Raw genomic sequence first — 72,089 nt, 5'->3', positions numbered from 1 at the left:
GTCTTACCCAGTACATGCCCCTCCAGCTGACCTGGGACAGCCAGAGCCCACCAGGCCTGTGGAGTCAGGGCCTAGCCCCAAACACCTGCAGAGCCTACATTGTGGAGGGAGCCCACCTGGGCAAATTGCTCCAAGGCAGCAGCTGCAAATGGGTAACACAGTCCCCAGGCGGACTCGCTGTCTGATGGCGGCATGGGGCTGCTCCAGCACCAGGGCTCCCAGGTGTCTCTTATTGGAGGATACCCTCGCCAGCCAGCCTGGCCCTCCCTGACAAGGCGGGGCAGTTTCCTGCAGCTCTGCCTTCAGGAGAATGTGCACGTTTGAGTAGGTGAGAGTTGGAATTAGAAGATGCCTTGTACCCCCAATAGCCCACTCCTGTAACCAGGCATCTCTGGACCCTTGCCCTGTCCCAGATCCCTGCCTCTCCTGAACTGTGCTATGCATGTGTGTGCAGTACGCACCACTTGGCCTTGCGCAGCCGGGGCCCTCCAGGTCTGTGGAGCTAGGACTGACCCCAACCACTTGCGTAGCCTCCAGGGAGAAGAGATCCCACCATCCACACCCCTTCAGCAGCCTGTACTGCCCCGTTCAGTGTTGCCATAGATCTTGAACAGGTGAGTGTCCTATACCAACGCCCTACTACACCTTTTTGAGCCTCAGTTTCCCAATTGTACTGTGTGGATAATAGTCTTTGTGTAGGTCAAGTTAGATAAACCATCTGAAATCTCTCCGTAAATTATAAAGCATCATGCCCATATTTTTGGATGTTGTGTTTTAAACATTGATTTACTTAATACTCTTCTTGTCAAACTCCTCATTTGCATGTCCTCTGTCAGACAGAAATCTAAGGCACAGCACAGTAATTCCAGAGACATAGAGAAAATGCAAACTATAAGCAAACCTAGCATAAATACACAAATTTACCAGGAAATCCTTTACATTGTAAACAAAGCAGCTCATTAATTTTGTTGAGGTAATACGTGAAGATAGAATTGTCAAATTTGAATGTAAGGATTCAGTACTAGCCAAGTCTCATTATTAACAAAGGAAGGCATTCTGACAAAGGAAGGATTTCAAGCCATACACAGACATCAGAAAGATGATCTTAAGACGGACTCATGCGAGGCAAGTGTCCCACTGACTCAGGACGCCAGGTAGGCTTAGGACACCCATCACCTAGGCTCCTAAGAGAAGACACAGGGCGGCTGTGCCATGTTCCCCATTTCACTGAAGCCACAGGGAGACCCTGAAAGATGAGGAAGTCAAGCCGGCCACACAGACGGCAACATCAGGCTTCTCATCCTCTGTAAACTTACAGCTCTCAACCGCCCTTGGAATTCAGGGCTACTTAGAGGATGGAGGAAGAGAAAAAGAAGAGGTATCTGACAGGGACTGTCCTCCTGGCCCTGAGGCCTTTTGTGGCCTGCGTGCCATGTCCAGAGCCACATAAATAGCTTTCAAGCAAGCTGAAATGTGTCTTGAGCAGGAAGATGGCTTTTGCAAGTATAACATCTCCGCTGAAACAGGCTGGCTTCTTAAAGGACTTTGACAGCACTCTAAAAAAATCCTGTTGGAGCAGCAGTGTAGTGAGTGGGAGAGGGGAGCAGGGATGGTGGGCGTGGCTTTACTAAATTCTTTGGGACACAGGACTCAGGCGTTCTGGACCCTAGCGGAGGGCTCTTGTTTTCACTGCCTCCTACGTCCCCGATTTGTCTTTTTCCCTCCTCTGGGATGCAGCTTGCAACAGGGCTCTGTCACACAATGTGCTCAATCCTCTCCTTTCTGAAGGCTCAGCCTTAGAAGCAGAGGGATTCTTCCTCCTGAGCTAATCCTTGTCAATTAGAGAGCCGCATCTTGACATCTGCCTGGGGTCCGTATATTATCTACAAGATGCTCATTATAGTGCAGGCCCCGCAGTCGTGGATCGGAAGCTGGACGTCACTGAGGCACGCAGAACCACCTCCCCCGGAGCCAGCCACCTTCCGTGGAACCGTCCCGTGGGAACGGCCACGCTGCCAGGAGAAAGGGCCTCGGAAAACCGCAAGTTCTGTCTCCCTGCACACCTCCAACAGTGACTTGTCAGCTCCGAGGATGGGGACCAGAATTTCACTGTGTTCTCCTCAGGGGTGTTTCATAAGAGACGGCTTGGGTTAGGGGTTTCTGTTTGTTTGTTTTGTTTTGTTTGCCTCTGCTATTCAGCAGGCAGCTCTCATCCTGAAGGCGTTTCAGTTCTCGCCATGGCTGTCTTTAAAGCTGCTAGTCCCCCATGGAGAGCTCTTTCCCTAAAAGGAAAACCCGCAGCATCGCTGCTTTTATACGTCCTGCGTCAGAGGCCAGCCAGGACGCGGCGGGCCGCGGGTGGAAAGGCGCTTTGCTGCCACCTAGCGTCGGGCCTGCGAGGCTGAGGCGGTGGGAGGCGGGACGGTCACAGTCGGCGGTACGCAGATGGAGACTCGCAGGCTCCGGAGCCTAATTCTGCCCGGCAGTGGGGGGTGGCACTGTGCAGAGCTCTGGGTCACATCGGCTCTGAACCGTTCTGCTGAGAGGCTCTGAGTTAGGGTGGCTGACCGCACACACCCGAGACAGCAAACCGAGCTGGCGCCTGCCCCTCCTCTCCATCACCAGGGCAGTGAGTGTAACTGCACTTTCTCCCACTTGTTGTACGCCTTTCCAGTTGCCCTCCGATGATTTCTTCCTCCCGCCTGACTCCCACGCCCCTCCCCCCATATCCATATCCTCCCCTGGGGAGTGAGTGGAGACAGGAATGAGAAGCTCCTACAGGGAGCTCTGAGCTCTAACTCCAAGACTGTTTTTTTTTTCTTTTTAGGAAGATTGGCCCTGAGCTAATGTCTGTTGCCAATCTTCCTCCTTTGTTTTTTCCCCTCCTCAAAGCCCCAGTACATAGTTGTATATCCTATTGTAGGTCCTTCCAGTTCTTCTATGTGAGATGCTGCCTCAGCATGGCTTCATGAGCTGTGTGTAGGTCCCTGCCCAGGATCCAAATCTGCAAACCCAGGGCCGCCAAAGCAGAGCACACAAATTTAACCGCTGAGCCCCAGGGCCCGCCCCAACCAAGACTCAAGAAAGCAATCTTAAATCCATGCACTGAAATCTCCAGGAGATGCAAACCGTCAAGGTGATGTGCACGACTTCCCACAAAGAAGGGCTGGAGAGGACTCTGAGTCCACTAAAAAGAAACACTCAGGAAAAAATAGCTTAAAGCTAATTTAATATGTCTGGTGGTTGGTTGTGGTCCATCTGCAAGTTCAAAGCCCCGGGAGCACCTGGTGTGTATTTAGTATGCCCCAAATTGGGAAGGCTCACACAAGATTTCTTCAAACCTGTAATGATAACTCCGTGAACTTCAGTTAATGAGAGGGGTTAGGGACCGGAAGGTTTAATTTGATTTTCTAGTTAACTGAGAATTAATGAAGAAATTGTCTCTTTTATCCAGGAAAGTGCTTTCTGGTAGTTACAACTCTCAGTGCACTCTTGTGCGCTTTGACTATTTCTGTTAATACGTAGGAAGAAGACTTTGCCACACGCTGATCAAATTTTTATGGCATAGGCTGACGAGGATCAATAGTGCATTATCTGGCAGAATTTCACTCAAAAGTAATCCAATAGGCTAAAATTCAAGACTTCTCTTATAAGAGATAAGACTAAAGTAGATTTTGTTTTTAAGTTGATCACACAGATACAAGATGTGCAAACGTGGCTGATTCACAGTTGATGTGGGGAAACCTGGGTGGTTTTGTCACCTGGTGCAGCTGCCAAAAGTGTCAAGACTGTCTTAGGCAGCACCTATAGAGAGAGGCGTCAAAGATAAACAAAACCAGACCTGGTTACCGTGGTAAGGACAGATTTTAATCAATGATATGCTACCGCAGTGGGGAAAGGAGTCCAGAGTGGCCTGAACAACTCAACTTCCATTTGTACAGAGTAACTGGGTGTTTTAAAGCGACAGGGAGGGAACAGCGAGGCGTGAGCAGGGCTCATGAGAGTCAGGGAAGTGGAAAATTACGAAGAGCGGGAGGGAGGGGTTGGCCCCTGTGAAACTGTCTGGGTTTGCCAAGTGGCGCTTATTGAAGTCAGGCTCCTGCCCTCCCAAGGAGGCTGGGAGACAGACTCTATCTGCAGGTGTTGGCTGGAACCAATAGTCGATTCTTTTGGTAGCCTTGAGTTTTCTCAGGCAGGCACTTTAAGGGGGGCTGGAGTCGTCCAGCCTTGGGATGTTAGCAGATGCAAGACACAGGTGGTGGAGAATGTCGGAGAGACCCAGCAATTCCAGTCCTCATGCCTTTTCTTTTGACTGTGGAGTGATATGGGTCAAAGCGGATGATGGAATTAGCAACACTCTACCACCCTCATTCAATTTTTCAAAAATATATCTGGGCACCAACTGTGTGCCAGGGAAAGTATTAAATCCTGTGATGGAGTGATGAAGAACATGGCATAGACCCTGCCCCTAAGAAATTTATATTTTTGTGAGAAATGAGAAAGCACAATTAAGTAAATAAAAATATTTACAGATTCTGATAAAACCTATAAACAGGGTGATGTGACAGTAATTAGGATGGAGCTGTTGGAATCACATTAGTGTTGTTCGAGTCTTTATAGGCCAAGGTTGAGGCTTCCTCTCGAGAACGGGCTCAGAGGAGCCTGGCGAGGGTTTGGTCCAGAAGAGAATTCTGGTCAGAGGTAGAGTGTTCTCGGGGCGGGGAAGGTGGTAGTTCTACTGAAGCCTGCAATGGTGAGGTCATGCCTGCAACGCTGCATCCGTTCAGCCCGCTACAACACAACATGGAAGTAGACCAGGATGATGAAAGTTCTGGAAATCACGTCATAGGAGCAAAATCTGAAGCTGCTAAGGATGCTTAGAAGGAAAGATCCAGGGGAAAACTGAAGACCTATATTGAAATGTGTGAAGAGTTGTCATGGGGAAGAGGGAATAGAATTAGAACTTTCAATATAGTTGTTCACAAATATCAAGCAAACTGCATTGTGAGAAAGTGGGGGTGCCACCATATAGTTCACAGAGTCTAACCACCGGGAGAGACGGCATAGAAATAATGCCTGTCCTGGGTAGAGCTTAGCCTAACACACACACGCACACATAGACTCACACACTAAAGTCTCTTCCTGGCTCAGCTGCTTAGCAGCTGTGTGAGCTTAAGCAAATTTCTTAACCTCTCTAAGCCTCGATTTTCTTTCCTAAAAGAAAATAATGGAGCCCATGTCACAGAATGGTTGTGAGAACTAAATAAGATAACGTGTGTCCAGCATCTAATGCTTGGTACCTTAGCAAGTGTTCAATAGATGTTAGCTCTTCCACCAACTCTGAGAGTTAACAATCTGCCTTCCCCATTAGTTGTGCAGAGGCGGCTATAACACAGTTGTAGACTCGGGAGCCAGATTGCTGGAATCACAAGCCCAGCTCTGCCACTTACATGCTTTAACTTCTCTGCTTCTTCATTCCCTCATCTGTAAAGCGGGTATCACAACAGTCCTTACTCCATAGGCTTGTTGTGAGCATTAAATGAGTTGATATGTGTAAAATGCTTAGAAGAGTGCCGAGTATGTGTACATACTACATAAAGTGGTTTGACCCACTGTATTAGTTAGGAGCCTTGGTGACAGATAAGAGAAACCATCTCAAGCTGTATTAAGCTAAAAGAGGGAATTTACTGCAAGGATTCAAGGGGCTCTCCTGAATGTGGCCAGTCTTCAGCAAGTGACAGGAACCAGGACCTCGAAAGGGCACCCACCTCCATAGAACTTAAAATCCATGGGAGGAGACAGATATCAATAATATACACACACATATTTAATGTAAACTCCAGTACATGGGTGTGAGAGAATATAACCTGACCTGGGAAGGCTTTCTAGAGGAACTCAGTGAGGTGACATGGGTCTCAACTGGCACCACACCAATCTACCCATGGCCATCGTGAAATCTGAGGGCGCTTTTAGTTGTCTCAGTGCCTGGGGCCACTACTGAGCAGGGATGCTATACAAGCCACAAGGTGCAAACAGCCCCAAGCAAAGAAGCACTGTCCTACCCAAAACGCCAGCGTTGTCCCATTGAAAAACAACGTGTCATATGAAACTAGAGCAGAGCTTGCTGCCTTGCTTTCTACCCTGGCCTTTTTTTTTTTTTTTTGCTGGGAAAGATTCGCCCTGAGCATTCATCTGTTGCCAATCTTTCTCTTTTTTTTTCTTTATCCTCCCCAAAACCCCAGCGCATAGTTATAAATCTTTCTAGATCTTCTACGTGTGCCACTGCCACAACATAACAACTGAGAGTAGTGTGGTTCCGAGACTGGGAACCGAACCTGGGCTACTGAAGCATTGAAAACACCAAACTTTAACCACTAGGCCATCAGGGCTGGCTCCTATCAGGGTTTTTTTCATGAGATTCATGATATGTGTGTTTCTGCCTGTCTGCTTTGTTTATTCTTTCTCATATGGTTTATTTACTGGACATCTACTAACAGTTGATTCTTTCCCATAATGAGCTGACAAAGAATGAGAATTTAGGGGTTCCACTCCCTCAGTACCCACTCCTCTGGGTGCTAATCCAGAGGCATATACACAAAGGACGGAAAACCATATAGAGATGGAAGGATTGAGTAAAGTTGGGTGTATCAGCCAGGTTTAAAAACAGAAGCAGACAGACACACTATGACAAAGATAGATGGATAGATGGGGGTGGAGAGAGATTTGTTACAGGGATTTGACTCTAAGCAATTGTGCAAGGGGGTTAAGTGGTCTCTGCAAGGCTGTCATCTTCACAGCTGATGCTAGAGCTTCAGTCCTCAGGGCAGGCAGCAGGGAAGGGAAGAGGGGAAAGTGGAGAACAAGAAGAACAAGCTGGAAACCACAGTCGTGAGCCAGAGCCCGTGAAGATGGACTGAAACCAGTGTCAGCTGTCAGTTCTTGTTGCCCTGACATTGATGGCATGAGTGTCCTGCAGGAGCCGGGGTCCTCCATCATGGAACTAAGCCGAGCATCTGGCCCAGGAATCAGAGAAGCTGAAGGAGGAGCCAGGTAGGATGGGTGACTGCAGGACCTGCCACCGCCTCAGTCCAACAAGGCGAGCAGTGGATAAGCAAAAGCATGTGTGAGCTACAAAGATTCTAGGGCCTTTGCTTCTGGCCCTAAGAATCTCTCTGGTGGCCTATCCTAACTGGAAATATGTAGGAAAAGAAATTCTGGGAAATGCAGAATCAGTCTACCCAAATTCAGACATTACAAAGCCACCACGTTGGGTTGGAGAATGTGGCTTAGACCTGAAGCCAGAATGGGGCTCTTGTGTCAGCTCAGATCTTCAGGCGGGCCTGGGCAGCCCTGGTCTAGAGAAGAACAGTGAGGAGTTGTGCCTACCTTACATGCTGGTGGAGGGCAGAATGGAGAGCTCCAGACAGGGGGACTCAGGCGGCTTTTCCAATGTGGTGGCCTGCCCCTGGCTTTGTCATGAAGCCAGAGAAGTTTAAGCCTCAGAGTCCTCCCTTGCAAAGGTCCTTCCAAGGCCCTGGGGGCACTATCAATTCTGTACTCGTATCTTTGTTTTCCCAAAAGTGTTCAGCTTCAGGCTGCACACAACCTGAGCCTGTCCTTCAACCCACACCCTAGTTAACCCGGCCCAGGAGGTGTCTGATTGTCCCTGACCCCCCTAATTCGATAAGTTTTTTCTCCTCTCACGGGGAAAAGCAAATGAAGAGTGGAGAGGTGGCAGAATTTCTCTCCCCATTACTTCTCCTTGGGGAAAGAAACATTCCCGGAGTTTCCTTCTTTAAGAGCTGCTAACAGAACACTGAGAAAGAAGGGAAATTATGGCCATCTCTGAAGAAACCAGCCACCAAACAAGTTTGCTCACCAAACTCAACTCCTCTTCTTCCTGGGCAAAGACCTTGACATCTCCCATCCTCTCCTGTGGCCTGCGGCGGATTTCTAATGGAAGATGAGAGGAGGTGGCAGGCGCTATTTCCAGCTCTCACTGAAAAGAACCATCCTTATACAATTGTCCATGCACTTTCCCCTTCCGGCTGGTGGGAGAGAGAGAAGACACCCACCACCAGCAAGGGAAATTTGGGAGTCTGTTAAAAATGGTAGAGCCACCAAATGGCTTCTTCCAATCAGGAAGCCACATCAGAATGTCACATGAATGAAATCTAAAGTCTTATTGTATAAAACCACTGAGATTCAGGGTTTTACCTGTTGCAGAAGCTAGGGTCCTTGACAAAGATACATACCTATATGTGTAGTAAGGAAAATTAGATACATTTAAAATTAACCAGTTTTTTTTCAGATTTTTAATCAGAAATAGGGGTCATACAAACAACGTGGGATAGCAAGCTAACAAGGGAAAGGTCTGTTTGGTCATTAAAGAAAGTTCAATGGAGAGGATGGATTTTTGTTGGACATTAAAAGTTAGAGTTTTAATAGGAAAAGAAAAAAGGAAATAGTTCCACATGGAGAGAACAGTAAGAGCCAAAACTAAGATGTGGAAAGGACTGTGGTGGGTTGGTTGGAGCATAAATTTTATGTAAAAGAATAATGGGAGATCAGAGCTCAATTTGGGGATGTGTTTACAGGCAGGCTGAGGAGTTTGGCCTTTATACTTACAATAGAAAACAGCGAGTCCTTGAAGGTTTCTGAGCAGAGAGGGGACACAATCTAAATAGGACTCTAGGAAGATGGTGCTGACAGCCATTGTAGGATGGCCTGAGGCAGAGGGGGGAATCCATAGCCACAATCCAAGAACCTGGTAATGTGTCTGAAAGAGAGCGGTGTTGCAAGACAATTCTCCATGGATCTCTCACTTCTTGGTTTTTGAGATAATGTGAAAATATGCTGGACGCTCCAAAGCACAATACAAATATCAGTTGTTATTCTTATTACTATTAAGATTATCAAATGAAAAGGAAGAGGATGAAATTCCAATAAGCCAATGTTAGCTGCTTAATCAAGCAATCCACAAAAAAGTTGGATGGAGTAGGGTGCAGAAGGTTAAACTAGTGACTAAAGTGAGGTTTGGGAATTTATTTTTAAAACTCCCGTTCTCCCCATTAGCATGGAAAATTCAAAGTCCTCCCCATCAGAATCAATGGGAAACATCTTATGAGAGGTTGAATAGACACACAGAAAGAGATGTGCTGGGAATTAGAGAAAAGGAGAAGACTCTCTCATAAATACTGGTGAGTGTATCTTTAGTGATCATAAAATTTTATCTTAAATACACTTTCTATGTTGCCTATTTCTCCTAACTTCATTCATCCTCCTCTCTTTGCTTTTCAGATCCACAAGTTGCATCATAAAAGACGCTGTGACCGGCAGCTTTGCTGCAATCATGACTGGTAGCGCTCAGCCAGGATCAAGGGGAGCAGCTCCAAACCCCTAAACATAGCAAGTGATTGGAAGCCACGGCCTTTTTAAAGGACTTTCAAGGTCCATGCAGGACAAATTGCAGGGAGGGAGGATGGAATTTGTATTTTCCTTTGTATTTGGATAGAAACAAGAATGGAAGCATTGCCCACGGGGACACAGGGCCAGGGAGATGCTTTCCCACCCTGCTGCCTTCTAAGTGCCTGGCACTGAAATATTGATGCTTGCTGCACTGCAAACATACAGAATCATATAGATGCTAAACTCAGAACATTATTAATTTATTTCTATCTATAGCCTCTGTCTCCAGGAGTCCCAGGGAATCTTTAAACAATAAATGACTTTTTTTTAAAAAAATGCCAAGATGAAATAATGAAGTCAGCAGGAATGAATGGATATTTAATAAAGGACCGAAGCATGAGGTCCAAATAGAAGAAAGAAAGTTCAGTTCAGTTCAGAAACACTCAGTGAGCCTCTGCTAGGTAACACATATTTGTATCAGTTGTTAGAAATACAAAAATGAAGGAGACACAGCCACTGTTCTTGGGGAGCTTCACACAGTGAGGGAGAATGATGCTTAAAAAAAAACTAAAGCAATTTTAGAGACCACTACCTTCAGACTGCTACATTGTCAATAAAAGAGTGAACTTGAGAATGCCCGCCAGGTGGCACAGGAAGAACCACGTAGAAGGTTGTCCATCTTTGCCTGGGCTCCGGGTGGGAGAAAAATTCTCACTTGGTCATTTAAAACTTTGACCTGAGATGCTGGATTTAGGATTAGTTAGTTTAAAACCTTGGACCTGAGGCTGGATTTAGTGTTGGCTCAAAATTTGGGGACAAGAAAACCACAGGTTGAGAAATTACCATTAAAAGCAGATTTTTTTTTTAATGGCTACAAGAACATTTCCCGTGCCACACACTCTTCTTACAGTGTGACTTTAGCATACCTACCGTCAAAAGGTAAAGGCCACATACCCTCCCCCTTGAATCTTGGTGACTATGGCAGAAGTGATACTATATGACTTCGAAGGCTAGGTAATAAAAGGCAAGACAGCTTTTTTTTAGTAGATTTTTTTAAGCAGTTTTAAGTTCACAGCAAAATTGAGAGGAAGGTACGGAGATGTCCCGTGTCTCCCCTGCCCCTGCGCATGCACAGCCTGCTCATCATCTATGTCCCCACCGGAGTGGTCCATTGTTACAGTTCATGAACCTACATACAATCATCATCCAGGGTCCATAGTTTACATTAGGGTTCACTCTCGGTGTACATTCTATGGACTTAGACAAACGTATAGCGACAAATATCCATCATCGCAGTATCAGAGTGTTTTCCCTGTCCTAAAAATCCTCTGTGCTCCACCTATGCATCCTTCTCTCTCCCCAATCCCTGGCAACCACTGCTCTTTTTACTGCGAGACAGCTTTCTCCGGGTTCTCTTCAGGATGTTTGCTCTTAGAATCCAGCCACCATGCTATGAGCCCAAGCAGCCACTTGAAGAGGCCACATGTAGGCGTCCCAGCCAACAGTCCCAGCCAAGCCAGAGTCAACCACCAGACATGTGATCAAGAAGCCTTCAGGTGACTGCACACCAAGACTTTGGTTCTTCCCAGCTGAGGTCCCAGGTATCGTGGAGCAGAGACTGGCCATCCTTACTCTGCCCTTTTTGAATTCCTGTCCAACAGAAGCCACGAACATTATAAATGGTTGTTGTTTTGTGCCACTAAGACTAAGGTGGTTACTTATGCATCCGTAGTAACCAGAAGAGCTGATGATAAGCCAGAGGTACAGAACAGAAGCAATGTAAACTTCTTGAAAGGACACTCCCATGACTGAAACTAATCAAAAGGACAAATGTACAAGTAAGAAATCTATCATGGGCGCAAATCAACAGACTCAACAGCTTGGAGAATTAGACCCCAAGAACTTGAGATAATAATACAACAATCAGGAAGAGCACATAAAATAAGCATAGTTAGGGGCTGGCCTGGTGGCATAGTGGTTAAGTTCACATGCTCCACTTTGGCATCCCAACAACTTGATTTCAGACTTCTAGCCTCCAAATCTGAGAGAATCAATTCCTGTTGTTGTAACACACCCAGTTTGTGGTACTTTGTACAGCAGCCCAAAGAAACCGATCCACACCCATTGGTCAGAATTTAGTTACACAGGCACACATAGCTGCAAGAAAGACTGGGACGGACCTTGATTCTAGGCTGCCAGAAATGACAAAATATTTATATTAATTAGCTGCCTACATTTTTCTTAGCTATACACTCTGATCACCTCTTCAATAAAACTGACCAAAATTTTGTGTAGTGGTTTTTGGGTTTTTTTTTTGGTGCTAATATCTTAGAGCAGTTTGTTTCTTCTTCACAACTAGGCATTGGTAATTTCATGTAAATTTCTAGAATTGTGAAATTTTGGAAAGTTTATATCAAGTTTCTTTTATATCTGAGCCATTACACATATTTATAGGGCTGTTACACATTGTGCCTTACAAAAACATGGAATTTTAACACATTCCATGTTACAAAACTCCCATCGAAAGAGAAATAGTGTGGTGCATTTATGGTTATATTTGCTGCTTTATTGACTATATTCGTGGCAGAAGACAACTTCCATTTTGACTCGGTGTCAATGATCATCGAGTTCTCTACTTACAGGTCTACACATCCAATGACTGGATGAGATTTCTGCACAGCAGCTTCTGGGTCTGAACATTGCAATCTTGCTTCTCTTCCAGTACCCAGACTCTTCCAGTGCGAGCTGCCACAGGACGTGTTTGTATCACAGTGCAATGTCTGGCACTGCGCTTTCATGTCAGAAGCAGTGGGAATACCCGTGCATGCCATTTCTGAAGTGGGAGGGCCAGCAATAACATGGACATGACTGAGAACCCCATAAACATGTTTCACTAGATCCAAGCTAAATGTATCCCCAACTAAATTTCCCCTTAGAAAGATTCCAAAAATGCCCAGTGCCACTCAACACAAAGAGAAGCGTTACAGAAGGGAGGTAGGAGTGGAAAGAAAAATTCATCTTAACCAAATGGCATTAAAATATCTTACATTTGCAAATTTTACAAAAATATATGATCATATGAACATATCTGTGCCCCCTCCCATGGCATTGGAAGAGGCCCATACAAGCAAGGGGCCCTAAAGCTAAGTTTCATTAGCTCTACAGTAGATCCACCTCTGCCAAAAAATACCATCCAGAACCTGTAAAGAAAGGCAAACTACTCAAAAGAACTATGGACACAAGAAATGAAGATGCTTTTTATAAAAAAGAGAGCCCAAATGGCCATAGAATACTAGTTAATAGCTCAGTAAGACCAGGTGTTAGCAAGGTTGGAAACATATATTACTATTGGGATCATAAATTAATATAACCAGTTTAGAGAACAATTTAACAATACCCACCAAACTTGAGCTGCACAGCTTCTGCTTTGGGGTATCTATCCTGCAGACAAACACACACATGCTCACAAGAAATGTATACAAGGATGTTCACTGCAACACTCTTTATAACAGAAAACAAGTGGAAATTAATTAACTGTCCTAGGTAAAGGAATGACTAATAAACTAAGGTTTATTCATAAAATGGAAAACTATCCAATAAATGATGATAGAACAATAAAAATGAATTAACTATATCTAGGTTTATAAACATGGATGTATTTTTTAAATATTTGTTGAGTTAAAAAAATGTTTCAACATGACTTGTAGAGGTTGATATTTCCCTATAATTTAAGATACATAAAACAAATTGTTTATATTAGTTATGAATTCATACATACTAGGAAATTCACAAGAACAAAAATAGGAATGATATACACCAACTTCAAGATTGTGGTTTCTGTCAAGAACTGTGACAGACCTAAGATTTTGCCCTCCTTCCAAGCTAACAAGACAGCCTGCCCCTTTTATGGATGCCGGCAATAGACACGAGATTCTTGGGTCAGAGACAAAGGACTTCATTACTCACAGCAGAGCAGGCAGTATGTGCTTCGTGTTCACATGAGTTCCCTTGGCCTCCCAAGTCCCACAGGGGTGATGCTGAGTGGCCCAGGTGGATGCTGTGCACACAATACGTTCCTATCACAGTTGAGGAACCCCCAGCTTTTATAATAGACTATAAAAAAAACTTGCCTTTGCCCTAGAGGAAGACACTATTATACCAGACGGTAAACAACCCTGCCCTCTGCTCACAGGGAGACACTATCTTCGTCTTTTAAGACGGTTCACTCTACAAACATCCTTGAAATGACAGTCCTGAACAAAAGCTGTCAGTGCCTCTGCTGAAGATACGCACGAATGTGAGCGATGTTTCCCAACAATTACCTCAGAGAAAGGAAGGTGGGGAATGCATTGTAGTGTGAAGCTTTAGCGGTATCGTTTCGTGTTTTTTTTTAACAACAGAGAAAAATATTTAAAAATTGAAAGAATGATTTGAACTAGATATGGCAAAATGCTAACATCTGTTTAATATCAGTGGTAGGGATATATACATATATGTCTGCTATCTTATTATCTGTACTTTTCCAAAAGCTTAAAATACTTAAAAATTTAAAATATTCCTTAAAAGAAAGTAAAAAACTTTCAAAGATGAACTAAGTGGAGTAAGGTGCTCTCTAGCTCCTCCTGACTCAAATCCCATCCCTACTCACCCAGACCCTTGGACAATGGCTTCCAGAATGCCCTTTGCTCCTTTTGCCAATGGAACCTCCATTCCAGCCTTCCTCTCTTTGACTCCGAAACTCACAAAGGAGCCTACAGCTGGTTTCTGGATACACAAAAGATTTGCCTGTGTTTCAAAGGAATTCTAATTCAGCCTTCCTTAGAAAAGCAAACAGCTGAGGTATTTTCCTCAGTGAGAGTAAGAGGGCACAGGGCTTATGACTGTGGCTTTCACTTCTCTCTAAATGAGAGTAATGGCAGGTGGGATTGTAAGAAGGAGGTGGTAGGGTTGAATCAAAACTTATTTCTGAGGTAGCGCAAACGAGGTTCATTGGCAAACCAGATGTGGCAGATGAGAGAGATTCTCTGACAACTCACAGGTTTCTGGCTCTAGTACCTGAGTAAATGGTGATGTCAATCACCTAAATAGGGAATATAGGAAGAGAAGCAGTTATTAACTTGCATCTTACATATGTTAACATTGAGGCACATATAAGACACAGAAGTGGAAATGTCCTGTAGGCAGCAGTATCTATGGGTCTGGAACCAAAAGAAGAGGTCTATTCTGGAGAAATTTTAGATGTCGTTAGCACGTACATTGAAAGCTGAAGCTATGGATTGATCATATCGTTCAACAAGCACGTAGAGCAGTAGATCTTAACTTTGGAGGGTGATGGATCCCACTGGAAATCTAATAAAAGCTATGAATCCTTCACTCTTATCCTGTACCCCACTCTCCCCAAATCACCCTATGTATGTACACATAATGGTGGTCTAGCGGTGAAGATTTCGTGCTCTCACCACTGCGGCTGGGGTTCATTTCCCAGTCAGGGAGCCACACCACCCAACTGTCAGCTGGCATTCTGTGATGGCTGCATGTTGCTGTGATGCTAGAAACTATGCCACCAGTATTTCAAATACCAGCAGGGTCACCCATGGTGGACAGGTTTCGGCGGAGCTTCCAGACTCAGACAGACTAGGAGGATAGACCTGGCCACCCACTCCCAAAAAATTGGCCGTGAAAACCCTATGACTAGCAGCAGAGCATGTCTGAAATAGCGCTGGAAGGAGAGAGCCCTTGCTTATGGAGTTGCCGATACTCCAGGTTTCTGCACAACTCTGAGGACATTCGAGAAAGTGCCCCCACAAGCCTTTATTCCACCCACAGCATAACTCCTCAGGACTCATATGGCATTATCCCTACGTGGCAGGAGACTGGGGCGTCAGACGAAGGCTATGCTTGCTCTACTTCCCTTCCCTCCCATTTTGTAAACCCACTGATGGGGTTCCCGCCTCTTAAACAACAGCCTAATAATTGATCCTGGCAATTTCGTTACCACAAGCCCAGGGCCTCTGTTGGAACACCTGGGGTCTATACCGGTGAATAAATCCTACGCCTGTGCTGTGAGCCTGCGTGACTCACCAGCTCTGATTCTTGATCCTTTACGTGAAATCTCACCAGCTCTGGGCCACGCTCCAAGTCTGGAGTTCCGCAACTACTTGAGAGAAGCAGATCTTGAGATCGTACGTGGTGTTTCTACGTCTCAGACCATATGAAGCACTTGGCAGGGAGACACTCGATGGGGCGGCACAGATGAACAGGATGGTCCATCATGGAACGAGCAGCTGCTTTACTGCGGCCAACCCTCTGGCTACTTTGAGCAGCAGTTTTCCTTCTGTAATTGTGCTAAACAAGAGACCCACCTACAGGATGCTGAGAAAAGTGCAGCAGGAGGAACTTCAGGCCACAGGGAGTGTCTCAACTGTTAGCTTTTCTACTCTTCTGCCCATCTGTGCCCTATTCCTATTCAGGCAAATATTCATTCCCCCATGTGGTCAAAACTGCAGGATTCTTGACTCCCACTGGTCAGCCCACAGCATGTGTTCCATGATATAGGTTGACCAGCTTGTCCATGCTGTCCAGTTTCAAAGTGAAAATCCCACATTCCAGGAGGCCCTTCAGTCCCAGGCAGGCCAGGGCGGTCACTTGACATGCTTGCCACTTGTAATTCCCAAGGAGTCACTGACTTCCCTCCAGGACAAGAAGGTATCTGTGCTGCCCTGTGTGTCATCGTCCCTGCTGGGCAAGAAATTTACAGCCTCATCCTGCTGGTAGCCATCCTGGCAGCAGGCTCACCAAGCAGTGGCATAGCTTATACATATGGGCCCCCAACCAGAAGCCCAATCATTACAAAGGATTACAAAATCTTCTTCATCTAGTTCATCACATTTGTGAATTTTAAAAATGTAAAGAAATTTTCAAATTTCTGAACTACTTTTGTCAATGCTTTGTTTAGGTGTCAATATCTACCCTAAAATCAATCATTAACATTTTTGTTTAGTTGTTAATATCTATCCTAAAATCAATCACCTCTTTTCTAATGACAATCAAATTTTCCAGACTTCGCTAGACTCTGAGATCACATTTCCATTAATAATCCACATTACAATAGACTCAGACCCACATTCTATTTACTCCAGGAAATTCAGTCTCTTACCAGAATCTGTCCCAGTGGGTTTCTGAGAACTCCCAAGAAAATGCTTCCCTGTCACCGAGGCCTCCCTGGAGGACAAGAACTTGCTAGGTGGCCTCTGGTAGTCGCTTGCCCATAAGGGCCTACTCATACCACAGTCTCCCCATCTCCTCATTCCTATACGCAGCCTCCTCCTGAGCGTGAGCACAGATCCCTGCCTTAGTTGCCACAGCAATCCTAGAGACCTGGTATAAATTTGACAAGAAAGCAGAGGAAGCACAAAGAGTCACATAAGGGCTCCTACTTAGGTCCCCTCTCGGTACAGGGGGGATGTTGCACCGTGGGGGGAACGTGATAGGGAGACCTATCGTCAGATACTCATCAACTCTGAATTCCACCGCTTGGCAGTTGTGTGATACTGGAAAACCCCTCTCAGCTCTCTGAGCCTGTTTCCTCATCTGTAAAGAGGGGGTGATGACAGTATGCATCTCACACAAAGACTTGTACATGAATGTTCATAGCATCATTATTAATAAGAGCCAAAAAGTGGAAACAACCCAAATGTCCATCAAGTAGTGAATGGGTAAACAAAATGTGGTTCATCTATACAATGGAATATTATGTGGAACAAAAAGGTGTGAAGTATTGATACACGCTACAACATTGGTGAAATTCAAAAACAAGATGCTAAGTGAAAAAAGTCAGTCACCAGAGACCATATATTACATGAATCCGTTTAAGTGAAATGTCTAGACCATATGAAATGTCTAGAATGGGAAATCTATAGAGAAAGAAAGTAGATTAGTGATTGCCCAGGGCTGGGGGGTGGAGAGGAGCAGGAAGGAAATGGGGAGTGACGACTAATGGACACAGGGCTTCTCTGTGGGATGATGTAAAAGTTCTAAAATTAGACTACGGTGATGGTTGCACAATACTGTAAATATGCTTTAAAAACCAATGAATTGTACACTTTTGACAGGTGAATTTTATGGTATGTAACTTATATATCAAACAAGCTATTTAAAAAATAATAGAACCTACCTCGCCGGCTTATTGTAAGGATTAAATTACTTAATGCATGTAGAGTGCTCAGCACAGTGCCTGGCACGTACGCAGTGTTCAGCAAAGGTTAGCAATTGTGATTAGCACGCAGTAGTCCAACCTCAAGACGTCTCAGGGAGTCATTCTGGGAAAGCACCGAGTGTAAACAAACGTGGCACCTGCCTCAGGTTGAGCAACGACACCTGCACAGTTCCTTTTTGTTTTGTTTTATGACCCACTCCATCCCCCAGGTAAGATGAGGGTCATGGGGGCCAGCCCCATGGCCTAGTGGTTAAGTTCAGCATGCTCCACTTTGGAGGTCCGTGTTCAGATCCTGGGTGCTGACCTACAACACTTGTCAGCCATGTTGTGGCAGTGACCCACATATAAAGTGGAAGAATATTGGCACAGATGTTAGCTCAGGGCCAATCTTCCTCAGAAAAAAAAAAAAAAGATGAGGGTCATGGCTTTATGAGGTGCTCTCATTCACCATGAGATACTCTCATCAGCCCCTATAAGCAACACTTTAAAAAAAAAGAGGGAAAGAATGAAAGAGACAGAGGAAGGAAGGAGGGAAGGAAGGAAAGAAGGAAATAGGATGAACAGAGGGATCTCCAAGGAAGCATAACGTAACTCCAGGAGACCGGTGTCTAACAATATGTGCACCAAAACAAACAAACAAAAAACTCTCCCAAAAAGATAGGACCTTGCAAAGACACAAACTTAACAAAAATATACACAAAATTTTTTGCCAAACCAAACTTGTTCCTTCCCCATCTAAAATGTCCAAGCACTGCCGTGGATTATTTCTACAAACTCTGGATTGACATCTCTGGAGCACCTGCCACGTGCCATGCTCGTGTGCAAGGCCTGGAGATACAGCAATGGAAGATAGTCTTTGTCCTCAAGTGTAACCAACACAATCCACACCCTAGGACAGCAAAATAAGTCGTTTCTTTAATTTAAATTTCTAACTATAGTGACTGGCAACACCGACCAACTCCAGTAATAGAGATCCATGGGGTGTCCTCTCTCCCTCTCACGGCTCACTGCTGTGTGGCCCTGGACACCCCTTCCCCAAGTCTCCCACTCAGGATTTCAGCCCAGGCCCCAACTGCTGAAGCTCTCGAGGATCAATCTTTCAACTCACACACCAGCCGTTTTTCTCAAGGCGTCCAGTGTCCAAGTGGCTGCAGGAATGCTCACTGGGTCCAGAAACATCTCTTACCTTCAATGGCCCTTTTGTGGAAACCAATCATCCATTCGAACTACCCCTCCCATTTTGGTGAATTTTGTCTTAGAGGTCATGTTATGCTTTTCCTGCTGCCCAACCCTGGTCTGGGCTATCCCAGGCCATCCAGTATATTTCACTAAATTTGAACCACAGAGAGAAAAGGTCAAGATCTGAATCCCTTTCCTTCTGAGAAAGAGATCACTATGTTCCTAAATAAAATTTGTCCAACCCCTGCTTAGCAACATCCAAGCTCCGAGTCATCTAATAGGTGTGTGGGAGGGGTACCACAGCTCCTCCTCCAGAGCAGCCCTGGTTCACCCAAAGCTCCCTGCTACACTATGCCCCACAGTCCCATCCCCCAGAAAGTGCTCTTCCAGAACATAGCGCGGCTGCCCCAAAGGTTTATTGACTTCTCCTCTAGGGATAGGAAACTCCCCCGCTAAATAAATACACACGTGCATACACATGCATCTAACACACACCCGGTTACTCCCACGAGGCACTCCGTATCGGAGAGGTCAAGATCAGAAAAAGTGGATCTCAGATTTTTCCATATTGAAAACAAGAATTTGACCAACTTCTCACTCCAGTCCCGGTTTAATTCTATCAAGACCTAACAAAGGCCTGACAAGTTGCACTGACCTCCAAGTTTCCCGGATTCCAATGTTCTCTCAGTAGCCTGGGTGCCCCCACTGCGCTCCCCATGCTCTCGTGCCTGTGAAAACAGTGGCGGGGGGGGGGCCCTTTGTGCCCTCACTCCTGGGGCTCAAAGCAGCTCCCCTGCTAATGATTCCTAGACTGACTCTCAGAGGACCAGAAGGCAGGGTTTTCTCCACAGACAGCTGGCGTCTTTAGAATATTTTGTTTATCCCACATAAATAGTGCCCCAGAGATGTCCCCCAGCTCTCAGCGGCTGAGGCAAGGACAAGGAAGAATAAGTTTGAGGGCTGTGACGGTTAGGTTTATGTGTAACTTGGCTAGACCAAAGGTATTTTGTAGATGTGGTCAACGTCATCTACTGACAGTTGACTTTAAATAAAGGAAATTATCCTCAATAATGTGGATGGACCTCATGCAATCAGTTCAAAGTCCTTAAGAGAAAAACTGAAGTTTCTGTGAGGAAGAAGAAATTCCACCTGTGGCCTGCGTGCCAGCTCTTGCCTGAGCTTGCCCGACAGATCCCCCACTTCCCTAGCCAGCCTCAACAGGTGCATAAACCAGTTCCTTGCAATAAATAGATAAATGAATAAATGAATGAATGAACAAGCACATATATAATCTACAGGTTATATATAAATGTATATATGTGTATAAATATATATAACATATAATCTACTGGTTCTGTTTTTCTGATAGACCCCTGACAGACACGGATGCCATCCTACCGTTTGCAAAACCTGCTCCTACCGAACTTTGTTTCATAGATAAGGAAACTGAAGTCCAGTTAGGGGAGGTAACTGCCCATTGCTGATGACAGAGTTCACATGTAAATTCAGGTTTCTCACTCTGTGCCCGCTGCACACAGTGCTCTTTCTTCTGTCGCTCTCACACTGGCATTCATCAGAGGTGACGCTGTGTTGGTTCAAGATCTTTACTATAGAGAAGGCATATTCTTTATAGCGTTAAATTTAAAAATCTTCTGCACAGGTGCAAACGCCTGCCTGTCGATGCCAGAGCCCTGCTGAGCTTCAGCGACAAAGGTGGCCGACTCTACTGCCCGCGTCCGTTGCAGACTCTCGGGGGGCCTCACACGCTGATTTAGAAATTAGGACGTGGCTACCTGCTCAGTGACCACCTCTGTCCCAACCCCTCTCTGACATCACTACCAACCACAGAGGGATGGGAAACGGTGGGCCCTTCAGAAAATGATCGCTCTAAAACGCCTGCCACATCTGCTGATTTTCTCCTCATGCTGCTCTGCCACACTCCCTCTACGCTGTCTCAGTGTCTCTTGGCTGCCAACCATCAACCGAGTTTTATGCAGGCATCAACATCTCTTCACCCCTATAAGACGCACCTGTCTGATGTCCCTCTCTCAGGAGCTCACTTAATTACTAGCTACGTAATATGAGAATTTGAATTGCCTGCAGTACTATAGGCAATAAAAAATTGACTAGATTCTCTTCACAGATAATGTTTACATACTACAAGAGGTTTTCTTGTCTCAACCCGAAAGAAACACAAATCTGCAAAAAAAGGAATAATAATAAACTGGAATAGCTCAGCACCAGGAGATAAAGACTTGCGGGATCGTTTGTCCATGTCAAACCCCTCACGAACGCTGTGACCTACCCCGATCACGGGTGACGTTCAACCGTGTCTTCTCATCCGTGCAGGTAGACTCCAATAAACGCTTTCCAAAGTCCTTGTAACACAACAATCCTTCAGTACCAGAAGTGTGCGGAGGTTGAACTTACTAGGCTGCCTTCTGGTGTGCTGTGCTATTTGGAGGTAGGGAGAAAGGGCAGACCCACGAAAGGAAGGTAGACGTTCTATTCCAATCACCCCGAGAGAGGATGGGAGCCCTTGGAAGAGAAACTCACACTTTTTTCTGGGCGTGAGTCTCTTGGTTTGGATATCAAGGAATTTAATTATCTATGAGGATATTTCAACTAAGGAACGAAAAGATGATCTTCCTCAGTGGAGAGCTAGACAGGAGCTAGTCAGCAGGGTGCAGACATAATACAAAGAGATACAACAGAGTCCCTCCTACTACTTGATTCCATTTATAGGAAGGTCAGGAACAGGTCAAACTAACATGCCGTGAGAGTGGTCAGAGTTGTGTTTATCTTGGGGGTGTTGCCTGGGGAGGGCGCAAGCGTGCTGGAAATGTTCTGTAGCTTGATCTCGTTGGGGTTTTATAAGGAGACACATTTGTAACATTCATCATTTGTAAACATTCATCAAGCTGTACACTTAAGGTTTGTGTACTTACTGAATATAACATCTTAATACAAATAAACATTTTTAAAATAGACACCAAGAAACTGAAGAGAATTAAACTCTACTCAGTTTTGTAGTTGCCTGTAACCTTTCATGTTTAGTTTCCCTCGACAAGCACTAAGCCTCTAGAAAAAAGACCTTACAGCTGGGTTTGTGCGTCACTGTGGGGTGACTGTGTCCACATCTGAGCCCCTGAGAGAGCCCAGCGCGGTGGAGGCTGTGGTGATTTCGAGAGACTCTCCAGGAACCTAGAATTTGCAAAATCTACCTGCCCCTCCATTGCCAGCTGAGGAGGATCTGGGTTCCATTTTGCTAATGGTGAGGATGGGTGCCCTTGCAGGCCCGTCTGTACTTGGGGACTCGTGATCCAAGTTCCTACCACAGCCTGAGAACCAAGATGTCTGCAGTATTGTCAGGCAGACGAGGTGCACCATGGAGACAAGCAGAACCCAGCCACACTGTGGAAACGGTCTCCACCAGGCAGCCGGAGAGAGAACAGTATCCGTCCATCCAGCGGTGTGCCCTGTGCTTTGCACGGGAGCCAGCTGGCATGGACATGCAAGCTTCAAGTTTCTGCTCCAGTGCCTCCATTTTTAAGACATTTTTACTGCATTTTTACAGGCCTAACATAGCCTGTAACGCAGTGAAACTTGGAATCTTGCGTGTGTTTGCCCACGTCGGGCTGCTTGCTCTTCCTGTAGCAGACAGGACTCGGGTGAGGGACAGAAACCCCTGAAGCTACCGCCTCAGCAGGATGGAGTGTGGTGTGGTGGCCCCCACTGCGTACGTATAGCGCACACGACGGAGGCAGTCCCCCAAGAGTGTGGGGAGCAGGGTGAGGATTCTATTCACAGAAGGTTGGGGCGCTGGGTGACATCATAGATGTCCCTACAGTGACGATGATGGAAAAGTCTCCGTATCTTCTGACCACAGAGGCTCTCCCCTTATGCTTTTTCGGCCTTGCAGATCCCCGCCCTAACCTCTGCTCCAGGATGCCATACTCTCTCTGTTGACCCCTCTGGCCAGGAGCCGACAAGTGGCTCAGGGAGGTGGGGGTGGGTGGAGAAAATAAAAGGGAGGGGGTTGAAACAGGTGCCACTGGAACACCCAGTTACCATGCCCCAGCTTTGACTGACCCATGGTTCATAACACAGAATTCAGATTCTCCACAAAGGGGATATTTTAACTTGCCGATATTCACCCAAATTTATTCCAGTCTTGGAGGAAGGTGTCCAATACCTATTAGGCTTCAAATATCTTTTATTGAGATTTTTTTTCTCAACAACTTAGTGTTTTCGCTCTCCTCATATTACCTGCTCCCCACCGCTTCCTCTCAGTCCTGGCAGGTGCCCACCGAGTGACTGAAGGGACTGAGCAGTGTCCTGTAAGCACCAGGCTGACGTATCATGAGCAGAGGAGTTTGGTGACAAGGCTGGCTCATCCAGAGAGAGAGGAGCTGGGGTGACCACACAGACCCAAATAATAAAGGCCCCGCAAGGCGAGACACTTTCAAGTAGACCCGGCTTTAGGAGAGTTAAAAATTCTACCAACTGGCCAAAAGAATTGTATTAACTCTTTCTATTCAGGAGGAACTTAAGTTTCTCTTAAATTTCATTTTTGTTTTATAACAAGCTGGGTAAAGAAGATGTGTGGGCAAGAAAACAGAGTGAAGTCTCCCTCAGAGACTCTGTCATTTATTAAACTGACAAACGATCAAGGATTATTAGCCCTGGACTGTCTGGAGAAAACACCAGAAAGTATATGGCTCTGGCTGCACGGCTAACATCAGAGATCCTCTGTGCAGAAGCAGCTATCATGCAGTGCGTTTTAGAACCGTGGCAGGTTCCAAGCTGGGCACCCTGCAAGACCGACGAGACGGAATCACCCTGAACTTAGCTCCTACTTCCCTCATTGCTGTGCAGAGAGCCTGACTGGCCTGAGCAAGATAAATGAAAAAAGAAGGAAGTCACTGGCTTCTCTCTGCTCTCTGTCTCTGGGCCACATCTTCTGCCCCAGGCTGGGAGGTGCAGGAAGGGCGAGACCGAAGACATATTTTCATAGCCCTACTTGCCCTTCCTAACACTGGTGCGTGACTGACGGCTGCAGTGACGGCGAAGAGAGCTGCGCCAGACCTGCGGGGGCAGTCGGAGGCCGCAGAAGCCTAAACGCCTAATGGAATGAGAAACAGCCACCTTTAAAACTTACCAAAATACCATCCTGCAGAAATGCGAATATATTAATATCTTAATGGCCTCTAATGGCATCGCAGAAGGACTGGGGAAACAAAAACAGTCCTCCCTCGGGCACGCTGAGTGGGCAGCTTTTCAGAGAGCAATGTGGGTACACTGTTCTTCAGTCACTCCCTCCCTGACTCCCTCTGGTCAATTAGGGACCCGGAGCTCTAGCCAGGCAACCCTGAGTGCTGGTCAAGTGGCTTCCCAGGACACCATGTGGCTGGAGTGGCATTGTTTCCAGAGTTCTGGGTGCAAAAATGGGAGGGCACAGAAATATCAGGCAGTGTTAACCACAATGCGTTAAAGGACCCTTCTCTGAAGAAAGAGCCAAGGACTCAACAGCCCCAGGTTTGGACGCCCAAGATGAAGGCCTGCCGTGGGTGGGTTTGCTTGGGCTCAGACGGAACAGTGGTAGAGCAGCTGAGCCACCGCCAGGCTCCGAGCAGATCCTTAGCCTCCCTGGGTGATGCCCGAGAAGGCCGCTCGTCAGTGCAGTCTGAAGTCCAAGATGGGAGAGCTGCCCACCACCAGGGTCTGGAAACCTCACCCCCTGGTCATCAGCACATCAGAGGTGGGAAGGAAAGGAAAGGAAAGGAAAAGCCAGTGATTCTGCTCATTGTTACAATAAGCTACACTGCTCACAGCAGCGACCTCGGCCAGGGCAGAGGTTGGAACTTCATCTGAAATGAGGTTCCTGGAGTATTTATCATTCTCTTTCTCTCTTCTAGGCAAGTGGTTTCCAAAAGTGGCTCTGGACTCTCGCCAGGAGCTCTTGTTTGAAATGCAGATTCCTGGACTCCAGCCCCAAAGTTTCTGATCTAATAGGTGTGGCCTGAGCCCAGGAATCTGAATTTCTAACAGGTGTTCCAGGTGATCCAGTCCACAGGACCCAAGCACCAGTGTTTGGGAGTAACCACACCGAGCGTGTTCCTGGGCTCCCCGCTGACACTCTCCCCTGTCCTGGGACACGTCTGCCTCCCAGTGAGCTCCGTGACTGTCATTTCAGCACACATGCTCTCCACACTGATTCAACTCAGCCAGTGTTTATTAGGCACGACTACAGGCAAGGCACAGTGCCAGGTGCTGTGGGCACAACGACGAGAAGGCCAGGCCTCACCCCAAGGTAGGGGCTCACAGTCTAGTGAGAGAGACACACTCACAGGTCACAAAAACACAGGCAGAGCAAGGTGAGCTCTACAGCAGAGGCGGAACCAGCAGGAGAGCAGGGAGCCGGCCCGGACGGGCTGCGCCCTGGCTGATGGGGGGTTTGCTGTGGGGAGTGGCGCCACAGCCAGTGCCCGGGAGGTGGGTAGGCTTCGCACAGGTGGGACCAGACAGAGACGGTGGGAGGAGGTATAGAGGGGATAGGACACTGCATGTCCAGAGAACAGAGACGGAATGTCTGCCTTGACTGAAATATAGAGGCAGCTAAAGCCAGAGGAGTGTCTGGCTAGACGGTAGGGGATCTCCCTCTAGTAAGGAGATGTGACTTCATTCTGCAGGCAATGGTGAGCCATCAAAGGTCTCTGAGCAACGGAATGACATCTTCTTTCCTCAATTCCAGGCACACTGCTCTGAGCATTACATGATTAGCTCTATTTTTGTTACCTTCATTCTGTGAACTCACACCCTCTTGCTCTCTGGTGACACTTACTTTCCAGGGCTGCACAAAGCTAGGAAGCAGTGGCCTTAGGCTAGGTAAACTCTGAGCTCACTTAACAGCTTTGCACCCACAGAACAGGAAGTGCAGCCTTCTAGAATCATCCGAGAGTAACAGGCAGAGCACAAGGAAGGTTCTCAAGAGCTTTTGTCGCCTGAGCATGGCCTGGAGAAGCTGCAGAGAAGAAGAGAGCCCAAAAAGAAAATGATGGAGAGACGGAAGGGACGATAACAGCATCTTGCAAACTAATCCGTCCTCCAGTGGGCTTCTGGTATGACGCACCCACCCTCTAGCTCACTGGGTGGGGAGACCTGCAGTCTGACTCACTGGGCTCAATGGAGGGGGTTCCTAGAGCTCTACACATAGAAGGTTTTCTGCTGACCCCTTCCCTAAGATCCTGCCTAACTGTCCAAGGAGGAGGGAGAATGGAGCCCACCCCCACCCGGGCCACCCCAGCCTGAGAAGGGATGCGAGGCCACTGCTGTCCAGGTGGACACGGCGATGCTGGTCAGCGAGGGCTCCCCTAGAACCTCCACGCCAGCCGAGGTGGGTGCCTGGGTGGAGAGGGGCGAAGTCACAGCTGGGTTACCCAGAAGAAAGGCTCCCGGGGAGCCAGCGTGCACCTCTGTGCCCGGCCCGGCAGGGCCCGCACCGCCGTTGCTAATGGTCCACAGGCAAGGGTAGGGGCTGCAGAGAGAGAGAGAGAGAGATGATGGTCAGTGACGCTCCCTGGAAGGACTGCCACCTGACGAGCATGCACACCTGCTGAGAGGAGCCGCCGGGTCTAGGGAGATGGCACCTGGCCACGGCTCTGTTTCTAGCTTGGACACAGAATGGCCCTGTTTCTGCAGAGACGCCAAGAGAAGCAGCGAGATGTAGTGGAATAAGCATACGATTAGGGGCCCCGAGCCCTAAATTTTGACACTGGCCCTGCGCCAGGCAAGTTGTTCATTTTAAACACAGCGTTTTATTTCTCTAGGCCTCCCTTGCAGCTGGTTACATGGACAGGAGGGAAAGGGGAACATTCGGACGGGAGGATCTGGAAGTAAGATCCCTCACTGGCCAGGAGAAGCCATGCGGCGTAATAACCAGGACACACTGTGTCAGAAAACCTGGGTTCGAATCCTGGCTCTGCCACTTACTAACTCCATGACTTTGGTCAAATTATTTAATCTCCCTGAGCCTCAGTTTCCTCATCTTCAAGATTTGGAGTGATAATTACACATACCTTACAGATATTGTCGTGAGGATTAAACAGGATGATGAGCAGACGATGCCTAGCACATGGCCCTCAGTCCATGGTGGCTGTGATAATTCCGTCTCGCATTCCTGGTCTCTACCTGTCAGCCCTGGTTCCTGGCGGAAAAGCCAGGCAGCTGGACCACTTCCTTGGCCTTCTCTTATTCCTTAGACTGGTTCACAAACTTGCAAGTTTTAAAACAAATACTGATGCCTGGGCCCTCGCCCAGACATTCTGATTTAACTGGTCTGGCATGCAGCCTGGGTATGAGGATTTTTAAAAGCTTTCCAGTTGATTGTAATGTGCAGCAAATTTTGCACCTTAACATAGAACCTAGATGAAAATGACCGCAGTCGGAACAGGGAGAATCACCCGCGATGCTTCAAGCCTTTAGTCGTCACCACGTTTGACATCTTAGAGTCTCTGCATTGCCTGACCCTGCATTGCCTGACACTGCATTGCTTGACAATAGGCTCATTACCCAGTGATGGCACTGAACACATTTGTTTTTCTCTTGCAAAATCTTTATAAAGTCAGGAATGGGTTAAATATGCCAACGAGGGAACCAGAGGTAGTCACGCCACCCTGCACTCTGGGCCATATTTCAGATACCAGAGACCTCATTGGACCACAGGAAACCTGCAGAAGCCCATGCCCTGGGCTTCTTTCTGAGCCAGCTCTGCTTGCCGGGATTCTGGCCCCACCTCCAGAAGAGACTTTTTTGCAATATCCCCCGGAGCTCCCTCCTGATGCCTCCTGGGCCAGTGGGAAGACCAGGGCTCTGAGTTACATCACTTGCTTACAGGAAGTTTTTAACACTTCCGAGCTTTAGTTTCTCCATTAGTAAAATAGGAGTTTTAATACCAGCCTTGTGGATGCCTTTAAATACTATAAATGACTTACATAAAGTATCTAGTACAGAACTAGGCACATGATTGCTTAATATCTTTAAGGACACTCTTTCTCACTTCCCACCACAGCCCAAATCAGTGCATTTCCCTTAGAGCCTCCAGTCAAGCACTGTCCAATAGAAGTAAAATATGAGGGGTCAGCCCGGTGGCGCAGCAGTTAAGTTCGCACATTCCGCTTCTTGGCGACCCGGGGTTCGCCGGTTCGGATCCCGGGTGCGGACATGGCACCCCTTGGCACACCATGCTGTGGTAGGCGTCCCACGTATAAAGTAGAGGTAGATGGGCATGGATGTTAGCTCAGGGCCAGGCTTCCCCAGCAAAAAGAGGAGGACTGGCAGTAGTTAGCTCAGGGCTAATCTTCCTCAAAAAAAAAAAAAGGAAATAAAATATGAGCCACAAATGCAAGGCTAAATTTTCTAGTAGCCATATTTTAAAAATAAAAAGGATAAAAAGAGAAAAACTGAACTCATTATTAATAATATTTTAGGTAACTGAAAATACTCAAAATATCATCTCAACATGCACTTGACGTAAAAAAATTACTTTTATCCTTTATTTTGTACTAAGTCTTCAAAATTCTGTGTGTATGTTACACTTTCAGCACCTCTCAATTTGGACTAGTTGCATTTCAAGGGTTCAACAGCCACAGGTGGCTCGTGGCACCTGCACTGGACAGCACACGGCTAGACCCTGTGGGCCGCAGCAACATGGACATCAAGATCACGGTTTAGGCCACATCAGCCACACCTGGAAGCTTGCTAAAAATGCAGACTGGCCCCAACCCAGACCTGCCGATCAGGTTCCGCATTTAAACAACATTCCCCATGATCCTAATGCACAGTGAAGCCTGAGGAGCTCTGCTGTGGGCCCGAGCCCTGCATTCTCCTCCCTTTTCCAGCACCTACAGACACCAAGACATCTGCCGTCTCCCCAAGTACCGTCTTGTAATTTTGAATCTCTTGTTGGGCCTTCTCAAAATTCTGCCTATCTATGTTGAACCTAACAGCTGACCTCTGTATAGCACATTATTACTTACAAAGCATTTTCCTGTGATTTCTCATTTTGGTGTCCCCATAACCTACAGAGTAGCTCATCTTATTTCCATGTTACAAGATAAGAAAGCTACAGCTTGGTGATGCTAAGAAAATCGACAAAGTCACAAAGTCAATCAGAGTAGAACTGGGACTCAAGCCAGAGTCCTGACAGAAGTGCTGTCAGACTCCAAGGCCCCTTTCCTTTCCACGCCACCACACTGATTTCCAGAAGTCAGAACGAAATGCAGGTCTCTGGTGTGAGAGTGATGCCGTGGGTCCTACATGCTACGCTTAGCCCTGTCACCCGGGTGTGGTCCAGGCACCCACTATCTGTCCCCTTGTTAGAATGGGTGGCTTATGAGAATATGGACAATCAGGTCTTGAGTTCTCAGTGTGTATTTACACTCTTGCCCTTCGATTTCCTTGTATTCGGTATCTATCTGCTCCTACCACAGTGTATGGTATTTCTGACCGGCTCCAGACGAATGAGCCCAGGCAAGGATGTCTTTTCCCTTTTAAAAACAAAATACCAATGCTACAAAAGAAAGAGTATATATCTGAGCAGTGCTTTCCCACTCCCCTCTCTCCAGGAGTAAAAGGTCCATCCTGTTGTTACCGTTACTTCCTAGTGGCTTAGAAGTCAGGACAATAGCTCAGAGCAAGCCACTTAGGAAAAAGAACGAAGCTGGGTCCCCAGCCCTAAAGTAAAGTCCCAAGCCCACCAGAGAGCAAGTTGCTGGTGTTGGTCTTACCTAGGCCCTGGATTCATGGGTCCACTCGTGTGGGGTACAGACAGGATGCTGGCGTGGGGTGTGGAGGATAAGGACGTCCAGCTGTCAGCTCCAGAGAAAACTTGCAGATTATTGCTGGAGCTTTCTATCAAGTTCACTTTGGGAAAATAACAACAGTTGAATTGATGGAGCATGCAGAATATATAAAGATGGCGACCAATGACATGATCCTAGGATAAAATATAACCATGGCTTGTGCTACGGGTGCCAATAGTTGGTTAGTACTTTCTGAGGGAAACAGAAAAGAGGGAGGAACTTAGGTTTATTGAATGTTAACCATATGCCACATGCCGCTCATATTTTAATCTTCACAACAACAACTTATCATCTCCATTTTATACATGAGACACAGAGGGAGGTGATCTGCCCTTTGTGACACAGATCTGTCTAACTCATGTCACCACAATCACTCCTCTGTAAGAACGGACCATATCATCAGCCCCTCAAGATAAGCCCAAGGGCCACCAGTGCCCCAGATGAGATTTCTCAGAACAAGGACCTTATTCTTCTCAACAGCCCCAAGTAGATTTAAACTTCTCAAGAATAGTGTCTTCTATGTCTTTGAATCTTCATTTGCATAAACAGTGTATACCTAAGGGACAGGAAGAAGGAAAGAGAAGGGAGGAAGGAGGGAGAGAGGAGAGAGAGGAAGAAGATGCCAGGATAGATATGTGGCCAAGTCACTCTTTTTCATGGCCTGACACCTGCAACGTCTTCAGCCTCAGCTCTTGCATCTTCCACCTCTCCCTGCTCCTCCACACTCTGTTCCAAATCTGTTCCCCAGCCAACCCAGGGTTTCTCACCCTTCTATGTCTTTGCTCATACTGCTGTCTTACCTGGAGTGCTCTGCACCTTTGCCTGTGTCCCATGTCATCCATCCTTTCACCCCTGCCCACTACCCTCTCTGTCCTTTTCTATTCATCCCTCAAAGCTCAAGTTAAATGTCAATCCCTCTGGGCAGATCTCGCTGCTCTTTTTCCTTGATTCCCATAGCATCCGGGCATATGTGTTCTATAGAATGTTTCTCAAACTTTAATGTGCATAAGAATCACCTGGGGATCTTGTTAAAATGTAGACTCTTTCAGAATGAGAACCTGAGAGTCCACATTTCTAACAAGTTCCCAAGTGATGCTGCAGGTCCAAGGACCACATTAGAGCTCTCACCACATTGTATTGTGATGAATTATTTATGTATTCACAGAGCCCTGAGCTCCTCCAGGGAAGAAACTATACCCTAACTGCCTTGCTATCCCCACGGCCTAGAGGAGCGCCCGGGACACAGCAGATGCTCAGAAGATGTGTTGTGTGCTGACCATGGGAAAGAAGCAGGACATAGAGTGGGGACACTGCTCAGTTTCTGATATCATTGAGCTACATTTTCTCCCTTCCTGGCAGGAGTTGTCGCGGTTGCCGGGAGTAGCAGGTGAAGGGCCACAGGGACGGGTAGCTGGTGACCAGGAAAGCCCTCTGCAGATTCAGAGCTCAGGAGGTCTCTGAGGCTGGAATCTTAACATTTTCCTCCATCTCCAGTGCCTTGAACTGTACTTATTTGTTTTATTTAACATCAATCTCCCCGTCTGAGAATAGAATCTCCATGAGCGAGTATTTGTCTATTTTCTTCATGGACAGAAACTGGCACAGAGTCAGCCTGTAATAAATATTTGTCGCATGAATAATTGAATGAGAAATCAACCTTTGGATTCATTTCACCTTTCCTTCCTTCGTTTCTCCCTCCCTTCCCTGGACTTCCCATGCAACACAACTGTAGAAAAAGGCCAAGTGAAGGCCCTGAGCTGAGTGTCTCGGACCCCCACAACTTCTCTTGGCTTTTAGAGCTGCAGCCTGAAACTGCTCGGGACTCCAGCGCCCTGGGAGGAGGCCTTTACTCCCATTAGAACCAGGAGACTGTATTCTGAAATAATTACAAAACACTAATAATGTTATATTAGTAAATAAACTAAGACATTACAATAATAATATACAATAACATCACATATATTAGATGAAAGGGGTTCCATCTGCAGATACTTCTTTTTACTATCTGTTTATCCATTTCTCTCCACCCCGCTCCCCCTCATATCCCCAAGGGTATCATTAGCAGAACCACACACCTGAGGGAGAATGGTTTCTATGCATGTAAGCAGAAGGGTAAGGAGCCTGCCGGTGTCCTCGGAGGCCAGGATAGTGCTCACAGCCCTGGTGGGTGTGGGGAGCAGACAGAGGCAAAGGAGTAGCATACTGATAATTGGCGTTTCCTGCTGTGCACACTCCATCCGGATTGGAAAAGATCCATCCTCCCACTAAAACAGACAAGAGGAAGATACAGAAACTGACACTGTGAACTTTATACAAAAAGTCAGGTAACCAGCCACTTTGCACAGCTATGTTTCTGTGTGAAGGACACTATCTGCCCACGTGCAGATAAGTGCCACCACCCCCACTGGCACTGTCCTTCCACGTTTGCAGCTAAGTTGGCTTCTTGGGAGATGAATGACAGGTCCTATCAAAGTTTGGAAAACCTCTGAAGGAACACTGGAATCACAGATATATGAAAGACTATTTGAACGTGTAAGTTAATAGAAACTAAAAATTAAGTTGCTTCTGACTTAATTGAATTAGATTAGAAGTCAGTCTAGGAAGGAGTGTTAGATGTATATGTAACTCACTGATCTACAGCTACTAGGGAATATTTAATGTGGTAACACAGAAAGAGTGGAGGCCTCTCTATTTCTGCCCAGTGGGAAGAGGTCTTAGTTCTCACTCCAAGCAAAAGGAAACAGGATGCCTCCATCACCACCCAATAGGGGACTCTGAAAGCAGAGAGGGAGCTGGCTAGCACATCTTGATGGCAAGAACCTTGCAGAACATTTTAGAAGGCTGCAAAATAGTTCATAGAAATTTATTTTTGAATAATCATCTCAACTGATGCAGCAAAAAGCAATTACAAAATTTTATATCCTTTCATGATAAAAAAGAGTCAATAAGCAAATATAAGGAAATTGCCTCAACATAATAAAAGCCATGTATGACAAGCCCACAGCAAACATCAAACTTGATGGAGCAAAACTGAAAGCTTTTCCTCTGAGATAATGAAAAAGACTAGGATGCCTACTCTCACCACTTCTACTCCACATAGTATTGGAGTCCTAGCCAGAGTAATTAGGCAAGAAAGAAAACAAGGAAGGAAGGAAGGAGAGAGAAAAGGAGGGAGAAAGAGAGAGAGAGAAAGAAAGAGCATCCAAACTGGAAAGGAAGAAATAAAATTATCTGTTTGCAGATGACATGATCTTATATATAAAACCTTAAATGTTCCACAAAAAAACTGTTAGAACAAATTCAGCAAAGTTGCAGGATACAAAATCAACACATAAAAATCAGTTGCCTTTCTATACAGTAACAATGAACAATCCAAAAAGTGAATTAAGAAAACAATTCCACTTACAACAGCATCAAAAGAACAAAATACTTAGGAATAAACTCTACCAAGGAGGCAAAAGACTTATTCACTGAAAACCACAAAACGTTGCCGTAAGAAATTAAAGAAAAAAGAAATAAATGGAAAGACATCCCATGTTCATGGATTAGAAGACTTAATATTATTAAAATATTCATACAACCCAAAGCAATCTACAGATTCACTGTAATCCCTATTAAAATCCCAATGGCATTTTCAGCAGAAGTAGAAAAAAAGCAATCCTAAAATTCATACGGACTCTCAAAAGACCCCACATAGCCAAAACAATCCTGAGAAGGAAGAACAAAAGTGGAGGCCTCACACTTCCTGATTTCAAAAATATTACAAAGCTACCATAATCAAAGTAGTATGGTACTGGCATAAAGACAGACATATGGATCAATGGAACAGAAAGGAGAGTCTAGAAATAAACCCCCACTTATATGGTCAAATGATCTTCAACAAGAGTGCCAAGACTATATGATGGAGAAAGGATAGTCTCTTCAACAAATGGTGTCAGGAAAGCTGGATATTCATGTGCAAAAGAAAGAAGCTGGACTACTATCTTATGCATATCTAAAAAATAACTCAAAATGAATTACAGACAAATGTAAGACCTAAAACTATAAAATTCCTAGACGAGAACACAAGGGAAAGTTTCATGACATTAGATTTGGCCATTATTTCTTGGAGATGACACCAAAAGCAAAAATGGACAAATGGAACGTCAAACTTAAAAACTTCTGCACAGCAAAAGAAATAACCAACAGACTGAAAAGGCAACCTATGGGATGGAAGAAAATCTTTGCAAACCATATATCTGATAAGGGATTCATATCTAGAATATATAAAGAACAACCACAACTTAACAACAAAAAGACAAACTCGACTGAAAAAAGGGTAAACGACTTGAATAGACATTTCTCCAAAGACACACAAATGACCAAAAAGTATATGAAAAGATGATCAACATCACTAATCATCAGGGAAGTTCAAATCAAAACCATAAGATATCACCTCATACTGTTAAGATGGCCATTATCAATAACAAAACAACACAAAACCAGAAAATAACAAGTGTTGGCAAAATATGGAGAAATTGGAACCCTTGTGCACTGGTGGCGGGAATGTAAAATGGCGCAGCTGCCATGGAAAACAGTATGGAGGTTCCTCAAAAAATTAAAAATAAAACTACGACATGATCCAGGAATCCCACTTCTGGGTATATATCCAAAAGAATTGAAGATATTTGCATATTTATGTTCACTGTAGCATTCTTCACAATAGCGAAGAGGTGGAAATAACCTAAATGTCCATCGACAAATAACTGGATAAAAAAGTTTGGTGTATACGTACTATTGAACATCACTCAGCTTTAAAAAAAAAGGAAATCCTGTCAGATGCTACAACATGGATGAAGCTTCAGAACACTAGACCAAGTGAAATAAGCCAGTCACAAAAAGACAAATACTGCATGATTCCCCTTATGTTTTAGGTATCTAAACTAGATAGAGAGAGAGAGAGCTAGAAAGTAGAATGGTGGTTGCCAGGGGCTAGGGGGAGGGAGAGGCAAGGCGTTGCTTGGAGAAGTAGTTTCAGTCACGCAGGATGCGGGGGGGGCGCGGAGGGTCTGGGAATTTACTGCACTACAATGTGCGTGTAGTTGACTATATTGTACTGTACACTTGGAAATTGTTGGGAGGGTGCATTTTATATTATGTGTTTTTTGCCACAATAAAAAATATTGATTCGGAATAGAAGGCTCTACTTCAAGTGAGTTCACGGATACAGACTGAGACGTAGTAACGCAGGCCCTGAAACAAGAAGCGCGTCTCACCGACCAGATCTCAACTGAGATACCCGCAGATGAGGACTCAGACAGGGCCAGAGCTGTGCCTCAAGATTGTTGACTAAGGATTGTCTCTGGGGCTTCAATAATAAGGAAATGGAGCTTTGATTAGAAACCATTGTCTTTGCTTAATACTTTTTAAGTATAAGTAAGGAAATTGTACAGAGTTCATCTCACAAAGCGTGGGTCAGTCATTCTCAACAAATCCTTTTGTCGTCTTCCTTTTCCCATTGTTGTATAGACATGTGGCCTGAGGGGTCCCTATCTGACTAATAGAATCAAGATTCAGGGGTCCAGTGGGCAAAGCCAGGCAAGAGATCCCCAGAACCACACTTCTGCCCACATACAACGTACACATCTCAAGAATTTTACTGAGAAGACTGCAACACATGGACTTTGAAAAGGTGTGGCTCTGTACCGCTCCTCTCCCACATAAAAAGGCTTTTTATTCCAGGTCACTTTAAAAAATGCTTTTCTGAGAGCTGCTTCTCTTTATGGGGGTATCCTGCCATTTCTGCAATGGAAGATGCATTAAGATTTAGAGAAGGAGGGAGTGAAGAATTCCATAGGTGGGAAACTGCAGACGGGATCTTAGCAAACCACTATAATCCAAATTAAAGAGTGTCACAGACACCAGGGGTAACTTGTCCACTCTGATGTCGCTGACCTTGGGTTACTGTTGCGGCTTTAGAGGACCTGCTCCACCACAGGGCCTCCTCTACAATCTGAGACTTACAGAGGGTGGCACCCTGTCAGGAACAGCCAATGCCACCTGCGGAATCCCAGCTGTATCACCCCAACTCTCCCTGCAGCTTTCCAGTCAAGGAATGCAGGCTCTCCCTCATCTGCACAGCTACAGCCTACCTGAGGCACTGAAAATTAGCAAACACTAACAACAGGGGGAATCCAGGACAGAGACAAGAGAGGAGAGTGTGAAGGCGGGAGATACACCCAGCATGCACTTTTGAGAGTTCCTAGCCTCACTGACGTGAAACTAGAGTCTAAGAAATTCACCATTTCCATTCTTATCTCCTGCCTAAGATTTATTTAAGCCCCTTAGGAGCACTGGTTCTCTCTGGGAATTCTGGAAAGGGCATAAACTTGTCTTGAGTGGAAGAATTAACCTGTTGAGTCTAGATAGAAGGTTTGGAATAGACCGTAAGCCGTCAGGACAAGTAAAAATTCTGAGTGTGGTGGGAGATTGCTCCTAGACGCCCCAGGCATCACCCAGTTCAGCCAACTCACAGTGAGAATAGGCCACATGCTGGCTCTCAGCGACAGCTTCCGGGACGTCTTTTAGGTGGTTCCTGAAAGAGTAACAAAAGGGCGTTGGGGCCATCCAGCTTATCATACAAGTCTAGCACAAAGCACAGCCACAGTTCTTTCTAGAGACCAATCCATTTCTTGGAATAGGAAAATCAAACACCTTTTTTCTCCAAGCTACTATCTTTCCCCCATTCTCCTACTTCCATGGCACTTTTATCTACTTGTTCAACTGCTCTTTGAGTTGCAATTTTACGGTCACTCCAATTTATCATATTTACAGCAGCAGCAGTCTCTATTTGGTTTGATCATACTGATTTGTGGTCATTGCTCCTGCCTGCCTAATTTCGAGCACCAATTACCACAGCTGAGATTGGCATAGGACTTCAGGTCACAATCACACCTGTGATATCCTGTGAGGGAACTCTCACTGTGCCGATTTTGCAGATTAACAAAGTGGATCTCAGGGAAGTAAACCGACTTTCACAAGATCAGACAGCTGGGAAATGGCAAAGCTAGGACTCGGCATCAGGACCTCTTAGTCAAGGTCTTAAATTCTCCTTATTATACTATGCTACCATCAATTTGAATCTAGACCCTATCATCTTGCACATCCAGTTTTCTTTGGGCCTTTAGTCATCTGAAAAAGTTTTAAGTCTGTCTCCTACATCATTGAAAATTAAGTCAGATATTGACAGGACAGACCCCCTGACATATCATTGTAAACATCTGTCTATTAATCCAGAGCCTTTAAGATGTAAAGGGAAGATCAGAAACTCAGACAATAAAATCTGAACACTTCACAGGTCATCATGTATATACTCTGGGCCTTGTTAATAGAAGTCAAGAATAAGTACCATTATCCTTTTATTTTTTTTTCTAGAATGGAAAGGAAAAATACAGAGATATAAAGTCCCTGACCTAACGTGGTAGAATTGTCGTTCACACCCCCAGAAGTCTCTGACTCCTCTTCTCTCAGATTTGAAAGATATGGGCCTCTCATCTTTACGAATTACTTGCATGAATTACTCAGCTTTACTAGGCTAAACGTAGTTGTTAAAAAAACAAGTTTATTGACACCATTCTACTCAGAGATAATTGGGGGAAGGGTAGAGTGAATTATTAAAAATCTAAATCACTTAATTTTTTTTAAATTTGGCTGTGATACTTTCAAGAATCCAGAGTAAGACAGAGCTGACACAACATTGCCAGTGGAGGTTCTCCTGATCCCTATTATAAGGGACAGATTGTTATGAGTTTGTTGATTTTGTTGAATATTGAAGTTGATATTGAAAACATATTTCTGTCAAAGGTAATGCAAGTGCCACTAGTCCAGACCCTTTCGAGATGATCATAAATTTCACAATTGCAGAAGTCAATTCACAAGATTTTACTGAAATTTCTCTACTCACCTTTCCTTGGCATCCAAGAAGGCTTTGGCAAAAGGGTTGTACTTGATTTTGAGAGCTGTTATCTTAGGTTTACAAAGACAAGAAGTGTTAGTGAGAGTGGAACACGCGTGTGCAAACAGGACCCTCTCTCTTCACCCATGAATTTCCATAAAATCAGAATACTTCCCCTCTCTCTTTTTTTCTCCCTCTCCATGCTCCTTTGCTCACTTCTGCATGAAATCACCATAGCACTCTCTCTGCCAAGGAGCATTTTATTGTGGCATGTGGTGAAAATGACAAATGCAGTGAAAAGTGAGCCAAGAAACGGCAGAGCATTAGAAATGAGCAAATATATATAATATATATATGACATATATTTGGTTTTCATCTCTCCCCACTGGGATGTAAGTGCCTTGAGGACAGGGCCCACATCTATTCTATTCACTGCAGTATTCCCAGCGCGTGGAACAACATCCAGCATGTAGTAATATGCAACAAATATTTGCTGAATAAATAAATATCAGAAAGAATGTTGACATCAGCAAGGGCCTAAGACTTGCTGCTTTCTGGTGGAAGGAAAAAAAGTAAAATAAAAGCCCTTGTGGCCCAGGAACTGTGGGAAGAAATCAAGAGTGAGAGGGAGGAGAGCTGTGCAGTCAGATCCACATGACCTGGACGTCCTCTTGGCTCAAACCTGGAGAAGGCAAGGTGCGTGAGCAAAGCTAGCAGTGGTCACAAAGGACTTTTGGCTCCCTCACCCACCTTCTGCCCTCTCTCTCGTCAGGGGCATCCACATCAACTTGGCAGGCCTGGGAACCCCTGGACTACTTGAAGGGACCCAAACATCCTGCTCCCATCCAGTTCACAGAGGCCGGATTCTGGCTATTCGGCTCTACCCACCAGAGTGGCTCAAGTTAGGCAGGAAGAGACCCGAGTGTGCTCAGAAAACCTAACAAACAGGACAGATAGCATAACACAGACCCAAAGAAGGTACACGGTTGGATCAATTGCACAGACTTGCTTCTAGAGCAGCAGAGACACCCAGCTGTGCAGGCCAAGGGCACACCAAGCCCTGAAGCAAAGACTCCCAGGTTTCTGGTGATTTTACTACTATGCACAACTGTGCCTCATCGGTCCAAGAAGAGGAAGGGCTGGTGGGCCTGTGACAAACAGGCAAGAGGGAGCAGAAGGCAGCTACCTCACTGTTCAACTTCCTCTCTGCTGAGTATGTCTGAATCCTGGAAAATCTACCTTTCCTCCAAGCTCGGTCATGGCAATAAAAGCCGCACCCCTCCCCCCCCCCCCCCACCATCCCACCTCTCTCTCCCAGGTGACATTTGCACACACACTCACCTCCTCGTTCTGATAGGCAGTCACGGCTATGAACTGGGTCTCAGGGAAGGAGCAGTTCATCACCATTCGATGGGCGCCTCCAACACGCACTATGTGCACCTGGGGTTCATACTTATGCAGAGAATTCAACATTATCTGTTGCGGTGGAAGAAGAGAAAGAGGAGACATGCAAAGCCTGGTGCACGACAGGTGATAGACAGCGCCAGCACAGCGGTTAGTCCCAAGCTCAGCACCCACCCAGTTAGGGCCACACGCTTCGAATCCTAGGTCCCCTGAGCTGCCCCCACCTCTCAGAGAATTGAATGGGGGAATTTTTTCAGAAGGTCCCGGGAGCATAACGTTGTAGCTTCTGCCACGGAGGAGTTGTTCTAAAGAGTGTTCAGTTTTCTGCCAAAATCCTCGCTTCCCTTTTTTTCTCTCCCTATTTTCAGCACAATGTGGGTTTTGAAAAACACATTGTTTTTCTTCATATGAGGAACCCTAATATCTCAAAATACTGACAAAATACTATGCGTTTCACAGTGACTACCGAAAGAGTGATGACATCTGACGTCTGCGGGTCCCGCGTCATCCACTCTTTGTGAGTCAAGTAAAAGGTTTATCGGAAGTCTCCTGTTGTGAAATCTGAGCAGAATAATAGTTTACTTTTCAATTTCCTGTTTTAATAAAGAACCGGAACCTTCTGCATATCACAGACTTGGGTGGATTACATCCCCCTCCAAGAAATGAATTCCCCCGTCCCAGCTGGCTAAGGACAGAGAGATCAGAGAAGGGGCGAGAAGACTGGGAGCCAAGAGGCTGAACAAAATGAAATATGGGGGGGGGGGGGGGGGGGGGGGGAGAGTAATCAAGACCTTTTCCTCCCAGCTATGTCTCTAATCCCCCCAAACAGTCTATATTTTATGTGATAAACAACCACCTTACACAGTGCACTAGTGTTCACAATCCTACCAGAGAAAACAATCCTAGCCCCAAAATCTTGTTTACTCTAATTGGAGACGTTAAATAAAACCTTCCTTATTTAACATTTGTTTGGATTTTTTTTCTGAAAGCCCAAAGTTGATTCAATATTCTATTGATAATTATCATAATGCCCAAGAGGAGGTAGCAATTATTTCATTTAGGAGCAGCTTTTTATTAAGGCATTTGTCTACTGCCAACACACCACTTACACCAAAAAAGGGGAGAGGGATAACACAACCCCGGTGCCCACACGCGGCTCCCTTCTGGTGGGTAAAAAGCCCCCTCGCAAGACAAACTCTGAAAGGCCCTGATGATTAAGTAAACGGCGGGGCTCTCTCACTCTCTCTTAACATCAGGAAGTCCATTAAAAACTGAAAGCACCAATTAAGAGCTGTTTATTCCTGTTTACATTTGGACTCTGGGGAATAATTGGCTTCTGTGGGAGAAGAGGCAGTGAGGACCCCTCTAATTGCCTAAATGCACCCTTGATATTTCTTGATTGGCGTTGTGGGGCAGCTGGGTGGCCAGGTGACCGATCAGTGAGGACCCCTCTAATTGCCTAAATGCACCCTTGATATTTCTTAATTGGCGTTGTGGGGCAGTGGAGTGGCCAGCGACCCATCTTACCTGCCCACCTCCATTGAGCTTGTTGGTCAGCTTCACTTTGCTGAAAGAGATGGGCGCTTTCATCCAGTGGGCCCCAAAGTTGGGGGAGTCGGGGTGGATGTAGACGCAGCTGTGGCTGGAGACTTCTGGCTTGCCCGCGGGCACCCATTCTCCATTGACGTACTTCCAGCGGTGACTGTCCGTTGGGACAAAGTCCAGCAGGAGGGAGTACATGGCATTGGGGTCCAGCCCCGTAACACTAATCTTTAGGACAGGGAACATCCGTCTATAAGAAAAGGCAGAAACGAGCCACAGGAGGGATGTTAGGGACCATCCCCTCGTCCACCCATCTCTCTACTCCAAGGAGCCTGCCATGGAGTGCCTCGGGGTGCAGAGAATGCCCCAGTGGGGAGGCGGAATAAGGAGAGGCCAGGCCCGCGGCCCCAGTTCCACCGAGCCTCTTTGTATAAATGCATTTTATGTTGGAGTCGTACTTCAAATTGCTGTGCTCCATTTTAAAGTCTGAAACCACTGCTCTAGTCATTTGACAGAGGAGGATCAGACACCATGTTCTCACAGAGAGCTTTCGTCAAAGATTTCCTCCCAGCTTACATCGGATTCTCACATGAATGCCACAAAGCAGCTCTTGCCAGTCTCACAAGAACACAAGTTCTGAATACTAGTAATAGCGTTAATAGAGAAAACATGGTTTCACAGTAAAACAAGTGAGGGGAACCCCTGGCTACACCAAGTTACACCAGCTTCTTTCCTGCAGGACTTCTCGGAGACTTTACTATACCAATGTGCGCCAGGAACCTTTCAGCAGGAGTTGTGGGATTGTGCACACTCTAAACGTACATAACAGTGGAACCATCTTTCCACTGAGCATTTTGTGAAAGTCTGTGTTCGACCAATACACTTCGAGACACGCTAGTCTGGATTTCTTGGTCCTTCTTCCACTCTCGAGAACAATACCAGCAAGTTCACTCTCACAAATATTTGGAGAAACTACCTCACCTGACTTCTGATTCCCTTTAGTTTATTTTTCTTTCACCAAACATTCTAAGTTGCTCCAATCTTTCCTCAAAAGATCTGATTTCCAGACACAAACCTCCTCCCTCCTGATTGCCCCAGATGCTGTCGTATTTCTCAATCCCTCCTATCAAATCCGAGTCCCCAGGTTGAGAAGCTAACAATCTAGCGTCTAGACCCTCGCTACTCAAAGTGGTCCATGAATGAGCAACATCAGCTGGAAGTTTACGAGAAAGGCGGAACCTCAGACCTCTCTCCAGACCTACATCGTCAGAATCTGTGCTTTTACAAAATCCCCAGTGAGTCACGGGAACATTAAAGCTTAAGATGTACTGGCCTAGAGTATCTTCACCTTTTAAGACGACATGGAGCTAAAGGGGGTTGGAGGAGGCACCCTAAGGACTGATGCTTCTGATGAGGCTGGGAGGAGAACGAAAAGGGGAAAACTGGAATGTGCCCACTGCTAAGAGGAGGATCCAAGGGTGCCAGGAGCACATAACACTCCATGTGAACATGGGAGTATTAAGAGCAGGATGGGCACAGATGAGGAACTGGAGGGTCACCAAGGACATCCTACTGTGTCCAGAGGTGCCCAGCCTTGAGGGGAGATAGAATGGGAATTGTTACGTTTGGAAAGTGAAGGAACTGACTGGCAAATGACAAGAGCTGGATCCAGAGCTGGACTTCAGCCATCCAGGCTCCCTGTCTCCTGAGTTTAAATCACATGGGCTCCCTGAGCTCTGTGGACAGATAAAGCATTTTTTCCGCCTTGGCTCACCCCACCTCATCAAATTTCCTTTCCATCTCCTTTGGTGGCTCCTCCTCCAACTTAGTCCTCCAACTGTGGACACGTAGTGGGGGTCTGTTTTCAGCACCCCCTCTTGCCTGAATGCCCTGCCTTAGAGACTACTTCTAATCTCATGGCAGAATTCAAAGAGCCTGGGGAATTTTATCATTACACTACCCAACACCCACATTCCTGGTATCGCGCTTGGTAAGCATTCAACAGATGGCAGCCTTGAGAGGCCATAGGGAAACCTGACTTTTAGCATAGGTTCTGGTTCAGTTTGCCTGGTTTCAGCTCCCAGCCTTCCTGAGTATACTGCCATAAGCTGCCTTACTTAACCTCTCCGGGCTTCAGTTTCATCATCTCACCACCCAGCCTCATCAAGTTGTTGCACGAACTCAATGAGTAGATTCATGCAAAGTGCTTTTTCCAGCGCCTGGCACCTCGTAAGTGCTCTGCACGTCTTGGCTATATTGTCATTATATCCAAGACCTTTGACTGGCCCAGTTCTGCTTCTGTTCTAGAATCTCACCTTGGGGCAATGACTCTAGAAGTTGAAAACACAAAGGACATCAACTCAGCCTCCCTCCTGCCTGGCTGACAGGAACCACACCCTTCTGCTTTTCCCTCCGGAGATAAGAAGTCTAGGTAGAATAGGGAGTGATAGCTGTAAGGGAGCAGACTTTGCCACCCCAAGATGTGTCTCTTTGGCTTGATTATTTTTAAGAAACAAAAGACTCAGGAAGAAATTTTGACCTTCCCCTAGCTGCTTAAAAGAATTTAAGATGGAAGGCCTGTTCCAGGAAGGAGCCATCATCACAGCTAACTATAGTATAATATAAACGAGGTGTGGTAGACAGGGAGGAGCCCAGCAAGGCCCATTTGATCAAAGTCCTCTCCATGTCCCGTTGTCTCTGCAAAGTATGGCAAACATTTGCTTACCAAACATTTGCTTTTCCATCTGCATGGGAATTCTCTTCCTCCCCTTCGGAATCCCAAACCACTAACCCCAACATCCTCTTTTGTCTTTAGCTGAAGATGGTATCTAAGGTGGTGGCTTCGATTATTTTGGCTCAGTTATCCTGGGTTTCTCCCATGTATAAATGTTATTAACCTTTGTTTGATTTTCTCCTGTTATTGCCTCATCTCAGTTTAATTCTTAGACCAGCCAGGAGAACCTAGAAGTGTAGGGCAAATTTCTTCCTCCCCTACACCACTATTGGCTATGAGGTTTCTTTATGGGTGTGATGAAAATGTTCTAGAATTAGATAGTCATGATTGTTGCACAACTTTGTGGATATTCTACATGCTACTAAGTTGTACATTTACAAAGGTGAATTTGCTGATATCTTATTTCTCAAAAAATACTAAATTAATAAATTTAATACCACCTCAGTTTTTATTCTCCAGCTGAATCACATTCATCTGCACAGAGATCCTAGGCTTTGGGGTTTCCTGTGGGAAACGGCTAGTGCTGATGACTCCCTCCTTCCCTTGACTCCCAGCAGGACTGTCTCTCCCTTCCCTCTGTCCCCTGGGCTCAAGGAAAGAATATTCATTTGAATAGGAGATTAGGACAAGTATATGAATTGAATCAAATTCCTAGGGGGAAAAAGTACATCAGATGATGCATCCCAAATCCAGATCCTGCCTGAGTGTTGTATTACTTGCCTCCTCTCTCCCCTCCCTTAATGACATGATTATATTTTCATGTTAATGAAAATGATGATTCTCCCCTAGGGAGGCTGCCTGTGTCATCTGAATTCTTCCAGCTGCATATTCTTTTGTTCTTTTTCCAATAGAAGGATTGTTATCTATTTTTTTCTCTTCAAATCAGACTAAACTATTCCCTTTCACAATATATTTTAATGTTTTCAATTATTCTAATGATATCGGCCAAGTGTAGAAAACAGAAGCCTCCAGAAAGCACAAATGTCATTTGCAAATAATCACAAAAGTGGGCATCAGAAGTGACCGCAGGGGTCAGACAGGGTCATCTTGACAGCCAGGCGTCCAGCTTGTTGACATGACATACACAGAGAGCTGGTCTGACTCCTACTCCAGGGCTTTTTCTGAAATGATAAACTTTATTTTTTTAAAAGAAAACACAGGAATGAAATGTGTATAATTGTCATTTCACACATTAAAGTTTAAAAGTACTGAAAGTTTTCCCAATAGAATATGTAGTACGTGTAAAAATAAAAAGAGGAAACTCACATATCTTCCCCTTGCACTAAACTGCCAGAGTAGTGGCACAACTGCTCGAGTGTGACAGCAAGGCTGTCACCTTCACGGTGTGAAGCGTTAGGAAGTCCCATACAATTCTGACTTAAGATTTCAGAGATGATTTAATGCAAGATAGTTTTTCGAATGATAATAGTAAACATACACTGAATTTTATTCTGCAACTAGGACTTAACGTGTATAATCTCATTTAAGTCGTACTTCGCCCTGAGGAGGTCAGTGTTGTTCTTCCCACTTTACAGATGAGGAAAGTGGGGCTCAGGAAGCACAAGCCCATGCTCCTTACACTCTGCCCACTGCCTTCTCTTTTATTACATGCACCGCACTGGTTTTTCCTCTCTCTCTCCTTTTCAGTTCTAGAAAGTAAATATGATCAGGCCAGAATGAAAGGAAAAATCCCCTTAATAGTTTCCCAAATCTTAATACCTAATTAGAGATTTATTTACTCATTAAATAAATGATTTTTGAGTACCTGCTCAATGCCAGGAGCTGTTCCAGGTGGGGATTCGATGGCAAAAAAGCCACAGAGCCAGTGTCTAGTTCACAAAGCTTACATTCTAACAGAGAAGTCAGGCAACAAAAATGTAAACAGGTCTTTTCTTAATGTAATTTAGACTGCAAGAGTGCCATGAAGGATCTAAAACGGGTGATGTCACATAGGGAGCTACTCTAGACAGACCTGAGGTAGGGCCGGGGGTGATATTTGAGCTAACATATAAACAATGAGAAGAAAGGAGTCATGTAAAGGAATAGCAAGTACAGTGGCCCTGAGGGCCAGATACGCCTAGACATTTGAGGGCTACTGAAGAAAGAGGAGGCCAGTGTGGCTGAGGCCAAATGAAGAAAAACTTCACATTTTTATTTCCACTAGCAGGTTCCAGTGGCCTCCTCTCTCTCTCGGCTGCATCATGCTAGGTCTCACAAAGAACGCAGTGTGACCTTTCATTCCAGAATAGGAAAACGTGTAAAGGCTTTTCTTCTTTCATGAGACGTTCAGGAGCTATGCCTCATGTTCTAAAGAAACTAAAATCACGTGAAAAGATGCTCATCATCATTAGCCATCAGGGTAACGCAAATCAAAACTTCAATGAGATGCCATTTCGCATTCACTAGGATGGCTGTAATAAAAAAGATGGACAATAACAAATGTTGGTGAGGATGTAGAGAAATTGGAACCCTGACACATTGCTGTGGGAATGTAAAATGATGGAGCCACTCTGCAAAACAATCTGGCAGTTCCTCAACCAGTTACATACAGACTTACCATATGATCCAGCAATTTCAGTCCTAGGTATGTGCAAGAGAAATGAAAACACACATCCACACAAAAACTTGAAGACAAATGTTCATAGCAGCATTATTCATAATAGCCAGAAAGTGGAAATAACACATGTCCATCGACTAATAAATGGGTAAACAAAATAGGGTATACATATACAATGGAATATTATTTGGCAATAAAAATACTGTAACATGGATGAAGCTTGAAGACATTATGCTAAGTGAAAGAAGCCAGTCACAAAGGACCACATGTTGCATGATTCCATTCATATGAAATGTACAAAGTAGGCAAATCTATAGAGATAGTAAGCAGATTGGTAGTTGACTGGGCTGGGGAGGATGGGGGACCAGCGGGTGATGGCTAAGGGATGCGGGGCTTCTTTGGGGGATAATGAAAATGTTCTAAAATTGTTTGTGGGGATAGATGCACAACTCTGTGAATATACCAAAAACCACCCAGTTGTACACTTTAAACAGAAGAATTATATAGTACATGAATTATATCACAATAAAGCTGTTTAAAAAAGTAAAGAAGCCATGACATCTTGGCTCTTAGAAGGACACATCTGAAAAGTGGTACCACAGTTTATTGCTCTATTCTCTTTAGCACTTCATCTGCCAAGAATCTTACAATTCCTTTTATATCACAAATGAACTAAGAGATGCCGTGTATTTTTTAATCTCCTTTTTGCCAATGAGGAATAAATAAAAGTCAGTCAACTTGCCAAAAGTCTTGTAACTGGGACGGGAGGTCCCCCGGCTCTAAGCCAAGTTCAGCTTCTCCTGCCTCACAATGACCATGGGATGCATTATCTAGGGAGATGTCATCTGTTCACCTGTGGGCACCATTCGTTGAGTCTTGGAAGAGCTGAGAACTACGTAAATCAGCCCTAACTCAGAGACAGGGGCAGGCGCCAGCGTGGCAGGGCGGATGAGCACTCCACAAAACCGTGCTCCAGGTGGTTGGGCTTTGCTGTGAGGCTAGTTTTTCAGTTTTATTTCCCTGACAGGGGACCTTGAGAGCAGCAGTGCTGAAGGAGGTGAGGAGTGAGGTTTGCAGGAAGATATAGGGGCAGATTTTGCAGGCAAGGAAACAGCAGAGACGGTCAATGGCAAAATCCATCGTCAAATCCTTCCTCCATCTCCCCATAGAACTATGATATTCATCAAGTGCTCATCAGAGCTTTTGGAGTGTGTGTGTGTGTGCGCGCACACGAGGAGGTGTGAGTGGCATGTGGCTGTTGATGCTTATGCGTAGGCGAGCAGGTGTAAGAATAGCAGCAGGGAACCAAGGGGCCTGGGTAGAGGCAGATTACACACATACACATGATCCCCATAAACTGCAACCATCAAGTGCAAAGAAAAACACTGTGGGCTATGGGACATGGAAACTTATTTGCCTGACATGCACCTGTAATTTTCCCCCTCTCGCAAGCCCTCACTGGAAATTACCAGCATCAACTCCCTGCAGCAGCATCCCTTACTCATTGGCAAATTCAATCTAGTGATTTCCAACACTCATTTTATGAAAATAAATGGGTGCGACAGTTACATCAGAAATCCTCCCAATTTCTTGAAACCTGCTCAAGGCAAATTTAATCAGAATTAAGTCAAAATTATTTAACTGCGTGGAAATACACATGAAATATAGCATTTTCCCCTAAGGTGAAGATGTTACAGTAAAGAAAACAGGAGGTGCAAGAGACTTCATTTGTTTGCCTCCAAGCCTGAAATAACGTTTTTTTCTGCACCTATAATATCAGTTCCTGGCTTAAAGGATGGAGATGACAGCTGGCTGCACTACAGATGGCTCACGTGAGCTCTAAGAATTATAATTGTTATTGTCACATCTGAAAGACTACTGAATACGAGTACCTAAAAGTTCAAAAGAGAAAAGAGAGGAGGGAGAAAAGGAGGAGGAAAGGGAAAGGAAGTAGTGAAAGAGAGGGGGAGAGAGAAAGGAGGCAGGCATGGAAGGAAGGAGGAAGGAGGCTATCAGGATCCCAGTTTCTGGGGATCATTCAGTGTTTTTCAGAGAAAATCCTCTCTTTACTACTTCTGATCAATGTCTGAGGCAAGCCTCCTGTTTATGTACATAAAAGTAAGTCTCCACTCAAAAATGAGTGTTTTAATTCTTTCAGCAGCCCATCCTGTGCTATTTCAAAACTTGCTATTACGCAGAAAAATGAGACCTCAAGCGTACAAGAGCTTTCTGACGACATCAGGAAGCTTTTAGAACAGTCAAAAGTCAGCTGCCTACAGGGCAGGCAGGCCAAGTGGATGAAGAGGGCTGGAGCTCGGCACTAAACACCGGGAACGTTGCTCTCCACAGAGAAGGGCCCCAAACCCCTCTGCATCGGGCTCGGGAGTTGGTGTGAAAGGCAGGGATGGGGCATCTGGAAGAAACACAGCGGGCCTATGGCCAGCGGAAAATGGGTGGGAAGGAGACCGACAGGAATAGATGGGTAGGAGAAAAAGAGAGATGAAGAGGAAAGAAGATGACAAAACGAGAAAGATGTGTGTCTATCCAGAAGTAAAGTGTTGCTAACAATTTAATCTGTGGAACTAAGAGATTGAGAGTAATTCCAGACCAAGCCCATTCGTTATCAACCACATCAATTTCTTGGAGATTTGTCTTCCCTTCTTTATCTGAAGTATGAAGGGAACTTTCTACCTCCTGGCAAAATCTTGACCCTAAGGGGTTCAGAGACCTTAAGAGAATCTAAGAAAAGATGCAGTTCACTGGAGGAGGGAACAGCAGCGGGGCCTCCACAGATGAGAAGAACCAAGTTGACCAAAATTAGACTTTTTCTACAACGAATAGTTTTCACATAATTAATACTAAGTGACTTTAAAATTGTGAAGAGTTTTAAATTTTAAATAAGGAGAAAAAATTATATAGGTGAAAAAAGGCAAGAGAATGTTCTTCTTAAATTGTAAAAGTACATGCCAATATCACGTATTATTAAATTGAATTTTATAACAGTTTCAGAAACTTTTATCTATTCCTTATTGTAATAAGGTGAACTATATTTTTACTTAGTGATTGTGCTTATTTTGCTTTCCTATGTGGCCACTCCGACAGCAAGAGAGTATGAGGCTCAGTGTTAGTGTAACTACTTTTCAATAAGTCCAAAGAATAACAAACAGAAAGTTCTACTTATTATCAGACATCATAAAATTTTTACAATTACGTCATCTCTCATCTTTGAAAGGAAAGAAAGTCAATCCAGTTAGGAATTTGAGGTGATTCTTTGAAATTAAAAACATGTTTTATATCTTCTTTCTACCAAAAACAATGTGTAAATAGAGAGCAAGATTAGGAGCAGGTATCCCTGGATTACAAATACGAAAAGTAATCAACCCTACATATGAAATAACCATGGGACCCATTAAGAGAGAGAGAATACAAACATCAAGCAAGGTTGATATTCCTACTACCAGTAATAATCACAGTTTATTGAAATGCCCTTATTTCTGGTACACTTTTCACTTACAAAGCACTTTAATGTCATGCAACAGCACTCAAGTTCATAATTCTCCCAGATACACAAGGAATGGTTCATTTTCTACACTGTGCATTTTACTCAAAAACAGAAAAGCGAGACATCAGGAATGGAAGCATTTTGCACAAGGACAAAAGCCTGCAGGAGTCCAGCTGACCCCCACTTGTCCCTATTAGGGAGCAGAATTTCTCTCAAAGGTGACAATTACAGTCCTGCCCAAACTAGCCCTACTGAAAATGCCTTTCAAAGTTTTGTACTTTTGCGACCATGTGAACCGAAAGATCAGTGAGCATCCACTGAATGTTGGGAGCCAGTCCAGCCAAGCAGGCAGCAGTAAAGACTTCTTTCAAAATATTTCTGTCGCCTCTACCAAGCGAAAGCTTCTAATATTACTTTGACAGCTCCAGAGTGGTCTAGATTTAACAGAATCCAAGAAATGCCGACAGAGATCAGTTTCAATTAATCCCCAATTTGTTGCAATGAGAGAAAAGAAGGCATCTTCTCTTTCCCCAGACAGGATATTATGGTCTCACTATTTCTGCAGTGGCTCTCACATCCTCACACACACACAGTCTCAAACAAGCGCTCACCACAAACACACGAGGAAGCGGATGCAGGGAGAAGCACTGAGACCAAATTTGCCATTTGCTCCCAATCTTCAACTAGTCTGAAATTTCTGACAAGTTTGCTATCCTTATGAGGAAACCATCCAGCTTCCAAATAAAGTTGTCTTTCACCTTATCTGAATGGAGACGGGACTCAGATCTGCTACAGAATATGCAGTCAGTCAAAAATTAGTATTATTTTCTGACTTTTGAGTACATTTCCCAAACTTATGGGGCATGCCCCTCTATGTAGTAATTTCCCAGAATTTCTCCATTTAAAATGCATGCAAGACAGGTGGCTTCAGCCTCCACTTCTCCAATGATCTCAGAGAAATTAATTAAGTTGGCTGGGGGAAAGCCGTGGAGACGGTCCTTCTCATGAGCATGTTTAATCAGACCCCGCTGCCTCTGAGTGAAGAGCGGCAGCCTCTTCAATATTAAAGGGGTCTCACCTCTCTTGCTAAGCCCTGCCAGCCCAAGCAGGGCCGCAGATAAACTCACCTGCCATTCTTGGTCACGATCATTTCGTTCGTGACTTCCTTGAATCTCTGCCAGAGAGGGGCGTCCTCCAGGATGATCTGAAGTTGCTTCTCCGTGGGGTCGCCTTTTTCCCTCCCTGCCTGAAGCTCACTTTCCACCATATTGAGCAGGCGAGAAACAGTGCCATCGCTGGTCTTCTGCATGCTCAGCTCACTCATGGCCATAGGCCCCTCTCCACCTTCACTAAGAAATGCTACCCACCTTGCTCTCTTCCACCTCCTTCTTGCTCTCCCTTGCCTGCTTTTCCAACCCAGCTGGACAGAGCCTGGAGAGCTGGAGAGAAGATGCCCTGGCTCTTGCCTAAGCTCTGAGCATGACACCCCTTAAGTCTCCAAATTATACCACCAACCTGTTAAGCTTTAGTTGGGGGGGGGGGGGGGGGGGGAGGGGGGGGGGGAGAGGTGGGAAAGAAAAAGCCCTCTCTTAATTACTCATTGGATCAGGTGGAGAGAGCCTGGCTTTCCCATTGGCTGCCGTGCATAGAGTAGACGTTTAAGAAGAGTACTCCATCCAAATTATCAGGCTTTTATCTTGTTGTACCTGAAGAGGTCTAATCGGTGTATTGAGGACCATTTTCCCATTAATTAAAATTGTTCCAGGCCCAGACTGCAACAATCAGGCAAATCATGTTTGTGTCTAAATCATGGCATGTGGCACCTATAGGGAAAGAGGTCCTGGAAGAATCGACAAACTCGATGCCAACGCAGGCTTTCCTGACGTAGTCAAGAGCCTAAAGCCCTCACCATCCGCTAGCCCTGGACAGAACAGCATACATCGAAGGCCAAAGGCACTGTGCCAAGGAATACGACAACCACACCAGAGAATGGAGGAAGGCGCTCTGTGTGCCACACACTCAAGGGTCAGAGATCAGGAGAAAGGAGCTAAGGACCTCTTTCTCCCAGGGTGTCCCCTGGTGGTCATCGCTCCTACACATGCCCACAACCTGTTCACCTCCCTTGCCACCTCCCACAAGTAGAAGAGCTCTGAACCTTGTCCTTCCTCTCTAGAATCCAGAGCTTAAGCTTTCTCTCTAGCCCTAGCCAGAGAGAGAGGAAAAAGTCATTTAGCATCATATTAATCTCTCTAAGGAAGCACTCTGCCTGCAGTGAATGAAAATAAGCTTTTTACATTATTATACAGAACAGTTTCAATCCTGGGTCCAGAAAGGCTTTCTGGCTTTCCTTTTAGACAGTCCGTGGCCTATCTGGCACCTTGAGGTGAATCCCCTCCTTCCCTGGGAAGACACTTCTGGTAGAAAACGTTTCTTTACCCACAGCGTGAAAGGGGCAGGAGGAGGGCAAGGACAGAGGTAGCTCGACCTCCCAACCCTGAGTAGATCTTGGAGGTTGTGAGTTTTTCTCTCACTACAACAGAAAGTAAGAAGATCGAAACAAAAGGAAAATAAAAGCAAAAAAAAAGATAAAGTCAGAGTAAGGATGCTCCATAAAACACACTCAGTGACTACTAAGTACCGCTTACTAAGGAAGGAGCACATCCAGTGATGAAGGAAACAGAAACGGCCGGTGCCTTCATGGAATTAACATCTGATAGAGAAGATGAGTAACATAAAGTAAACAACAACTAAGTAACTATCAACAGTGATAAGTCTATGAAGACTGTGTGAAAGGGGGAGGCAGGGGAGGAAAATGTGTGCAAAGTGGACTGGGGAGAATCCTAATGAGATGGGGTCGGATGCAAAGGCTTCTCTGAGGGGGAGGCATTTTGGCTGAGAACAAAGAGATGACAAGGATTCAGTGAGGGAGGAGTTGAGAGGAGAGTTCCAGGCAGAGGAACCACACGTGAGAAGCATGCAGGCCAGCTGAGAACCACAGGAGGCCGGTGCGGCCGGAATGTGGTGGTACAGAGAGTAGAGTGAGATGCGCTTAAGAGGGGCCTTGTAAGCTATAGGAAGGAATTGGATTCTATTCAACGTGAGATAGGAAACTATGGGAGGGTATCAAGCAGGCAAATAGTATAATTTTCCTTGTGTTTTTAAGAAATCTGGCTGATTTGTAGAGACAGACTAGTAAAAGGCAGGAATCAGAGCAGAGACAAATTAGGAGGCTGTTATAGTGGTTCAGGCAAGAGATGGTGGTGGCTTAGTCTGGGGTGGTGGCAGTGGCCACAAAGACACATTAATGGATTCTAGATCCATCTAGAAGTAGATATGACAGAATGACACAGGACCTGGAGGTAGGGCTCTGGGGAGCAAGGAACCAAGTGTCTGAGGTGAACAATTAGAAGACAGCAGGGCCATTTGCTGAGATGGGGAAGGCTACAGGGAGAAGGGTTTGCAGCGAATTTCTATTTTTAATAGAAAAAAAATTCTATTTTTATAGACTTAATATTGAGAAGATTGTGATGGGTGAATAATGGCCCCCCGAAAGATGTCCATGCCCTAATTGCCAGAACCTGTGAATATGCTACCTCACGTGGTAAAAAGGGACTCTGCTGCCCAACATTATGTGTCACCAGGGAAATACAAATTAAACCAAAATGAGATACTACTACACACCTGTTAGAAAGCCCAAAATCCGAAACACTAACACCACCAAATGTGGGCGAGCATGTGGAGCAACAGGAACTCTCGTTCATTGCTGGTGGAAACGCAAAATGGTAGAGCCACTCTGGAAGGTAGCTTGACCATTTCTTGCAAAACTAAACATACTCTCATCATACGATCCAGCAATCACGTTCCTTGGTATTTACCCAAAGGAGCTGAAAACTTACGTCCACACAAAAACCTGAATGTGGATGTTTGCAGCAGCTTTATTCAAAATTGCCAAAATTTGGAATCAACCGAGATGTTCTTCAGCATGTAAATGGATAAATAAACTGTGGGACATCCAGACAATGGACTAATATAGCACTAAAAAGAAATGAGTGATCAAGCCACGAAAAGACATGGAAGAAACTTAAATCCATATTACTAAGTGAAAGAAGCCAATCTGAAAAAGTTATATACTAAATGATTCTAGCTATATGACATTCTGGAAAAAGCAAAACTACGGAGACAGTAAAAACAGCAGTGGTTAGCAAGGGTTGGGAAGAAAGAGGGATAAATAGGCAGAACAGAGAGGATTTTTATGGCAGTGAAAATACTCTATATGATATTATAGTGATGGATATATGTCATTATACACTTGCCCAAATCTACAGAATGTATAACACCAAGACTGATCCCTACTGTGAACCATGGACTCTGGCTGATACTGATGTGTTAATGCAAGCTCATCAGTCACAACAAATGGACTACTCTGGTGCAGGACGTGGTAGTGGGGGAGGCTGTGCATCCAGGGGGGCAGAAAGTATATGGGAAATCTCTGTACCTTCTGCTCAATTTTGCTGTGAACCTAAAACTGCTCTGAAAACTAAAATCTACTAAAAGTTGAGGGCCGGGGGAGGGGGGAGCTTCGCAGATATGACTAAGTTAAGGATCTTGAGATGGGGAGATTATCCTGGACTATCAGGGTGGGCCCAGTGTAATCCAAAGGGTCTTTATAAGAAGGAAGCAAAAGGATCAGAGTCAGAGAGAGAAGATGGAAGATGGAAGTAGAGGTCACAGAGGAGAGAAGATGCCACACTGCTGCTGGTTTTGAAAACAGAGGAAGGGGCCACAAACCAAGGAATGCAGGCAGCTTCTACAAGCTGGAAAGGCAAGGAAATGGATTCTCCACTAGGGCCTCCAGGACAGCCTACCAACACCTACATTTCAGCACACTGAAACTGATTTAAAACTTCAGACCTCCAGAACTATAAGGTAAATTTGTGGTGTTTTAAGCCACTAAGTTTGTGGTACTTTGTTACGGCAGCAAAAAGAAACTAATACAAAGTCCAGGAGACATCTAAGTGGAGATTTCAAGAAGGTACTACTTAGAACTACGGCACAAGTGTGGCTCTGAGCTTCCTAGCAGCCAATGCAAAGAGGAGGAATACAATCCAGCATACATTACATTGTCTTCCAAAAATAAAAACAAGGCATTTGCCTGTGATAAATTTCTCCCGTGAAAGTTTATAAGGAAAACACTGTGTGATAAAGTGAACAATGCTTCCCAAACAGCCCACAAATACCAGTGAGATGAGGATCACTGACTTCAAACGGTATAGCCTCCCCAGAGCAGGAAAAGGCACATGCCTGGGGAATTCCAATACAGAGATGGGTGAAATGTGGTGGAATTACCAACAAGGGAGGAAAGAAGGAAATAATACTGTTTGTCTTATCAGTTATATCAGGTGTGCTCCTGATAACTGGCTTAGCACACGTGTCTCTTCACCCAGGGGGCCCAGGAAAGAACGGCTCTGAGAGAACGGCACAGGCAGTGGCTGTGTGGCAAACCCTGAAAGAGAGCCCCCTGTGAGAAAAGAATGCTTTACACCCTCCCGACCTCGAGCCTGGCCTGTCTCCACAATGACTCCACTGTCCAGCCTATGTCACCTCTGAGATCTGTATTATATTAGATATTTTAGATTGAACCACATGAAATTGCTGATATTCAACCTTTGTTATATCTGGAAAAAGAGCAGTTTCATATGTTTCAACCTAATGGTTGGATTTGAAGCTAATATCAATGATACAAAAACGCTTTGACTAATACATCTATATAATATCATTTTACTTGCATAATTATTTTCTAGTTACTCTGTATCTTACTGTAGACAATTTTGGAAAATACAGGCAAGAAAAGAAAAAGTATCCATGACCTCAACATCCAGAGATGACCTCTGCTATCAAGTTTGGCATAAATTTTTTTTATTTACAAATATAGGCATATTTTTCCTTTAAAAACAATGGGACTTAAAAATGCTTCTAATTAGGCAGGGCAGACTGAACACGTGCTTTTATATCTTGCCCCCACCAAACCCCTCTAAAATGGCACTGAAGTAATATAAAATATGCACCCACGAAATTGAAGAGCAGGAGAGACAAGACAGCAGCAGATAAGAGACAGTAACACAATTTTGGAAACTGACAAATCAAATTACTGAGTGGTGACTGATGGAGCCAATCAGAGAAAACCAAAATCTAAGCTTCAGGGGAAGAAGCCAGTGAGAAGCAAGCCAGTTTGTGCCACAGAACTCTGAAATGTCTCAGAGACTAGATGCATCATATTCCTCTGAAGGGGAGGTGGGAGGAGCTAGTTCTGACAAGGACCAAATAGGAAGATATCTTGAAATTTTATATAAGGCACAGTTAACTTTTGAGATCCCCATCCCTCAGCCAGGCAATCAGTCCCCCTCCTACTGCTGAAGACAACAGGAGACTGACTTCCTGCAGAGAGGGACTTGAGAGGATTTACACCCAGCACAGCAGTCACGGATGGGGGAGGGGTAAGGAGCACACTGAAAACAGAGGATGAAGACACACTCCCTAGGGAATAGCCTTGACGACTCCTCAGTGACACGACCCTTTTCCCCTTACCACCAACCCCAATCAAATGCGGAAAGCCAACATTTGTCAAGGCCTGCTCATGCACAGAGGCATTTCATTGGCATTTATTATTGTGCCTCACCCTTAAATATGATCACAGAGTGAGGGGTCATCAGACATCAGACATGGAAGTCAGAGGCCAAAGCAAAAAGGAAATTTAAAAAGGAATTCTGAGGCAACAGAGACCATGCAGGGAGCAGAAGACAACAAAAGAAAACTGTAACTATTTCCCCTTAAGCATGAGAGAAAATAACACATTCATGAAATAAGATAAGGACACTATAAGAAGGAAAGGAAAAAAGAAAGGAAAAAAGAAAGAGAAAAAGGGAGGAAAGGAGCGAAGAATTGGTGGACAAAATAGAGCTCCTGGAAATTAAAAACATCATAACATGAATTTAAAATTCAATAAGAGCTTGGAAGATAGAGTTAATGAAAGCTCTAAGAAAGCAAGACAAAACGACAAAGAGTTCCAAAAAGAAAGAACAGAGAAAATGAAGGGACAGAAATTTTCCAAGAAATAATACAGGAAAAGTTCCCAGAATTGAAGAACATAACTTTCCACATTGAAAAGTCCATTGAGAGCCCAGCACAATGAATAGAAAAAGATCCATTCCAAGGCATGTACGTCATCATGAAATTTTAAACACTGGTGATGAAGAGAAAAATCATAAAAACCTTCTAGAGAGAAAACAAGTCAAGCACAAAAAATCATAAATTATACCATCAACCTTCTCAGTAACAACTTGAAAGCTATAAGAAAATTAAGTAATGCCCTCACAATTGTCATGGAAAATTATTATTAAACAAGAATTCTATACCCATCCAAACTATCCAGTGTGAGACTAGAATGAAGACATTTTCAGACCTAAAAGGTATCAAAAATTTTGCCTACCATCCACTCTTTCTCAAAAGTTATGAGGGAATGTCCTTAAGCAAAACAAACTAATAAACCAAGAAAAGAGATTAAAACATAAGACCTTGGAAACAGGGGACCCAGCACAGGAGGAAAGAGAAGGGAAGTCCCTAGAATGACAACTGTGGGACCATTGTACAGAAAAATGTCAGCAGTAGGCTAGGATTTATGAAGAGACTGGAAGCTGAGACCCTTTGGGTAAATCAAACAAGATTGCTCTACCTAACAGATACAGAAGGAAGCAAGTATGCAGAGCAGAGAGACCAGCAACACTCCCAGAGCAGACAGATGCAAACTTCTGTGTCTCACTCAGTACTCACCAGTGGACAGAGCTGTCGGCAGTGAGTGAGGATTCCATCAGATCTGCTCTAAGCCTACGTGCTCCCACTTACACCTGTAAATTTAGAGCAGGACCACACATGTACATCTGAAAATGTGTGGGAACCACCTCCAGGGGACCAGAGCCTCAAAACTCTTGAAGTTACGCAGTATTACAATAGAATGTACTAACACTGGGCAGGGTCCAGTGCCATAAACTCATTATGAATACTGAATCCTCCTTTAATGCCCTCAGCATCCCCAGACTGACGAAGTCTGGTCCAAGCACATTTCTCGACTCTGCACTGTGGAACTAGAACCAGGGTCAGCTCCCCAGATATCCCGAAGGGTCATTCAGACTGGCCCCAAGGCCAGCCACAGGCCCCATCTTCTGACTATGCAGCAGCCTGGAGAGTAACCAGCCCAGATAGAAGTGAGAGGCTGGAAGGCTGAAGGAGGGATGTCTCTTTTAAAAAGGGAGTTGCGGGGCTGGCCTGGTGGCATAGTGGTTAAGTTCGTGCACTCCGCTTCAGCAGCCTGGGGATCACCGGTTCAGATCCTAGATGCAGACCTACACACCACTCAAGCCATGCTGTGGTGGCATCCCACATATAAAGTGGAGGAAGATTGGCACAAATGTTAGCTCAAGGACAATCTTACTCAGCAAAAAGAGGAAAATTGACAACAGACGTTAGCTAAAGGCTGATCTTCCTCACGAAAATAAATAAATAAACAAATAAAGGAGTTGATCAATTACCTGGTGTATATGACTTTATCAAGAGGCATTTACATCTTTGATAGACAGTTAGCAGTTGAATAGTGATAGGCACATTTTTATTGCTGCCTAACAAATTACCACAAATTTAGCAGCTTAAAAAAACATACATTTCTTATCTTATAGTTTCCATGGGTCAGAAATCCAGGAACAGCATAGCTAGGTGCCCTGCTCGGGTCTCACATGCCTACAAGTAAGATGTCAGCTGGAGCTATGCTCTCTTCTGAGGCTTTGGTTTCTTTCTCCCACCTCATTCAGTTTACTGGCAGAATTCTATTCCTTCTGTTGTAGGACTGAGGCCCTCAGCTCCCAGAGGCCACCCCTCTCCGTTAGCAGTTCAGAACATGGCTGTTTGCTCTCTTCTTCCTGGCCAGCAGGAGAGCATCTGCTGCTGCTTCTTGTCTCATTTGAGGGCTCACCTGATTAGGTCAGACCCACCCAAGATGATCTCCCTTATATTAACTTAAAATCAACTGATTAGGAATCTTAGTTACATCTGCAAAGTCCTTTTGCCATATAATTACCATAATCACCAGAGCGATATCCCAACATATTTGACGTACCACCAACACTCAAGGGGAGGGGATTATACAGGGCATGTCCACCAGGGGTCAGAAATCTTGAGAGCCATCTTCAAATTCTGCCTGCCAGGGTACGTTAAAAACAAACAAGCAAAAAAAAAAAACAAATGAAATAAGCTGAAGCAACTATGAACTAAAAGAAATACAACAAGTTGTCCAAGAAAGAAAATGTAATCACAGTATACGACAGCTCAACTGGAAACACAATTGCAAAAATGTAAATATTAAGTATTGATTTAACCAAAAATCATGATATTAGAATAATGAGAGAAGGGATGCTTGTATTTTGGGGAAACGGGGGCTAAATTCTCGCCTTCTGTGGTAAGACAGTAAATAATGTCTAAAATTGAATAAATCAAGAAAGAGCAGTATAAATATAACATTTAGAAATCTGAAGATAAACAGCAGAAGTAACAGCAAAAAGAAAGAAAGGCCACTGCCTCTGGGGAGAGGGGCAGATCAATGCTGTTTTTTCTTATGTTTTTAACCATATGAGTAAACAAAGTACTGATCAGATTTATTATTTTTAAGTGTATAAAGAATATTTTCACATATCATCAAATAACTTTTTTAATTGTTATTTTCATGTTTGCAACATATTCCATCCTATGAATGGGTGATATTTTATTTAACCAATGTTCTATTCTTATATATTTACTGTTTCTCCGTTTTTTGTAATTTTAAATAATTAGGTTAAAATTCTAGGCAATAAATCTCTGGGAACAGTCATGATTGTTTTCATACGATTTAGAAGGTAATTTTAGAAGTAGTACTATTTGACAAGAACAAAATATGCTAAGCACTTTATATGCATAAATCTCCTTCAATCATTCTAACAAGCCTATCAGGAAGGGCTATGATTATATCCAGTTTCTTAGGTGAGAAGGTAGAGAAGCTCAGAGTGGTTAAGTAACTTGCCCATCGGTGTCCAGCCAATGAGCAGGAAGGCCAGGATTCGAGCCCAAGGAGTAGTTTATTCGCTCAACCATTGTGTTACGCTGATGACTTGCTATGTATCAGGCACTGTGTTATGTGCTTACATACATGATCTCATCTAATATTCATCACCCTGTAAAGAATCGTTGCCACCACCCCCTTTCTTTTAAACAAGGCGGGCACTCAGGCTCTGAGGAGTTACATGTCCTGCTCATGTCACATACCAAGTAAATGGTAAAGCCATTTCAGTCTGGGTCATTCTCATTCCAAAGGCTGAGCACCAGTTTACAGTCCAAATAGATAGACTTTCTTTTAACCCAACTATCTATCTTCAGGAATTCATTCCTTCTGCATTTTAATGATAAAATCAGGAGATCCCTATTTTTTCCATACTATAGATGAAAAAAACTAGTTAAGAAAGGGAAAAAAATGACTTGTCCAATAAGCAGTGAACCAGGAGAAGGTTAGAAAAGAACGACCCTCCCACCCTCCATGGATCTCCCCCCGAGTAGAGAGAGCCCCGGTGTACACGTTATTGCACCTTTAGGAAAGCAGGAAGAAAGCCGTTCTCATGAGTGGCCCTCGGGCCCCTTGCTGGGCTGGGTGGATAACAGAACTAGCAGGTGGGGCTCACCCAGCCCCCATCCCTGGCTCCACTGTACGTCCTTCAGCCACAGAAATTCCTTTCTACATTATATGTCGGGCTACCATGGAAGTTTTTGTTAGAAAAAAAGAGGTAAGAAAATGTTCTTGCATTTTAAAAAATAAATACAAAAACTTTAAAAATATGTTTCCAAATCCTTGGAGTAAATGATACCTAAGGTGTTTCCCAGCTTAACAATCTAGCATAGCCCTGATATATATTGGTGGTTCTGCTATAATTGTTATTTTATCTACTAGCAAGGGACCGATTAAAAAAAAGCTCACACCACCTCATAGAGCCTTGTCTTCCACCGATACAGCCTGCTGTTCTGAACTTCCATTAAATGGATGGCTGCTTCCCGAATTATTCCCTAAGGGCCTCACGTGTTCCCCTGACGTATTTCATAAGCAGGGGTTTCCGGTCAAGCTTAGAAAACAAATCACTCATTTTTTCTCTTTTCAGGTGTCTTTGCAGCACCACACTTGCCTGAAAGGCAGAGTTAAATTTTAGGCAATATGTGATTCGATATCATATTTTCAGTTTTTGAAAATAGAGCTTTGTATCTGCCTTTTAGGACTAAATCACTAAATTGTTTTGCCTCCAATATTATAAGCCCATGTTACTTTTAACCAGAAAACCTAGTAGCTAGAAGATAGTAGGCCCTCTGTAATTGTTGCTTGATTTATTGTTTAATATATCAAGATGCAATGAGGTAAAAACTGATACTTATTAAGAGAAAGACATTATGTTTATTTAGTTACATACTTTTAGAGGCATCATAATATTTACTGAAGAATTTTTAAGAGAAAACCAATATTTCATAAGGATTTCTTCAAGAAGATTTTTGGTTTTGAATCATTTTGCTATCTTTGAGATAACCTAAAGGTATTTTGGTGAAAAACATTGAAATAACTTTCCATTAAGAAATCTCAAAAGAGAATAAAAGAATCAACAGCAAATCTATTATGATTTAAGCCAAACGTTACCTGGTTCTTCCCAGATTCTGGGCATGCTGCACTTCCAACAAAGTATCAGAGCAAACTAAAGAGACACACACAACGAAAAGAAGTCAATGCAACTTAAAAAGAAAAAAAAAGCTGCCGATTCCCAGTCTAGGAAGAAGCTATGCCCTGTGATTTAACATCAGAACGGAGATGGGAACTGAGATGTCATACAAAACCCTGAGCAGCTTACTATCCTGGACCCCACTAACTCTTCAAAGATAAAGACCAACTCCACTCTGCTCAGCCACACAGCACGCAGAGTCCACAATCCGCCAGCTCAACCATTGCGCCAGCTTTTCTCCATTGCTCCCCAATTGGCATGAATGGTGTCAGATGCTCCCCCACAGCCCTCATTAAGAAACAGATATGCCTGGAAGCAATACTAATTGCCCAAATCCTCTTTACATCACATTTTAAGTGTAATGAGGAAACCTACTTCGTACATAATTCTACTGTGAATTCTGTAGTAAAGCTAGACTCCTGCAAATCATCGAGCCTCCAGAAGTTTGTGTGTCCATGTGGACTTTCACTTACAGGCCCACTTTAGAGAGGGCTTGGATGAAGCATTCCAGGAAAAGAAGGAGAATTAAGAGGGACCGTCTTCCCGTGGGAAGGCCCGGAGAACGATGGACAGGTACGATCAAACAGCCAGGCACCCGGTGGGCTAGAAGTGCTTCTTCTGCTCCAGGACCTGTGACTCTCACATCAAACAGCTGAGTTTCATTGCTGTAAAAGTCCAGTTCCTCAGGCAAAGGACTGAGTTGTCTTCTCGGTTGTTCACACTGAGTGCTCCACCTCATGAGTGGCAGGGTGATGGCAGGGCCGGGCTGGGAGCCCCAGCCCCTTGGGATCTGGCTCCTCAAGTTGGGCCTGTGTGTGCACACCTTCCCCTCGGGAGGCCGCCTTGTCAGGAGGCTGAAATGTTGAGTCCCAAGGAAGGAGTAAAAGAATGAAGTGATTCTAGATTCTGCCATGAATAACCCGGGGTCCACTGGGCAGTGAGCTTCACTCTTCCTCTTTTCCTTCACATTAGAAGGAGCTGAAAAGAAATCTTTGAGATCTCTCCAACGTCCTCTGATTCTATAAACAAGGCTCATGACAACAAGGATGGCTGTGACTTCTCTGGCATCGTTTCACCTGTTCCTTCAACCCACATTATGGAAGGCTCAGTCTGAGCTGAGCCTCGTGCTAGCCACCACGTCGGCCCTCAGCACGCTCACGGCTCAGAGGAGACTGACAGGTTACCTGCAGCCGACTTTGGAAGGGAAGTTGTCTAAGGAGGCACAGAAATGCGAGAGCCGGAGACATCTTCGCAGAGCAGGAGACACTTAGGCTGAGTTTTAAAGGGGCAGAATTTGCCTTGAGCATCGGAGGAACTGCATGTTAGGAAGAGAGAATATTCCACAAAAAGGTCAGAAGGTGTAAAACATTGAGAATTCAAATAACATCAAGGAGTTCAGCCCATGGAACATTAGACTAGAGAAGAAATGATAAAGGGCTTTGGATGTTCGTATTTCCCACAAGGAAAAAATTTTAAGTGGCACATGGACTAACTGGTTATTATGATAGTTATAACAGAGAAAGGTAACTAGCATGTGAAACCCATGCCTTTAAAGTGAGTATCTTAGCACAAGTAAAGAATAAAACTGAAAAAGAGAGATTCTGTTTAAAATAAAATGTTAATAAAGCAAGAGTGAAGTTAAACCTTGAACATCACAAAGGTGGTTAGAAGATGACCAAAGTTTAGCAAAAGCTACTATGGGTGATTAGGAACCACAAAATAATTTGAAGCAAGTAGAGAACCTGATGAGTTTGGGCTTTTAGGAAGAGTGCTTTGGTGGTGATGTGGAAGCTGGATGGGGAAGCAACAGGAGTGCAGGCAGGCAGAGCGCTACAAGGTAGGGGCAGTCGGGGAGGAGAGGACACAGCAGATGTGAGAGCTGCTTAGAAGGGAGAAGCCACAGGAATTGGTCGCCACTAGATATGGCTGTTAAGGGAGAGAGCGTGTGTGGTGATGCTGGAGCATCTGGCTGGACAACTGGGAAGACGACAGGGCCATTCTCCAGAACAGAGAACACAAGAGAAGAGCTGGGAGGACTGGCATTCCGTGTTCACCACAAGCAGGGGCATTAATTTCCAAGAACGGTCTGCAGTTCACAGGCTGTCTGTGAACACAACCTTGGACACCAACGTGAATATTCGGAACCGGAAGCTGGGGAAGTAGATGCCCAGCTCCATAACCTCCGGCCTTGAACACTGCTGCAGGGATTAAGAGGCCTAAATGTTCCTCTTCTGGCTGGCAACTTAATGAAGTTCTATCTCAGAGGTCCAGCAGCTGCCTTGCTCCCTTTAGGGAGCTGGGAGGGGCCATTAATTAAGGTGTGCTGTCTAGCTGACACCTGATAGCACTGCTGTGTCCTCTGGCACACAGCGGCCCATGTCTTGGACTTAAAGGGCAGAAATGGAAAGCCATGCAACCTGAGCTCCTGAGCTTGAGCTCCCCTGAACGGTGCCCGGATCCCTGGGCACACCCCAGGCAGAATCCATGTCTGCACATTCAGTCCCCGCAGCCTGCAGAAACCTAACACCTCTCTCCACCCACCTCCAGTGCCACCAGGAAATTAACGCTCACCCAGATACTCGGTCATAATTAAACTGAACAAAAAGACAGCTGCTCCGACCTTTCTTTTTTCATCACCAACATGCAGCCCTGGGGATTACTAGCTTTTGGGTGATTTAGGGAGGATTACTCTTTCATTAGTGTCTGGGGTCAGTTCCAAGACAATGTCATCAGAGCCTTTTAAGATACCTACCCTCCCAAGCCAATAGCTCATCCCTTTCCTTGTCTGAAAGGTTAGATTTTGTGAAGCCACTGGCAACGGACCATTGTTGGACCCCCAAATATCTGTGATTTTTTCCCAGAAACATCACCCAAAAATGGATTCTGCCCTGACTTTCTAGGTGTCTATGAGAATGTCATTCTAAATCCCCAATTAAGTCTCTGGCAATGATGAGAAAGAACACACTGGAATAGGACTATGACTGTCCTCCACGTTAACAAAGGGAAAAGATCCTTGCCTTCCCTCAAGCTGCCCACTGTACGTCCACCACACCCTCGTGCAGCTAATCCATGGGACACAAACACACTGACCACACAAGTGAAGGCTGGGCATGTCAGGGACTGGGGAAATGGAAAGGCACGTGCCCATCCAACGCATCAAAAGACAAGAAATTTTAAACATTGTGTAGGAGAGAAACAAAATATGTCTGCAGGCCAAAGTCTGCCCCCTGTTTGTGACATCTTAAACCCACTGATACTTTCTTTCATGCAGCAAATATTTCTTAGGTGCCTATTCTCTGTTAGGTGGCGCACTAAGTGATGGAGATAGCAAAACAGACACAGCCCTCATGGAACCTAGAGTCTTCCAAGGACGATGGCACGAGTCAGGGAGTGAGGGAAGGCGTTCCTGAGGACGCGAGGCTTACTCTGAAATCTGAAGGGTAAGGAGGAAGTAACGTGGCAAAGAGGAGAAATGTAGGCAGATGGAACAGCATGTGCAATGACCATATGGCAAGAGAGAGCATGACAAGAAGAGACTAATGAAGGCAAAACGAAGATGAAAAGATAGGTAGAGGCCAGACCCTACAGAGTCTTGTAGGTCAAAGTATGAAATGCTGCCTCATCCTAAAAGTGATGGAAAAGGCATTTTGAGATTACTCTAGCTACAATGAGGAGAATGTATTGGAGGGGTGCTAAAACAGACATGGATAGACACCTAGCACAGTTTCATAACCCCCAACAAATGATGGTGGTAACTTGGACCACCTATTACCTCTCAGTCATGGTTACTCCCCTGCTGTATGGTGATAATTTGAATCTAAAACAGCCTCCTTTAATCTTCAAGAGTAGCTCCAGTTCTTGGTCTGAAGAATTTGATGCACCAACCTATGTTTGCTTTCTCATATGACTCCCATTCTCCCCATAACTACAGAGTCTTCATTTATAGCCCATTAGCTGCCTTCATTTTTCCATCCTAATGACCTCAAACCTTTTTATTCTGACGTTATTCAGAAGCCCTGGGATTTTGTGAACCATTTTCAGCTCTATCACAGCTTTCTCGAGGTGGGCCATTAAAATTGTACCCAGTGTTTTGGTACAGAAACAACCTAGAAGGATTTTCTGTTTTGTTTACAATACCTTCCTGTCATATCTGCAAGGACTCCAAAGTGTCATAAATGGCAAGTTGGAGGCCACAATCACAAACACATTTTGGTTTGCTTTTCACCATATGCTTAGTCATCCATAAATTTTCTGCCCATTCATAAAATGTGGTTGGATTATCTGGTAATTTTATGTTAGCTCAGAATTTTTACTTTTCAAGTAAAATTTGCACATCTATAAATTTTTCAATTTCATCTTATACTTCCTCTTGAGGAATGTTTATGTAATGTTAAAAGAGAAGCAATCTCAATTTTGATCCTCAATGAACCTCACTATTTGACATATTCCCTTATTCCTTACTTTGATCCCCTCAATCTCACAATGATTTAGTAGAGTTTTACTTGCTTTAGAAAATAAAACATTTCTATGTAGAAACTGGTTAGTGATTGGTTTTTTCAGATAGTTCCCACTGGCTGAGTGTCTTCTCTACCTTAAATCAATCTCTTTGATGTTCCACCTGGAGGCCAACATTTCCCACTTCTTCATGGGTTAGCTTAAAGATAAACATGAATCCAGAAAACAAAAGAATGATTTCCATGAAACAGTTCAGAAGAAAATAAATTGAAAGTAGATTTTATTAACTACCCACTATGTACATATGTAAGTCTAATAAGAATTGGTTTTTAAAATTAAAAATATATATACAACATATATATGAATAACTAAATGAAAAGTTAAAAAAATATGTACATCAGGGGCTGGGCTGGTACTGTAGTGGTTAAGTTCATGAGCTCTGCTTTGGTGGCCCGGGGTTCACCGCTTTGGATCCCAGGTGTGGACCTACACACCGCTTATCAAGCCATGCTGTGGCAGGTGTCCTACATATAAAATGGAGGAAGATGAGCATCGATATTAGCTCAGGGCCAATCTTCCGCAACAAAAAGAGGAGTATTGGTGGTGGATGTTAGCTCAGGGCTAATCCTCCTCAAAAAAAAAAAAAAATGTACATATAAAGCATTTTACCTGAATTAATAAATGTAATGCTATCTTATAATATTAAGTTCCCAAACAAAAAATTCCTAAGAAGGCCCAACAAACTACTCTGGTTATGAGGAAGACAGGAAGAATGAAACCAGTTTCACCCTGCCTATCCAGACATGTTCACAACACTTAATTTTTTTTCTTTTGTATTCAGCTTTGATATAACTAGAGAGAAGATGCAAATAAAGGAAGAAAATGTGGTAACTGAGCAAACAATGCAAAAAAAAGAGTAGGAAGGGGGCTATAGATGGTCATTACTCTTATTAGTCAAAAGCTTAAGCATTATAAACCATGAGAAGGCCATTTGTGGCTACGATAGGGAGAATCTCAAAAGTTGATAGAAGGGCATTTTTGCTTCCATTAATGGCAAACAATAATTTTAAGCCCTCATACTGAGGACAAATAGAAAATCTGGACAAAATATAATCATCTACTTGAAGGTACCAGAGAGCCAACAAGATGGCAAGGAATTAAAGGTCATGACAGGAGAAAGCCAGAGGTTACGGAAGTAATCTGGGCATTTGGAGTACTTTTCCCAGAAAGGTTTTGCTGATTCCAAAAGAAGAGGCTACTAGTCTGACAAGCACTTTTGAAAGCCCCCCTGAGTCTAGGGGGCCAGGGAGACTAGGGCACAAGGAGGGGGAACAAATGATGGATCCTTCTGATCTCTGCATTTGGCCTTGAAGAGCTGTGGCTCAGGAGATAGAGTAAGCCAGGAGTGACTTAGCTACCAATCACTTTCAAATTACCCTGAGTGCTGGTACCCCAACCACCTGCCAGAAGCAGATGCAAATTTTCTCTGGAAGAGCTCAGGCTTCAAATTATTTCAGCAAAGAATTCTGAAAAAGCAACACCTAGCACACAATAAAAATAGTCAGGCGAACAAGGAAACAAGACACGAATGAAAGCCAAAAAAAGCCATAAGACACTAGAATCAGAACTATAGGAGCCTTCAGATAATGGATTTAACAGACAACTGCTGACTAGTATCAGAGAGATAAAAGATAGTATAGGGATTTTTCAGCAGAAAATTGAAAATTATTTTTTAAAGAACTAAATGGAGGATCTAGAACTAAAAATACAACTGAAATTAAGAACACAATGTGTTAGCTTCAGCAAATATTAGAAACAGCTGAAGAGCAAGTGAGCTGGAAGAAGCCAAAAGATAATATCTTGAATGAAATATGACAAAAGAACTAAACACACAGAAAATAGGATAGGAGATATAAAGGATAAAGTGAGACTGTCTATCATATTAACTAGAATCCTAGAAGGAAAAGAGAAAAACAATGGAGCAAAAGCAATATTTGAAGAGATAATGGCTAAGACCTTTCCAAAACTAATGAAGGATATTGAGCTAAAGGTTCATGAAGCCCTAAAAACTCTAAGAGGATAATAAAAAGAAATTGAAATCCAAATATGTCATCGTAAAACACTGACTACAAAGAGGCAGGTGGGAAAAGACAGATTGTCTTCAAAGATGCTCCAATTATCATAATATTGACTTCTCAACAGAAACAATGAAAGTAAAAAGACAGGAGGATTCTGGGAAGATGGATGAGTAGGAAGCACCAGGAATCTGTCTCCCCACCTAGACAACAATTGCACTGGCAGAATCTGTCTGAAATAACTATTTTGGAACTCTAGAATCTGTTGAAGGCTTGCAACTTCAAGGAGAAGGCTTGGACAGTAAACCACGGTTAATTTCAGTCAATTTCGGCTCTTGGCACAGTAGCAGCTACCTGTCTCCCACCCCCAGTCACCTGGCAGGCAGCTATGCATCCTCCTGGAGCAGCTTGCACATAGCTTCATTTTTCACTTTTTCCCTTCTGGGAGCCAGACATTAAAGATTAAGACATTCAAAAACAACTATACATACAGAGACAAATAGATGGTAACTGTGCAAGCCCAAGGAAAGGCTCAGAAAAGACATAAGAAGATGTTAAGTTTACACCTCAGGCTGATCCTTAACACAATGAGAGCCTAAAGAAACCAAAAAACAAAAACAAAAAACAGTAAACCCTGGAGAAGGGGGAGAATGTGGTTTCCAGAGTTCACACATTACTAAATTCAAATGTCCAATGTTCAACAAAAAATCACAAAGCATACAAGGACAAGAGGATATGGCTCACTCAAAGGAAAAAAATAATTCAACAGAATCTCCCCTGAGAATGACTTAACGGCAGATATATTAGACAAAGACTTTAAAACAACTGTCCTAAAGATGCTCAAAGAAATAAAGATGTGGAGAAAGTAAAAAAAAAAAAAATGATGTATGAACAAAATGGAAATATCAGTAAAGAGATAGAAAGCCTAAAAAGAAACCAAAAGGAAATAATTGAAATAAAAACTTCACTAGAGGGTTTTAAAGGGAGATTTAAGCAGGCAGAAGAAAGGATGAGTGAACTTGAAGATAGGACAATGGAAATTATCAAGGCTGGAAAACAGAAAGACAAAAGATCAAAGAAAAGTGAACAGAGCCGAAAGGACTTGTACGAAACCACCAAGCAGACCAACACAGAATGTGGGTATCCCAGAAGGAGAAAAGGGACAGAAAGAATATTTGAAGAAATAATGTCTGAAAACGTCCCAAATTTGATGAAAGACATGGATATAAACATCAAAGAAGAAAAAGGAATTCCAAATAAAATGAATTCAAAAAGACCCACACCTAGACAGAAACTTTCAAAAATAAACAAAAAAATAATAATAAATAGTGAAAGCAGCAGGAGAAAAGTTAATCATCACATACAAGGGATGCTCAATAAGATAATCTGAAGATTTCTCACCACAAACTTTGGAGGTCAGAAAACAGTAGGCCAATATAGTCAAAGTGCTGAAAGAAAAAACTGTCAACCAAGAATCTTATATCCAGCAAAACCGTCCTTTAAAAGTGAGGGAGAAATTAAGACATTCACAGATAAACAAAAGCCCAGGCAGCTCGTGACTACTAGACCTGCCCTGCAAACAATGCTGAAGGGAGACCTGCAAGGTGAAATGAAAGGACACTAGACAGCACCTCGAAGCCATATGGAGAAATAAAGATCTCAATAAAGGTAGATACGTGGGCAAGTATGAAAGCTAGTCTTATTGTAATAATGGTTTGTAATTGTAATTTTTTTCTATATGATTTCAGACTAATACATTTAAATACATTAAAAGAAAAAAGTAATTATTAATGTAAAAGCTAGTATTATTGTAACTTTAGTTTGTAACTCCAAATCTTGTTTTCTACACAATTTAGGAGACTAATGTATTTGAAATAATTATTGGTTTATGTTTTTGGACACACAATGTATAAAAGTGTAATTTGGGGACATCAACAACCAAAAGGGGTGGGGATGAAGCTGTAAAGGAGCGGAGTTTTTGTACATTACTGAAGTTATGCTGCTATACATTCAACGTAGAATATTATAACTTTTGGATGTTAAATGTAATCCCCATAATAACCACAAAGAAAATAACTATAGAGTAAACACAAAAGGAATTTTAAGAAGGAATTTAAACTTCTCACTACAAAAAAAAAAACTAAAAGAAGACAGGAATGCAGGAAATGAGGGGCAAAAAAGCTATAGGGCGTATAGAAAACAAATAGCATAATGACAGAAGCAAGTACTTCCTGATCAGTAACTACTTTAAATGTAAATGAATTAAACTCTCCAATCAAAAGATAGAGACTGGCAGCATGGATAAAAACACATGATCCAACTATATGTTATCTACAAGAGACTCATTTGAGATCCAAAGACACAAACAGGTTGAAAGTAAAAGGATGGAAAAAGATATTCCATGCAAAAAGTAATCAAAAGAGAGCAGGAGTGGCTATGCTAATATCAGACAAAATAGAATTTAAATCAAAAAAGTTTATGAGACAAAGAAAGACATTATATATTAATAAAAGATTCGATATAGCAAGAAGATATAACAATTATAAACATCTATAAACCAGATGACAGACCATCAAAATATATGAAGCAAAAACTGACAGAATTGAAGGGAGAAATAGACAGCTCTATAATAATAATTGGAGACATCAATACCCCACTTACAATCGTCGATAGAATAATCAGATGGAAGATAAATAAGAAAACAGAGGACTTAAAACAATAAGCCAACTAGATCTAAAAGACATATACAGAACACTTCACCCAATAACAGTACAGACATTCTTCTCAAGTGCACATGGGACATTTTCCAGAAGAGACCACATGTTAGGACATGAATTAAGTCTCAACAGATTTTAAGACGGATATCATACAAAGCATCTTCTCTCACCACAACAGGATGAAGATGGAAATCAATAACACAGGGAAAACTGGAAAATTCACAATAAACAACACTGTCAAATAATCAATGGATGACAGAAATCACAAGGAAATGACAAAATACTTAGAGGTGAATGAAAATGAAAGCACAACATACCAAAACTTTAGCACAGTTAAAGCAGTGCTAAGGGGGAAATTTATAGTTATAGACGTTTACATTAGACAACAAGAAAGATCTCAAATCAACAACCTAACTTTACAACTTAAGGAACTAGAAGAAAAAAAATAAAATAAACCCAAAGCTAGCAGAGAAAGGAAAATATTGATTAGAAGAGAGAGAAATGAAATAGAGAATAGAAAAACAATAGAAAAAAATCAATGAAACAGATCAATAAGATCAACCAAAAAAAGATCAACAAAATCGACAAACTTTTAGTTAAGTGAACTAAGAAAAAAAGAGAGAAGACTCAAATCACTAAAATCAGAAATGAAAGGGGAGACATTACTACCAATCTTACAGAAATAAAAGAGTATAGGAGAGTACTATGAACAATTATATGCTCAAAAATTGGATAATCTAGATGAAATAGATAAATTTCTAGAAACACAAAACCTACCAAGACTAACCCATGAAGAAATAGAAAATTTGAACAGACCTATAACTAGGAAGGAGTTTGAATCAGTAATCAAAAATATCCCAATGAAGAAAAGCCCTGGACCTGATGGCTTCACTGGTGAATTCTACCAAACATTTAAAGAATTAATTCTTCACAAACTTTTCCAAAAAACTGAGGAAGAGGGAAGACTTCCTAACTCATTCTATGAAGCCAGACAAAGACACTACAAGAGGACTACAGACCAGTATCCCTTATGAACACTGATGCAAAAATCCGCAACAAATTACTAACAAAAAATATGAATTCAGCAGCATATTGAAAGAATTACACATCATAACCAAGTGGGATTATTCTTGGAATGCAAGGATGGTTAAACATACGAAAATCAATCAATGTAATACAACATACTAACAGAACGAAGAAAAAAAATACATGATCATCTGGATTGATGCAAAAAAGCATTTGACAAAATTAAACACCATTTCATGATTAAAAAAAAAAAAAAACACTAACAAACAAGGAATGGAAGGAAACTACCTCAGCATTAAAAAAGCTGTATATGAAAAACCCACAGCTAACATCATATGCAACGGTGGAAAACTGAAAGCATTTCGTTTAAGGATCAAGAACAAGAAAGGATGCCCACTTTTGCCACTTCTATTCAAGAAGGCACTATAAGTAGTGTCCAGAGCAATGAGGCAAGAAAAAGAAATAAAAGGATTCAAATTGGGAAGGAAGAGTAAAGTTGTCTCTGTTTGCAGATGGTATTATCTTATATGTAGAAAACCCTAAAGATTTCACACAAAAGAACTGTTAGAACTAATAAACAAACTCAAGAAAGTAACAGGATACAACGTCAACACACAAAAATCAGTTGCATTTCTATACGCTAACAATGAACAAC

The 72,089-nt window shown here is 43.9% G+C and overlaps 1 protein-coding gene across 1 annotated transcript; it reads right to left on the bottom strand.

Annotated features, from left to right (window-relative positions):
- Positions 1-25,019: 25,019 nt before the first annotated feature.
- TBX19 (T-box transcription factor 19) lies at positions 25,020-50,666 on the bottom strand. The gene is made up of 8 exons (XM_046683064.1): positions 50,464-50,666; positions 40,529-40,793; positions 38,939-39,073; positions 37,607-37,668; positions 36,177-36,238; positions 31,740-31,928; positions 29,590-29,725; positions 25,020-26,339 (listed from the first exon to the last, which is right to left on the bottom strand). The coding sequence occupies exons 1-8, from the start codon at positions 50,664-50,666 to the stop codon at positions 26,054-26,056; spliced, it is 1,338 nt and encodes a 445-aa protein (XP_046539020.1). The 3' UTR covers positions 25,020-26,053.
- Positions 50,667-72,089: the final 21,423 nt, after the last annotated feature.

Source organism: Equus quagga, chromosome 13 (assembly GCF_021613505.1).
Source record: "Equus quagga isolate Etosha38 chromosome 13, UCLA_HA_Equagga_1.0, whole genome shotgun sequence".
NCBI lineage: Eukaryota > Metazoa > Chordata > Mammalia > Perissodactyla > Equidae > Equus > Equus quagga.
This window is presented reverse-complemented; position numbering and strand designations above follow the sequence as displayed.

Excerpts from the sequence above, each read along its gene's own strand:
- TBX19 (XM_046683064.1), bottom strand. The coding sequence starts at position 50,666 with ATGGCCATGAGTGAGCTGAGCATGCAGAAGACCAGCGATGGCACTGTT. Across the intron at positions 39,074-40,528 it reads AGCTCAATGGAGGTGGGCAG|ATAATGTTGAATTCTCTGCA; the intron begins GTAAGATGGGTC and ends CCACCGCAACAG. Across the intron at positions 26,340-29,589 it reads CCCATGAATCCAGGGCCTAG|CCCCTACCCTTGCCTGTGGA; the intron begins GTAAGACCAACA and ends CTCTCTCTGCAG.